The following is a 67,463-nucleotide window of genomic DNA, read 5'->3' on the forward strand; positions in this document are numbered from 1 at the left end:
ACAGGTCTCTCCGTGCTTACCTTAGGCATAGCAATATCCAGCGCTGCTGATACATAAAGGAGGCAGTCAGACAAGATGAGGTTGATACTTTTTCCCCGTCGCCACTTTGCTGCATCCTGCAGCATTTTGTGCGGTGCCCCGTCCCCCCGGCGCGCACAGAGCCCTGGCATCGAGGTGGCCGTCCCCATGGAGCAGAGGCAGGTTTCCGGAGCTTGGTGCGGCGCGGTCAGGCCGGGCCCGTGGGGGTCCCCCTGACACCCCCCCATGCAGCACCCTGAGCAGAGCGCGGCCCTGAGCCCCAAAACGCCCTCGGCACATGTCAGTCACATCCCATTGTGCTCAGCCCATTACAGGTTTTACATTTTGCAGCGAGGGCAATGTACAGCCTGGCTGGGGACAATCAATACACTCCAGGACCATTATCCTATAAAATGCCCACTTATTTAAAAAGGGGGTGGGGGTACAGACCTTCAGATCTGTTCTGGCTCTGTTAAATTCGACAGCTAAACTTCCACTGATTTTCAGAGGCAAAGAGTTTGCACATGCTTTAAAATATTTACAACCCACAAATAATAGGAACAAGCAGAAAAATATAGGAGAGACATCTTCAATCCTTATAGTACGGGCTGTGCGATACTTCTGTTATTAAAAATAACACTCAGCTGTTTGGGAGGAGAAAGGGGTGCGTTGTGCTCTGCAGAACCCCTCAGAGCACTGGTAGGTGTTTTATTTGCATGTTCTCACACTGGTTTCTGAACCACTTTTCCCCTCCCCCTAGCTAGCGCTCTGCTCATCCTCGCTGTTGTGCTCATTAGGCTGGTTAAGCCGCACTGCAGGATTCGACTTGTTATTTTAAGTAAAATAATTGAATTAATCTGGGATTCCATAATTATTCCGTTTCAGGAGATAAACAAATTTAATCTGAGTACAACAGTGTTTGTTCCTAACCTGGGAGCCCTGGATTTTAAGCGGAGCCAGCAGATGATCTTCCGAGGGGCATTAGCACGCACACCTATCGGCGGGGGTGCCTGCGCCGTGCCCTAATCCTGCACCGTGCCCTAATCCTGCACCGTGCCCTGATCCTGCACCGTGCCCTGATCCTGCACCGTGCCCTGATCCTGCACCGTGCCCTAATCCTGCACCGTGCCCTGATCCTGCACCGCCGCTCTGCAGAAGCAACAGGGAGCACCCAACTCGTAAAGACCTTTAGGAATTAGGTAACTTCCCCAGGGTACGAAGCTCCTCTGTCCAAGGTTCTCAGCATCGGGGGGTTAGTGCTGATGCGCGGACTGCATTAACTGATTCTCACTGCCACAGTGCCACTGCTGAAAAGGGAGAAAAGACTTTCCCAGTGAAAAGGTGCTGCCATTTTCACTTCAAACAAGGCACTGGCGTGGTTATTTTAGCGTTATGTTTGCTGGGACAGTCTGGATGAAAAAGCAGCATAAGCATTTTATGTTATATCTATGGAGATATAGCTGGTAACTCCTGGCAAGCCCGTCTGTGGGTGCTGGCCCGTGCGGACGGCTGCGGGGGGTCCCTCCCTGCGGCTCCCCCGGCCACGTGAGTTGCATGGGGGGTGCTGCACATTTCCCTGGGAGCTGCTCAGACACAGTGGTGATGGGGACAAGCTCCAGATGGGGGGGCGGAAAAAATCACTCTCTTTCTCTGGAAAAGTTCCTAAACAGGCTCCTGGATTTTGAGTGGCAGCCACACGGCTCCTCCGCCCGGCTGGGGCTGCACACCGAGAGGGGCCTTATTCTGCAGAGGGGCTTGTGTTTGAAATGTTTGCTCCCCGGCTCGGGAGAAGCCGGGGGGAGGCAGCACCCGGGCTGCGGGGGCACGGGGCCCCCAGCCCAGCACACGGCCCAGCCGGGCTGGCGCGCTGCTCTCACCCACCTCTGGGTCCCCGGTTGACTCTGCTCCTTGTGCCGTTTCCCCCATCGGTGCCACGGTTCCTGGGGCTCTGCCACGGAGGAAACATTTTTATCTTAACAGCTGGTGACCTGGGAGGTTTATATATATGGGAGGACACTAACCTTTGGTCTAAATATTTCATCCTTGTTCTCAGCTTGGAGAGGGATTTTTATTTTCCTCTAAACATCCGTGAAATACTTCTTGGCCATTTTAGAGTCCCTCACATATGGGACTTGGAGAGACGCTTCCTTCTCCGTCAGTAGTATTTCAGCTGCTTTTATACAAGCAGTAACACCAGAGGACTGTTTGCTTGTGTCTTTTTTAATGCCATCAGTGCTGGGATGAGGCGGCCGCGGGGCCGTCCTGCCGCCGGGCGGGTGCCTCGCTCCCTTGGTGAGATGCTCGGGCTCCTGGCTGCTCTCGCCGCCCCCAGGGACCCTTCCAAATTGCATTTCTCAGCAGCAGGGGTGAAGCAATTTCTTTGCTGGCTTCCCCACGAGCCTTTCCCGTAGAAGAGCGCAGTTCAGTAGCCACGACGCCCCTGTACACAAGCCTCTCAGGCAGAAGAGGAGAAACCCAGGTCTCCCTCTGCATTGACCATGGGCTTTGTCTGGAAAGAGAGGCAGCACGTCTTTCCCCCGCTGTGCGCAAACAGCAGAGCGGCCGCGCAGCGCGGGCAGGGCTGGGGTGGGAGGGAAGCGCAGATGGCAGAGCCCCCTGCTCGCACCGGGGTGTCCGTGCGGAGCCCGGCCGTGCCGCCCCAGCTCCCGGCAGCGCGGAGCTGCACCCGCGCACACCTTGATCTGAACGTGACCGTTAGGCGCCGCAGAAATCAAAACATAGCTGGGCGGTAATTCTGAGGATGGTGTTTCTGAAATCAGGAACCTGAATTCCATTTAAACCTCTTTTTGGATCAAAGCTTTGACAGCTTCTACAAAACATTTTTATAAAAATGCATTTTGTTGGATTTTACAGTCTCCACATGATTTGAGAGCACTGTTGTGTAGGAATGGACATAAGCACGTGCTTAAAACTTAAACAAATGCACAGATGCTCCTTTGAACCTGTGCCCCCAGGAATATGTCTTGAAACTTGTGGCTGGAGCGGTGCCAGCAGGAACAGAAGGACGCTCGTCTCTTGCTCTGTGCTCTATCTGCTCATTCTGCTTGTTCTTTTCCTTCCCCTTTAAAGCTGCAGTGTGACCAATCAACTAGAAAATGTTGAAGCCATTAGTGTATCCCAAGCGGGGAAGCCCCGTCTACCCCCTGCCAAAGAGCAGGAGGACAGGGCACAACGCAGCACATCGGGGTCCCGGCCGGTGGCCTTTCCCCTTGTCCCTTGGCCGCCCCCACGGTCTCGCTGAGTGACCGGGCTGGGGACCCCCCGTGCACGTCCCAGGGTGGCAGGGCTGGCGGCTGCCTGGGCTGCCGCCGGGTAGAATACTAATTTCATGAGGGATTTATTGGAAACAAGGCTTCAGATTGAATTATGGTGTAATTATGAACTGGTTTTTGTGTGTGCTACAAGACTGGGCAGCTTGCCACTGGGCACAGTCCGCAGCACATCAAGCAACCGCGAGAGAAGCTGCCAGTGCTGCCAGCCCTCCCCTCTCCCTCAATTAAACACCTTCTGACTGCCACTTGCAGAATTAAACTGTTCTAGCCTCATTTACAATATCATAAATGAAGAGCGACAGGCTCTTGAAACCGTCAAACGGCCTCAGCAGCCTTATTCCTGCAACGACCATATGCTTGCGCACAGTTGCCTTTCTCAGCTGATCTGATACAAAATTAATTGACACTCAGATTTCAGCTTTAACATACCAGCTGTTAGTTGTAAAACAACAATCAGGGCCTCTCTTTAATCAGAAAATGTACTAGCTACCTTAAGGCTCTAATTCTTTTGACAGCTATGAGTGATTGCTTATGCCTACGTGATCCAGGCATAATTTTAGACGAAGTTGCAATACTGCTAAACGCGTTGCTTTAAAAAACACGTCCCCTTCTTTCTCCTCCTGGCCGCGTGATGCTCAGCAGCTGGCAGAGGGACAGCGCGGGGCTGAGCGGTAACGGATGGGTTGGTGTGCGGATCTCCAGCAGGGAAAGGCCAGCGTGGCCCGCGCCGCCCGCAACCAGCACCCCGGGCTGATGCTGCTGTGGTATCTGGGAAACACCCTTGGACAGCTTCTCAGCTGGTACAACAGAGCACGAGCGATTTACCCCAGCTGGAAGAATGGGCTTGAATTTGGCAAATACATTAAACAAAGAATGACTACTCTTAAAGAGCAGTTGTATTCAGGATAAACCAGGCTGCAAGAGCACAGATTGGACAGGGAAGCCAGTTTTCACGTTACTCGGACATCTCTCGTGGGCAGCCACTTTCTACATTTGGGTGCCTCAGTCTCAACGCATTTAAAAATATGATATTTCTTCTGTTTTTTGTTTTTTCCTGATCTTTCATCCTGCTTAAAATTACATTTTTCCTTGAGCTCTAATAAAACAAGTTGAATAATTAATGCCACAATCCAATAACTGATTATAGAATTTTTTTCAAAATTGCGTGTAGCGCTGTTCACATACTAAATCTTTTTGATTAATGATTTTTAAGGAAGGCTTGTTACATCCATAATGTGAAAAAGCGGAGAGATGTAAGCTACTGAAGTAAAATTCTAAATACCTTTTACGAACAGCCATTTGTTTTATAAGCTTGATTCTTGATATGTATGTAAGAAACACTGACACGGAAGAAATATTCTAAAAAACTGCGGATAGAAGCCTCCTCCTCCATAGCCCTGAAATCTAGTTTATGTCCATAGGTGAATTGCTGCTGTGAAGCCACTGCAATTTGACTTTGTACAAAAAGGGTCATTGAACAGAAGGTCAGGCAGCTGGCCATTTCCATTTCAAAGATGCTATCAAAAGGGCAAGAGGCAGTTCATCCAGCAGCCCTTTAGCAAACAAGATTTTCTCCTTTCTCATTTATGATATTTTTTTATGCTAAAATAGTTTATAGGCTGCTGAGAGAAGGGCCTTGATTCATTTTCTGCTGAAGGAAAGTGGACTAAGTGGAGCTTGGGAAGGACTTTGGTTCAAGAAATCAGAGGAGCTTTTGAGTAATGAGGAGCCATTTGGTGTCCACTTATCAAGAGCCTGGCAGTGAGGCAATAAATCATTACAGGGACACTCCGTTTCAACCGAAGACAATTGGAAAAGGTAGCTCTTTTATTACAAATTATGGCTTATCGCCTCCTTAATGGCAGGCCTCAGCTTCGCGAATACTTGAGCTTATTAATCAAGACAAACCAAACAAGTTCAGGAAAGTTGGGGGTCCCGCGTGGTGTCGGGAGCACAGTCCAGCGCGCGGGTTGCGGCGCTGCCCGCCAGCACCATCCATCGCGCCCGCCGCTCGCTGACAGCTCGGGTGATGCCGGTTCTTCTGGGACTAGGGAATTGCCTCTCACCAACGAGCAGCTAAAATGTGCCCATGACGGCGATTTAAAAACAGGCTGTTCCTCCTCCAGTGTTGAGCGCCCTCATGCAGTGGGACAGACGGAGCCCGAGGTTCTGGCTGGTGCCTTGTCCAGGCTGACGGCCCCTGTGGAAGTGGCCCCGCTCTGCTCAGCCGGGGCGTTTGAAGAAAAAGAAATGGATCTTGCTCTCACAACAAAAAAAGAGCTTTAAACAATTTAGGTCCCATATTTTACACCACATACCGAGTGCTTTTATGCTACAACTTCATGGATTCTTATTTCACAAATACAAGGAGGGAGAAGACTATCTTAGCAGTGAGCTTTGGAGCTGAAAGATCAGAGCGCTGGTGGGCAGGAGACATTGGTCCCCGGCTCCAGCACGCAGACCTTGGGGGAACAAATATGAGCACTGAAATTTCTGAAAAGCAAATGAAACAACCTTTCTGTACAAATCGGTGTGAGAATTTCAGGCTTCAGCAACTCATTCTTTATCAATGGACAGAACAAAGGGTGATTTATGGGGCAAATTTTGAAAGTGGGTCCCCACTGCAAACAGTCCTGACCCGTGCTTGGGCTTGCACATGCAAAACAACTGATAAGAGCCCAAAGCTCCGGTGAGTCTTCGGTCGTGCTCCCAGCCCTGGCCGTGTCAGAGGTAACGGGTGAGCTCGCAGCTTCCTCGCCAGCACAAATGTTTTCAGAAGCATATCAGTTCAAAATATGTCATTGTAAAATGTTTATACAACACTGAGCTGAAAATCTATCGATATATCTGTGCTGTACCAATACATCCTGATAATAAGAATGCTTCAGCACAGCAGGTCAATATTTATTGGGGTAAATCAACCCCTTGCCAGTGTGGAAATGAAGGTGTCTGTTACCTGAAATTGGAAGAGTTGTATATTCAATTATAAAAACTAACAAGTGAAGGCTTTAGCTACTATGTGACGACATCACTCCATTGACTTGATGGAGCTGCATCAGTTTACATCAGATAAGCCTGGTCTTAAAAGCCTTCCCGGAACATCTGGGAAGGACTCGCATGCCCTTTGCGCAGCGTGGTTCTAGGGGTGGCGCACCCGGACATGCAGCGGGCAGAGACGTCCCCTGGCACGTGACAGAGGGGGTGGCACCAAGCGCCAGCCCGGCGAGCAGCACCCCGCGGCTGAGCCCTTTGTCCCCCGCTCGGTCCCCCTCCCGCACAGGGGCACGGGAAGGCTGGCAATGCTTTTGGCGAGCCCTCCTGTAGGTGCGGGGGCACGCGGGCCGTGTCGCAGCCGGGGCAGCGTGCGGGGAAGATCCTGGTCCTTGGGGGGCCCCTCTCCCAGCTGCCTGGAGAGCGCGGCTGCGGCATGCGAGCTGCGGCATGCGAGCTGCGGCCCTTGGCGGAGCGCGGCCGAGCTCGGGGACGCGGGATGCAGGGCTGGGGAAGGCTGCACAGAGAGGAATGAGTAAATATTTCCTATTATCCCTCCATAGCTTTATCCCTGTTAACAATATTGATTGTGGAAAGTGAAGGTGAAGTATATGATTTTAAATACAGCTGTTGCGAGTCATAATTCAAATAAGGACATTTCAAACGTGTCTGAAGCACAGCAGCAGCAATCAGCAGCACGGGGCCACTTGGAAATATGGCCACTAACGGTCTTCTGAGAAGCAGAAGGCAAATTGCCAGCAAAATAAGAGCTCGAGGAGCACCACGGCCCACTGCATTTTTCAGAGTGGCAAGTGATGAGTTTGCTGATGGTGTCCTTTGGAGGAGGAAAAATATTTCCCGCAGGATTTCTCCCATGGCTCTGCCCCACGGGCTCGGTGCCGGAGCAGTGCCGGAGGTGCCACAGCCTCCCGGCGGTGCCACAACCTCCCCAGCGGTGCCACAACCTCCCCGGTGGTGCCACAACCCCCCCCGGCGGTGCCACAACCTCCCCAGCGGTGCCACAACCTCCCTGGTGGTGCCACAACCCCCCCCGGCGGTGCCACAGCCTCCCCGGCGGTGCCACAGCCTCCCCCGGTGCCCTGCCCTGCACCGCTAATGACACCGCTCTGCTCCTGAGCAGCAGCAGCAGCTATTGTTTCTTTGACAATAATGCAGATTTTAGGCTTACTGGTCACGGAGACATTTTTCTTCCTCTCTTCCTAGCGCGGCATAAGCTACTTTGACACCCCAGGGACAGGCTTAGGCACAGCTCTGCGCGCGTTTGGTGCCGCAGCGGTGAACCTGTGACCCCCAGCACTGCTGTGGATGTGCAAGTAAATTCAGAGGGACCAAAGGTAACCCTGGGGGTCTGCGTTTTCTGCACATTGAGTCTGCTTCAGCATCACAGCTACACCTTGTGCCTTCAGCCTTAGCTCAGTTTCCCCTTGCCAGGAGGGCAATGAAGGAAAATATTGAGATCTGCAAATGTAGCTGGACCTTAGGGTGCTGGCTCCCCCGCCGAGGTGAAGGGCAGGGCTCCTCTGGGACTGTGCACGGCAATTACAAAATTAATCATGCGAAAAATCTCTGGATTAACTCAACAGCTCTTGGTTTGCTTTGTAAGTGCTGGAGATTGTCCTCAGGTGTTTCAGAGGCGCCTCCAGGCAGCCCTGAGTTGTGACTTGTTACCACGGGACATGTGTGCTTGGCGTTCAGGTAAACCACCGGCTCTACCGGCTCCCAAGGTACCGGGAGCATCACACCGTCACCTTGGAGGCATAATAACGTCTTCTCAACGCTCACCCGTGGGTTTGTACCCATCAAAGTCAATGGGAGGTTTGTTGATGGAACCGTGCTTATGTAAAAAATACTACTGAGGGGGCAGTCATTCTGAGGTTTTGTATTTTAAAAGTGTAAAACAAAAAGACCTTCCTTTCTACAAAGCAGTAACACGGCAGAGAAACACAGGCTTAGAACCAAGGTTCTATACCAAAAACCTGTAAAGGGAGAAGCTGACAAGAGATTGTAAGAAAAGGTCGATGAAGCTGTGCAAAAGGTAAATATTGGGGTGGTTTCCTCTCAAAGGCACTGGTATTGGGTTCAGAAGGAATTCTCCAGGTATGTCTGGTGCTCAGTTTTCCAAGTAAATACCGCTTAACTCTGCTTTGAATCCAATGTAAAACCACTGGCTGAAGGTCTGAGCAGTTTGTGAATTTCACCTAAAATTTCCAATCTCTCTCAGTGTGAATTCATTCAGGCTGTAGAGCTGGAACAATTGCTATTTCATTATATAAAACGAGAACATTAAACTTGACAGCAATTCCAGGGCATAAAATTTCAGCAGAGCGGTGGAAGCGGTAGAGCAGCTATCTTCGACCTTTGGTCCATCGTAAATGGGGAAAGAGATGTTTGCCTGAAAGGGAGAAAGTACCGTGGTGCCGCGCGGCCGCCTGCTCGGCCGTGCTCGCCCGGCTCGGGGGCTCATGGCCCAACCGGAGCGCACCGGGGTGTGAGCGTGGGGGCGGCAATTTCAGCAGAAACGCCGAAACGGCTCTGCAGCAAACCCTCCCGAGGGCGCCGGGTTGGGCACGTTGGCTGTCTGAGCTGTGCTGAGTAATCCACGCGATATGCCAAAGAGCACTCACCAAACGGGGCCGGTGAGGGATGTGCGCCCTGAGCCCCAGTGCGGAGCCCAAGGCCTGAGTCCTGCCCCTGCTCTTCCAAGAGATGTTCTTAGGAGCCTTGAGGAGCTGGGCACAGAAAATGTGGAGGAAATACAAAGTACCAGAGACTTCTGATTTAGTTTAGGGTTGAGGGTTTATAATGTTTATAAATATATAAAGGGTGAGGGCCACGAGGATGGAGCCAGGCTCTTCTCGGTGGCAAACAATGATAGGACAAGGGGTAATGGGCTCAAGCTGGAACACAAGAGGTTCCACTTAAATTTGAGAAGAAACTTCTTCTCAGTGAGGGTGGCAGAGCCTGGCCCAGGCTGCCCAGGGGGGTTGTGGAGTCTCCTTCTCTGCAGACATTCCAACCCCCTGGACACCTTCCAGGGGGACAAGGGGGCATGGGCTTCAACTCTGCCAGGGGAAATTTAGGCTGGATATTAGAAAGAAATTCTTTACAGAGAGAGTGGTCAGGATTGGAATGGCTGCCCAGGGAGGTGCTGGACTCGCCGTCCCTGGAGGTTTTTAAACTGAGATTGGACATGGCACTTAGTGCCATGATGTAATAAATGGACTAGAGTTGGACCAGGGGTTGGACTCGATGATCTCTGAGGTCTTTTCCAACCCCGTCGATTCTGTGATTCTGTGATTCTGTGATTCCTGTGTAACCTCAGCTGGGTGTTCCTGCTCTGGGGGGATTGCACTGGATGATCTTCTGAGGTCCCTTCCAATCCCAAACTTACTGTGATACTGTGAGGCATGTCCAAGTTTCAGGTTATAAATAACAAAGGAAGATCTCAATCTGTAATATCCTCTGCACTCCTCATAGCTGAAGAAAATGCAGATAATCCTTGGCTTGTGCTGATGAAAAGCTCCTCGTGCTCCACCTGCTCCTCGCTGGCTCCCCGAGAAGCGCTCGCGCTCCCGTGTGACCGCCAGGCTCAGCGGTGTTTCCCACGGACTGGACCCAGGAGAGCGATGGAGCTGCACGTGCATTCGCAGCTTCACAGCATCTCCCTGCTAGGAATATGTTTTCTCGGGCGTTGCACGAGTGTCCCCTTGGTACGCTCACGGCCACCTCCTGTTGCTGGCACAGCAGGGGTACTCCTACCCCCGATCTGTGGGTATCTGTGATTTAAGGGGGTTTTAAAGCCACGTAGCTTGAGCCAGGCGGCCAAAATGGAAACTAACACAGTGCACCGTGCGCGGGCACCCCTGGGCCAGCCTGCAGAGCAAAGATGACCCCGTTCCACTGGCACAGTGTTCGACCTGCCCTGTGCCCCCAGGGGACAGAGCGAAGGGCACGGGACGGTGCAGGGCAGGGAGGGCGGCTCTGCCATGGGACGGAGAAAGCAAGGGAAACTAGTTAAAACGGATTTGGAGCTGGTTTTTGCCACCAGGGCTGCTTCGGAGGAGCCGCCCCCTGGTACCGGGTGTGTTTGCAAATTTTGCGAGCCTTGAAAATGGTGAATTTGAAACTTTACTAAAAACACGTCAAATATGTGGTGCTAATGACAGACGTAACATCACAGTTAAAAGCACTATGTTAATTCAACTGTGTTCTTATGGTTCTGATATTTCTATGGAACAGCCATATTTTCTTCTGACATCTTTACAAGTTGGGTTCAAAACGTATCATTACGAAATATGGTCAGATGCATTAAAATTATAATTAAAAAATTGCTTTTCACCCTGACATGAAAAATTTAAAGCTGGTACCAAGGAACAAGGTACTTTAACCTACTGGATAAAAGGAAAGCAATGTATTATTTTTAAAGTGAATTATTTTTCAAGAGTTTATTTTATAATGGTATAATGACATTTGTGGACCCTAAAACAGAAATATTAGCCCTCACAGTTAATTAGCTCTTAGAGGCAATTCTGCAAACCCACGTTACGAGTTGTAATTGCCTGTTTCTGGATCCACAGTAAGGACACTGGGGGGAAGCAGCACCCCCGAAACCTGTGCAAAGCCCCAGCCGCCCGGAGGGGGAGAGGGGGCAATGGGGCCCCCCCCGCTGCTGCCCCCCGGGGCCGCCGTGTCCTCGCGCTGTGGCAGCCGCTCGGCCTCGTGCCTCTGATCCCATGGCTTTGTGTAACCCTCTCTGCAGCAGCACGGCCAGAACCAGAGGAAAGTGCCAAGTCAGGCTTTTCCATGAGCTCCAACCGAAAAAAAATAAGAAACGGGGTGTTGCTCAAAAAAGGTTGCACAAAAAGGTTAATTGTGAAGGGACTCGGTGGGGGAAATCTGAGTCTGAGTAGCGGTTCTCCTGGAAAGCCACGAGGCGGTAGGGAGTGGGAGAGGATCAGGACTGATGCGGCTCCAAAACCGTAACCAGCAAACCCACGTGAGCCAAATGGTCTCAAAGCGGGGAGCCAGTCGCAACCCAGGGCGTGCAGGGAGCCAGAAGAGGGTGCTACGATATCTAATTATCCCGAGAACTTATTTAAATAACTTTGTTTAATATATTTCTGCCGGGGCTGCGAAGCCCTCCATCTGTCACGCACAGCCCAACTGCTCCCGCTGGGCACCGGGGTGAATTCGGTCACCGCGGGGTCGGCGCGACCCCAGCAGTGCGACGTGTTACTGGGCTAATGCGGTTTGGGTTGGAGGCCGCGTCCAAGGAGAAGGAAATGCAGGATGGAGTACTGGGCTGAGAGCTGGAGGCGATGTGGGAAACCCCATCGCTGCCCTGCTCGCCACCACCAGCTTTACACAAGTCATACCCTCTACTGCACCAACGGTTTCAGCGTGGGGAGCCGGGGAACTGTCACTTAGTTGCTCTGTTTTGGCTTGTCATGTAGTGTTATCTCCAGGTAATTATTCCTCATACAAGCAGTGCAGTTGCAGAAATGTTGTGGTGTACTGGCCACAGTCCAAATAATATCAGAGATGGCTGCCTTGCATCTCATGATCCATTTTAACTTGTCTAATTTAAACCTTCACCTGACCAAGAGTGCCATAAAATGTACTTATAAGACCTATATTGTTCATTACTTTGGAAAGTGCCAAATACAGGAGGGTGGAACAGCCTCTCTGCAGATGGGGAATTATCTTCCCCTGCTGCCAACCAGGTGGGTGCAAGGAAGGACAAACAGCCCTGGTGCCAGCGATGACATGACATAAAAGCCAACGTCAGGCACATTTTAAAAGAGCTCCTGTAGGTGCAGGTTCATGTTTCCGCTCCTTGGGACACTGCGGAAAGAGCTCTAGTCCATCCAGAACCTTGCGCTGGGCGTCTTGACTTTACAGTCTATTAACAGGAATTCTGGAAATCAAAATAAGCATCAAAGTAGCCCAATTGCTACTACTGTTAGTAACTAACTGTGAACTGCTGAGAGAGCAGCCAGTGTTCTAAAAAGTGCAAGGAGAAGCTATGGTTTCGTGTCCTCAGGAGCTTTGCCACACAGGCAGATAGAACAAGTCAGGCACAGGCTGTACCCTAATATTGTTTGCATGCCAGAAGCCTCTGTGCAGTAATTACAGAGATGTCTAGAAGCGTCATAATTACGAAGAGCTGTCAGCGTTTCCATTACAACCCACTCTGTGCCTGGAGCGAGGCTCAGACGCCCCAGGGGCAGCTCGGGGTGGGGGTCCCGGCTGCAGCCGCTGGGCCCCCGCGTCCCTCCTCAGCGCCACGGAGCCCCCTGCGCCGGCCGGACAGACAGAGCTGCTCCGGCGTGTGTCTTCATGGCACACCCCGTTCTCGCAGACCTCGAAACGAACTACAACAAGGAAAGACATCGCTAGTGGAGCGGAGTGTAACGTTTAGGATGTCAGGTTAGACCCGGGGCGCTGGCTCCGAGCGCCCGCTGCCTCCGTCACGCAGCAGAGCGACACGAGCGGCTCCACGCAGAGCGCGTCGCAGCAGCAACTGGAGTTGCTGGGAAATATTTCTAAAGCTTTTAGCTTTTCTTTCCAATTTTTTTTCAAAGTTTCCCAGTTTAGAATTTTTAAGAGCAAATATTAAAAGCATCAGCAAACTTTTTTTTCCCTGCTTTTTTCTGAAAGTTTTATTCTTGACATACATTAATACTCTATAGGAAAAACGTGTTGTCTGGTTCATTCTGAACTGCTCTCCCCCACCCTCTACCTGGACAAAGGTGGATAATTCTGGTGATGTGAAGGATTACTGGAATATGTGACACTACGCAATGTTTTTATACCAGTATCATACAAGCAGAAGATCTGGGTTAAAATGGAGTGGCTTTTCCTCTCAGACATCGTGTTTCTATTCTTATTCTGCTGTAGCTCACACTTGAATAAATACAATCTGATGCAGACTACCTTATGAGGGTCTTATTTTAAATCGTATATTAGAATAGACTTATAGGACTCAGACCCATGAAAGAAAGAAGGTTGATTTATGGTTTTGGCTCTGCTCATTCCTCCTGTGTGTCTAAATGCAGCACTCTCTCCACAGCCATTTGCATTGATAGCAAAGCTAGTCAGTGGAAAAAAGATATTCAAGATATTAGATATTTTAAGGCAGTATCTGGTAAATAAGATGCTATTGAAGCTAGCGAGTATTGTAAACACCATGGAGATGTGAACAGAAACTGTAAGCCCTTTCCTTTCTGGTCCATAGGGAGACACAGGCACGGTGCATGTGTGGAACGGCTCTTCGGTCGCTGGGAGGATCGCAGCAGCTCCAGCACCACGCGTTCCCAGCAGGGCCGTGCTGCCATCCCAGGGGACCTGCTCCATCTCTGCAGTAAGTCCGGAGCTAAGAGGAACGTTAGGAGCTAATAACCAAAAGGCATCAATCTGAATCTACGATAACGCTAACCAGTTTAGAGAAAAAAATAACTATTAGCAATCCCTGCCGGATTGCTTAGGGAGGAAAGGCTGAGGGACCTGTCTGTGTTCTGAAATGCCATGTTATTTCGAGGGGAGACTGTATATTTGTCACTAGTGAACAATTTCACTTGCGAGCACCGTTTGTCGTGTTGGGACCCGGCCCGGCGCTTGCTGGGCTGGTCCTAGAGCGGGGGTGCAGCCCCTGCCCCCGGCTGCACACCCACCCCGCCCCGGGAGCCGCGGGCTGCGAGCTGGGGGTGCGGGGCGCTCCTGGGTCCTCAGAGCCCGCTCTCCGAGGCACCGCGGGGCGCTCCTGGGTGCTCAGAGCCCGCTCTCCGCGGGGCACTCCTGGGGGTTCAGAGCCCGCTCTCCGCAGGCACCGCGGGGCGCTCCTGGGGGCTCAGAGCCCGCTCTCCGCAGGCACCGCGGGGCGCTCCTGGGTGTTCAGAGCCCGCTCTCCGCAGGCACCGCGGGGCACTCCCGGGTGTTCAGAGCCCGCTCTCCGCAGGCACCGCGGGGCGCTCCTGGGGGCTCAGAGCCCGCTCTCCGCAGGCACCGCGGGGAACCGAGAGCCAAAGGCATCCTGCAAGTGTCCGTTTCAGCTCAGCCTAATTGGCTGTGGCCTTTCAATCAGGCACTTCATGAAGACACTCCGGAGCGCGCCTGCTGCTCTTCTGCATGGGCAAACGGGAGATGGTTTGAGCCACAGGTTACGAAGGGACGGGCCACCCCACCGCCATAATCAGCCCTCATCAATCACGGCGTCCAGCACGGACGCAGAGAGGCTGAAGTGCAGCTAACAAGACTTTGTCAGCTGAAAGCGAGAGCTGAGGGTACCACAAGTGTTAAAACACTCTATTTACTATACGTGAAGGTAAAGCAATCTATATCCCAATCGCCGGAGTCATTTGAGCCGCGCAGGCTGCTGACAAATGTGGATGGACAGATATGTAAAGATGATGCGTCATGAGCTCTGCTGATGAGTTTACAGCAGAAGCCTCTGAATTCACATCAAATGTGTCAAAGGGTGACAGAACTACATCACACCAACTCTGGCAGTTTAATTTGGTGTCAGCTATTAGTGTTGACTTTCAGCACTATTGCCGCTCAGTGTTTCTGCCAGCAAGGTGACACAGCCTCATAGATTGCTGTATTTCTTTGTTGTAAGAAATGGGCTTTGCTCACCGCACACGTCCTCTAACAGAGGAAACCTAGAAGGTCAGAAAATTATTTTTGCAGGCTGCAATGCTCCATTTTGTGACCTAGACTTTTCATTACATTACTTTGGTTAAGTGTTTGATTGTGTCACTACACGGAGCAAACATCTGTGTCCTGAGTTTTTTAATTCTTCTCAGTTGTTTGGAAAGCTCTTATGTTACGGGCTGTGCTCAGCAATGCTGGAGCTCACCAGGTGGACTGTGGGACTGGAGAAGTGTGGAAGGCTTTGAGAGCTGAATTTTCCATTCAAAATATTATTCAGGGCACAGCGGTGGTTTTGATGTGTTTTGTTCATCAAGCACTTCCTTTGGAGACGGTTTGGGAGACAGGCGATAGAACCAAAATGGAAGCGTTACAGCTTCCCTTTATTCCATCCTTCTCAGCTGTTGTTGCTGAGCCTTGCAGAGGATTGGGGAAAATAAAAAGGAATAAAGTGGAGTAAAAGGGGGAGAAGTGTGAAAACAAAACTATGCGCTATTTGAGAACAGAAGAGGCTTTAGGGCAAATAGGCAAATACATCCAAACCCCAAACATCTCAAAAGCTGTTATGTAGAACAGTTTCCTCCATCAGCAGAAGCAGGTGGGCAGAAAGAACAGTCTGTGTTCTAGAAGGACTTGGAGCGGCTGGCGTCCACTCGCAGCCCTTCGCGGCGTGCGGAGGGAGCAGCGGGTGCGGGCCGAGGCAGCGACGCTGCGGGGCCGCCGGGCTCGCCCCGGCGCTCCCAGGCTGCGGGTGAGACAGCGCAGCTCCCGCTGCCGTGACATTGTTCAACACACGCTCTGTCATTCACCAGCGTAACTTTAAGCAGCACATAAGCCACTTTGACACAGCAATATATCATTCAAAAACAAAACCTGTGCACTCCGCACCGGGCATGGGCGGATGGATGGCTCATCAGAGGGAGAGAGGGTCTTCCATCAGCTGCCTTTCACCGGGTGATGACAATAATCGTCTCAACCCGGAGTACACAACCTAGAGTGATGAAGGCAGCAGAACACATCTGGCCTGATCTCTTTAATACCGAATATTTTAAAAACCTGAGAACATTTGTCGGGGTGGTTCAACACGATGCCTGAGCCATAGGAGAAAAGGTTACATTTATTAAAAGAAGAGCCAAGAAAAAGGAAGACAAAGCGCCTGTGACAGAAAAGCATGGCTTTTCTGCCATGCATCCCACTCCGACTGTGCCAGTAACTTCTCACCAGGGATGTCAGAAGGCCAAAAACATTCTACAGCTTTTAGCATTTGATCCAAAACTGACCAAAGTCAATGCAAAGCTCCCATGTGTTTCCGTAAGCTTTGGCTCAGTACGTCATAGTTACACCATCCATGTGCTGTTCCATACAGCAATACTCAGTCCTTAGATTGTGCTTGTCCTCAGGGCGTAGCAAAACGCGGTATGGAGGTGGTCAGCATCACTGCCACAGGTTAGCGAGCGAGAAATGGATGCAGAGCAGTGAACTGGGTTGACCAGGGTCACCCAGCAGGTTCAGGGCAAAGCCATGTCTGGAAACACACCATCTCTGAGCCCGCAGGTAGCGCTGCAGTGCGTTTGGGTCGGCTGCAGCCACAAAGCAAGCTGCCCGCTCTGGCCGTGCTCTGGCAGGTGTCGTGCTGTCTGCTGGCAGATCACAGGTCCTATACGTGTGCGATCCCACGCGAGAGCTGCACGGGGACCCCTGCCAGCCATGGCCTCCAGGGACAGCTCTGGTCTAGAGCTCATGACAGTTTCCTGCTTGTCCCCTACATTCAACCAGTACACGTGAGAAGGTAAAGACATCACGCACCGCCAGAAAGGACCAGCAGTATGGGAGGAGAGGCTGCGTGATGGGGCACGGGGCAGGAGCTGCTTCTGCCATTCAGAGCCAGTAACACGCAGGAGAACGCAGCCTGTTAGGAGCGGGAGGTCGCTTCTTGGCGTCTGAAGGGAACTGAGTGGACATGCACATGTGCAGCCCCTGGACATAGTTTTCTTACATGTGAGGTACAAATAACGACCCAAAGAAACCTGTTTGCATTTTGGTTAAATGGCAATGGGTGTAATTCAGGTTCTTGATGACCTTCTGCCAAGTAGGGGAACCTCAGCAAGTCCAGAAATAAAGCCCTAAAATAGAGCAAAATGATGTGTTTGAGTTTCTCCAAGGAGTACTTCACAGCGTCATCCACGTACAAACCCGGCTACTGCTCAGCAGCAGCAGTTCTTCGTTTCCTGTGTTCAACACAGAGCTTTTATTAAAAACCCTCTGTTAAAAGTGTCCTAAAAGCACAGTTAAAAATGGATTAAAAACTAATTAGTGTATTAACATACTGGTCAGAAAAAAAAAAGGAAAAGAGATGGAGAAAGGCACAATAAACAAGACAATATGAAGAAACAAAGCTAATTGCCAGCCTGGGAGAGCCATGCAGCACATTCCTAGTAAGCTGTCTGTCTTAAACCCTCTGGATCAAAAAGTGATTAATCCTACAGACAAATGTAGCCTTGATGGTAGAGATACGCAAAATCCTCTAAACAGAGCGGTGCGGTGTTACACTTACCGTTCTGAAGGCCCCAATTAAAGGGTCTTTAACTCCAGCCTTTCCCATTATGTTCCCTGAGGTACCAGCAGCCCCCTCCCCACAGCAGCCCCCCCGAGCCCCAGCAACACGCTCCTGGCACTGCCCAAAGCTGCTCAGCCCAGCGGCAGCCGCCTCGGCAGCCCCAGCCCTGGGGCTGAGTCAGCCAGCCCAGCTGCACCCTGACATCGCCCACATCTGCTGGCATCGCCCACATCTGCCGGCATCGCCCACATCTGCCGGCATCGCCCACATCTCCTGCCATCGCCCACATCTGCCGGCATCGCCCACATCTCCTGCCATCGCCCACATCTCCTGCCATCGCCCACATCTGCTGCCATCGCCCACATCTGCCGGCATCGCCCACATCTCCTGCCATTGCCCACATCTCCTGCCATCGCCCACATCTGCCGGCATCGCCCACATCTCCTGCCATTGCCCACATCTCCTGCCATTGCCCACATCTCCTGGCATGCCCACATCTGCTGCCATTGCCCACATCTCTTGGCATTGCCCACATCTCCTGGCGTTGCCCACATCTCTTGACGTTGCCCACATCTCCGGTCATCACCCACATCTCCTGGCATGCCCACATCTGCTGGTATTGCCCACATCTCTGGGCATTGCCCACATCTGCTGGTATTGCCCACATCTCCGGGCATTGCCAACATCTCCGGGCATCGCCCACCATCCATGTCTCCCGGACACACGGAATTTTAAGCCTGTGTTTCTGGCCGGTGAGCTGTGTGCCCATGGGAGGGGACCAGGCAACGCTTGCTGGTACATGGGCACTTTGTCCCTGGGAAGGGACACAGCCTGGCCCCAGCCAGAGGCCGTGGGATGGATTCCCCAACATGATCCCAGCCCGGCCACAAGAGCAGCACTTGGGAAGCCTGAACTGACCAGGACTTCATTTGCTGTGTGAGATCTGGCTCCTCATTAGAGCCTCACATTATCTCGTGCTCAGCTGTAAGCGTCAAGTTAGGCCAAGCAAAAACGTTTCCTGCAGCACACCCCTGGTCTCTGCCTTTAATCTGGCCATCTCCTCTAGGAGCATCCTCTTTGCCGTTGGAGGGTTTGCATGTTCTTTGCTAAGGGGAGCAAGGCAGCTGCCCTGGGCCGCCCTGCAGAGTCCCCACCACCATCTGCCCGGGGCCGCTCCCGGCTCAGCACCAGCTCCCCAGCACCCTCCTGCTGCTGGGCCTGCCCGGACACCCCCCCCGGCAAACCACGGCGGGTTACGTGGAGCTGCTTTGAAACCGAAACTGGTTCAGGTGCTTCTTAACTTCTATTGCATTCTCATGAGATAATACCAAACTCCTGAAGTGACTTCAGGAATCAAAAGATCTCAGGTTAAATGTAGCTGAACAAAGAAACTTTTCATATTATTTACACATTTACATGAATATTTCCCTTTAGAAGAACAAAGAAGATATTTTCTAGAAAATACCTTTTCTAAAAAAATGAAAGTCACTTCCCTCTTTAAAAAATGCAGGGAGATTTTGGCTGTCTCTGCTGGGTGCTTTTACTCAGCACATCTCCTTTCTAGTTTATTACACGTTGTGTTAAGTGAGTCCTTTTAGACTCATCAGTACATCACTGATACAATGCATTAAGAGGCTTTAGAAAACACATCACGCTAAAAGTATGGGTGCTAGAAAACGCTCCAGGCACAACAAGGCAAAACACGGGGCTGAAAGTCTATCAAAACCAGCCATCGGTTAAACAGGTCGCTGCTTTGCCACATCTCCCGGCTCTGGCCGCGCTGTTCCTGGGGGTGCTTGTGGCACCCACCACTGTGACGGAGCGGGCACAGCGCCCCGGCCCTGGGAAACAGCACCCCGACCCGCCTGCACCCATCTGTGGGCAACCCAAAGGCCTGGCTCCCAACCGGCCACCCCCGCACCCATCTGTGGGCAACCCAAAGGCCTGGCTCCCAACCGGCCACCCCCGCACCCATCTGTGGGCAACCCAAAGGCCTGGCTCCCAACCGGCCACCCCCGCACCCATCTGTGGGCAACCCAAAGGCCTGGCTCCCAACCGGCCCCGGCACCGGCGCCCCTCCGGCTGTGGTCCCGCGGGGCAGGAGAGGGTCTGCTGGCGGCTCCGGGCTCCATCAGCCACCTCTTGCAGTTATTCTGTGTTAAAGAAATGGTCGAAACAGGCCTGCGACTACAGTGAGTGAAAACGCAGACACGTGAGGAGAGGCTAAGCGAGCACCTTCGTGGGTAGAAAAATGAGGATGTGAGTTACGTAGCTGTGCTAGTGCCGCCCAGAAATATGTCTGAGTTCAGGGGGCTGGAGCAAACAGCCACATCAATGGGGAGGATCAGGCCCATGCGTTCGATGCTGGCACGGGAGGTAACTGATGTGAAACAAATGCATTGCTCCAATGTTTCACTCCATTTGCCAACCGCAACCAGAATTCCTATGCTTATAAATAAGATCCTTGCCCTGCACAACGCGAGACGCTGCGGTTCCCGGCAGCGCTGTGCTGTTGCACATCCCAAACACCGCTCATCTGCCGGACCAGCTGGAAAGGACGGTGGTTCCCGTGGGAGGAGGGCAGGGAGCTAATACCTTCCTGACCCCTGCAGTTGCTCATTTTATGCTGTGAAACATGAAATTTGATTACTCTTATCATTAGCTTAGCTCACATAGCTACAAATGTTATTAGTAGCCATAAAATTATCAAGGCCCTTTTAAAATCCATTTTTAAAGAGTGTGTGACATGTATTAGCAGATCTGAAATCCTGATTTCAAATACCCTCACTCAAACATCAGAAACAAAATGTCGAGCTAAGCAACAGTGACAGGGCTTGAGAAGCGCTAATGAAGAGTGGTGCCATTGCCTGGGAGAAACATTACACATTATTAACACATTAGCCCACTAAGGCACTGTGCCAGCTGTAATAAGCAACCAATTTGGCATGCTAACTTAGATACACAGGACCATTCAGAAAATCTTCATCCATTTTTTTCCTCCCCGGTGGACAAACACACGGTGCAACCTGTTCCCATCCCGCTAATGCCCAGACAATCACAGTTCAGCTTTGCCCTAATTCCTGTGCACAGTTGGTCACTACACTATTAATACTTTGACACCGATCTTTCTGATGCAAGGTCCAGTTCACAAATTGGCTCCATATATTATCAGTGCATGGGAGTGTGGGAGGGATAAATCATATTCATTATTCACATTCATGAAATTCCAAACACATGGGAAGTGCTGATGGTGTCCTTGGGGAACGAGAAACAGCTTGTCAGAGATATCCAAGTAAAAGGGGTGCAAAATCAATTATGAAAGGAGGTGTTTCCTGCTCTAACAAGCTAATTACTGTACATCAAGTCACAAAGGGAAAACTGATGCTTTTTATTTTTTTAATGGAGGTGCTGTCAGATTAAATCAACTTGAAAGGATGACTGAGTTTAATGTATTCCCTCAGCTGATGCTCTCTTTACACATTTACATATGCAAACATGTTAATCTTCTGTCGGAATCCATGAAATAGGACTGACAGGGCAGAACCTAACAAAACAGTTCTGTGACCCTGCTCCTGCAGCTTATTTACATCATTTACATACCCTGTAGCTCCAGCTCAAACTGAGAGCGATTGCTTGGGAGTCACTGCTGTGAAAGCAGGAGCATCTCACCGGGGAAATGACACATCCCTGCTGCTGGGAGGATCCATCTTAGGAGGCAAACCAAACCTATAAATTGCTAATGAACTATTCCTTCCTGTCCAGCACAGCTAGCAAAACTGCAGATGGTTGATTCCCCCTGGGATAAGAAATAGGTGAAGCCGGGGTATTTGTTAGAAGGCTTCCAGTGTACCCACCAGGAGCAAACCGCTGTGCTGTGCTGCCCTTTCCGCCGCAGGAATGGGAGCGCGGGGCGTTTGCTGTGTCTGCAGCCCCGGGCAGCCCCCCCACGCAGGGCTCCTGGCCGCCCGTGGGCTCCTGCCCCGCGTCTGCCTGAGCCGTACGTGCTGCTTCTCTGCTTCCTTGTAGCCGTTTCTCCAGCCTTCCCTGACAGACACACAAGTGTCCAAAAGCTGCCTGCGCACACAAGCCTCTGCGTGGGGCAGCAAGGCTCGCCTGTGTTAGGGCTCAAGGCACGAGAGTTTCCATTCGCTGCTCGCTGGAAGATTTATTGTTTTCATGCCACCCTCTGCACTGGAGGCCGGGGGTTACATCCTGCCCACAGCGATACCGTGTATGAGCAAACACCCAGAGAACCCTGCACAGACGAAGCCTTGCACCTCCCAGGCATGCAGCTGCTTCCCGGTGCAATGGTTTCTGCAGCATCAGGGCAGGGTGCCAGGGAGGCTCTGCGGTGCCGGACACACTCGAGAGCCCCATTCCATGGACACACTGGCCCCAGTGCAGTGCCAGAGGCTGCTGGATTAACAAAAGGTCCCGTCACCCCATGTGCCTCCAGGACAGATGAACCAAACCTGGTCTGAGGTCTCACTGCCTCGGCAGAGCAGGCTCAGCAGAAAGCAACTTGGGTGGCTCGTCGGGGCGCTGCGAAGCCGGTGGCCACCCCCACGGACAAACGGCTCCCAAGGGGAGCGCGCGGGCCGCGCTCTGCGCCCGCTGCAGCCCCGCGGGCCGGCTGCACCCAGCTGTGTCCATCTGCTTCCACCTCGGAGCTGACTACAGCTGAGAGACAGATGACCTGTTATATATTTTCTTACCTTTAACTATTCCCACATGACCAGAGTGTTTCTGGGATATAGATAATAGGTCCACTCTTGAAGTCTTTATCAGGGCCAGGTTGTCACTGGTCCCTGCAACACCAGGTGTACAGGGGAAGATTAGAAGACCAGATTTCCATTCGTTCAGAGCAAAGGCAGGAGAAAATTCCATACTCAGTAACAAGCTGCTTTCCATTGTGTTCAGTGGGCAAAGCTTTGCTCCAAAAGAGCTGGAGCATCTCCCAGCGCGCAGCAGCCGCCCGCAGAGCAGCCGGGGGGAAGGCTGCGTTTCCCAGAAGTATTTCAGCTTGGTCACTGTCGTATTGCTCTTTCCAAAGAGGAATGTGACCGAGCTCCTTATTCAAGCAAAACTCCCAGCACAGCTCTGCCTATGTGCAAAGGGACTAAGGATTCAACACCCAGTCCAAGATGAGCCCAACGTCTGTTTGTTTGCCTTTTACCTTCTGTCCTACTGAGTACGCATGGACAACGCTGGGGAAACCGCGTCATTCATAACGTGGATTGATGTCCTTGGAGCTGTTCGGCTCCTTCTTGAGGGAAATGCACAGCCTGTGTCTTACACTCAGATGGATTCACTCACTTTTGGAATTTATCCCTTGATACCCTTGTCTGACACAGGCTTTCCTTCACACGCACATCTGCAGACAGCAATTTCCTATTACAGATGCTGCCCATCACCTCCATGTTCCTTTCTTCCACTCACAAGGAATTCAGATGTGGGCACTTCAGAGCAGCCTGGGATGGCCGCGGGAGCCTGGCCCCGCTGGCCTGTGGTCTGGCACATTCCTGGTGTGGGACAGGGCAGGCTCTGCCCAGCGCTTCCAGCCCCATCCCACTGAGGTGCGCTCTCCAGTCAAGTGTGTCTCCTCAATAAAGGAGAAAATGGAGAAGATGGAGACATCTGCTGGGAAGCTGTCAGCTTTATTAGATACATACGGGCTTGGGGACGGAGCAGCAAGAGGATCTCAAGGAATCCAAGCTCAAAGAAATAAAGGCAACTTCAAAAGGCACAAGCAGACCAGCAGAATCACCTAACAACAGTAATTTTTTGCTGGTGATACAATTGAAAACACCTGAGAATCAAATTGGGATTCAGCCTATCCCTCTGCCTGGAATTGCAGCTGCTATTGATTCTGGGCACTAGATCTTAGGAAAGCTCCTCTGTAAACTCCTGACACTGGCCATTACAAGCGGTCCCAGATGTGAAAGGATTTATGGGATCCCCACACTTTAAAATATGTGCCAATTAAAGACCGTGCTAATTCTAAAGCTAGAGGGAGATCCTGCTGGTGCCCCCTTCGCCCGCCTTGGTGCGCAGTGTCACAGCAGCACCCCTGGCTGGCAGGGACAAAGTGGGCTCAGCCAGGGGACCGTGGGGCCATGGCAGCTCGTGGAGCACCCCAGAGCATCCCCAAGAGAAGACTGGGAAAAACACATTTATAAATTCTCTGTCGCAAACCAGGTGAAGCTGCTGAGCATCTCCATCAGGAGAGCTGGTGCAAAACACAAACCACCTGCAGCTGACAGTCCTTACCCAGGTCTCTTGAGCTACCTTGCTGTGGCACAGAGGAAGGACCAGCTTCCCTTTGTCCCCCACTGGAGGAACCCGTGTGCTGGGGCAGGGCTGTAACCTGCCGGAGCTCCTGCGGGCCCTGCATCAGCATTGTGAATTTTCCTTCCAGCTACATCCCACAGCTCCTGTCCGGGGGTCCCACGGCAGAAATGGGAGGCTAGGGGATGGAAACAGTCACTAATTGTGGAGGCGGGGGGAATGTGGTATTTGTAGCCTTTGCAAAGCAAAAAAGCAACCTGGTCCACCTTCCACCCAGCCCAGTGCCCCTAATACCAGGGAAACAACTCATATCGACTCAAGTCAGGGTGAGATCAGCCCCTTCGTGCTGCCAAAATAAATGAGGCCGGTCACAGTGGTAAATACCAGGTCAGCTGCATCCAGAGCAGGCAGCTTTGCTTCTGTGGCATGAGGAGCATCACTGCAAACAGCAGCATCACTAAAGACAGGCCAGTGCCACATAATTTCCTTGTTATTTGCCTTTAACAAAACAGTAGTCTTGAAAGTAAATAAATCACAATCTACCTGCTTGGAAAGCTGGGTGCGTGGCCGCTTGGCGGGGTTTGATTTTGGGCAGAGAATACAGCAAAGGTAGCTGCCAGCTTGTGCTCACACGCAGCTCCGAATTGCCTGCGAGGTCCCAAAACCAGTGATCGATACGTTGTCTGTCGTGGTAAACAGACATTTTCAAAAGATTCCTGTTTCAGAGTCCACAGAAGAATTTGATTTCTCTGCCTATTAAATAGGGATAGATTTTATGACAGTAAATTTAAGATCTATCATGTGACTGGGATTAACTTTTGCTGATAATCCAATACCTAACCCCATAGCAAAGTAACTAGTGCCTCACCTCTCCGGTGCAGCACCCACCCTCCTGTTGCAGCCTGAGCCTGGGCAGCTCCCAGGCGAGCTCCTTTCTTCCCCAAGCCCTTACCAAGCTATTGCCAGCTTGCCCTGGGCAAGGGAGGACATTCCTAAATAATTTGGGCATGAAGGTGGGAAGGAAGTCACTCAGAGTTGCAGGATCATTCCAGGGTATTGTTTCCTGTTCTTGTGTGTATTATATTTTAACGTAGGTATTGATGTCAGGTCCCTGTGCACGCTCAGGTAGTGACAACTCACGGTTATTCCCATACTTTCTTGACACATCTAGCACAATATGAGCCTTCACCTCATTGTGCCACACTCTGCTCTGGGGCAGGGACTGTTGTGTGGGGCGGGGAGCCCTGGCCACACAGCAGCACACGGTGCCCACCCCGCCGGGTACCACAACACCAGGGTCACCTTCCTCCCAGCAGGTGAGAGGCAGAGGCAGAATAAGTAACAGCTATCATAAGCTTCTCATTAACAAATTAACAGAGCTCATAAACAGAAAGGCAGCTTCCAAAGCGTGCCGCCTGGGTGAGTGACACAGCTGCCACACACATGCTTTGAACACACCCAGCCCCAGCTGAGCTGTTTGAAGCCCCTCAGACCCCTGCACCGCTCTGAGTGATGTTTTCTTTTGCTTCTGCAGCCTCTAAGGTGAATACCTTGTAAAACTGTTGCAGCCAAGGGTACCAAACAGCTGTTCAAACCCTTCAGAAAATAAATGAAAGCTCTGCAGTCATTAACAAATACTTGTGATGTGCTACCACATTGAAAGAGAAACTACTCCCCTTCAGCAGCAAATGGTAAGTATATCAAACAAGAAAATCTATCAAATGTATCAAATTCTGATGTTATGAGGAGTATATAATTTGTCCTCGAAATGAAGGCCATGGGGTTCTCTTGCTGTGTACCATCCTGCTGCAATGATCAATGTTGTGAGCTTGCATGAGGTAGAGGAGCCAGTTCCCATTGAAAGAGAGTGGAAACGCATTCTTCATTGCCTGGACCCCACGTCAGGAATCTCTCCTTGTCTGAGTACATGTGGAATCTTCCAGGCAAAGCAGCCGTGGTGTTGGCTGATGTGGCCAGAGACCCCCTCTGACCCAGGGAGCGGTGCTATCATCCTAGCCAGAGCAGTGCTGCCTCAGCTTAGCTCCTTAGCTCCGCCTAACCCAGGAGGCGAGCAGAGGCTCTCAGAAATGAGTCCGGTGTTACAAGGTGCCCCTTTTGGACCCACCTGGTTCCCCTGAGGGAGGACGGGGCAGGGAATGGGATGTTCAGATTGCCCAGCAACTTCTGGGGCAAACGTTTACTTTAGATTAAGTGGCGTGTAAAGGAGAGAGGAGCCCGCTCTGGCTGGCTGCTAGGGTTGATAGTTAAATATTTATAATGTCCAATTAGCATAGTGAAAGCTCAATTCATCAATTTGTTCTGGTCTGTTTGGAGGAAGGGGAGGGGTGTCGGGAACCCTGCAGCCGTGGGTGGGCAAGGCGAGCTTGCTGTCTCCACCACAGGTCCACAGCACGGGCTCCCCCAGCACCAAGACTAGTTGCCCCCGCGCACGCCTTTGGCAGGGCCGGGGAGAGATGGGCTGTGGGTCGGGTCTGCAGGGATCCCTCCTCTCCCCCAGCCCCGCTGCCCAGGGGGCAGCCCCGGGCTGCCAGGGAAGCTGCGGGGAGCAGCCTGGCCAGGCAGCGCCAGCACGGGGCTGCCCATGCGGGGTCCAGGGAGGGTGCGGGCTGCTCTGGAAGGGTTAAGGCTTTTCAGACCGAAATCCCCCAACAGAAGGCAGGGTCAGCCTTGGAGCTGAAATCTAAGTGCTGATGACTGATGCCCTTCACCCCTCCGCTGCCTCCAAAGGCGAGTGCCCTGGATGAGCTGGGGCCGGAGAGCATTTAACATTTGAACTTCTTCTCGGCTGCGAGGCAGCAGGCCGTTGTGCGCGGGGTCGCTGACCCCCAGCCCCGCTCCCCCCAGCCCCTCAGCTGCCTCCCAGCCCTAATTGAATGACAGATGGTCAGCGGCAGGGAGAGGGCAGGAGCAGGGCCCCAAGCCCCCTGCGCTCCTGCCCACGAGCCCCGTGCCGGCTGCCCCGAGGCTGCCCGGCAGCGCAGCCCCACAGCCAGGGGAGATGGGGCGGCAGGCAGGGAAGGGCACAGTGTCCCCCTGGCACCCCAGGGCCAGGCGGGGACAGGGCTTGGGGCAGCCCTCACCAGCCTGACCCCAGTGCCCCGTCAGCCCTTCCCATCCCTCTGCTGTGCAACAAAGCATCACTAAATTTGTGGAGTCCGAGGCGGCCGAGGCACCTCACTGCTCCTGGCAGTGCCAGAACCAAGCAAGACAGGGAGCTGGGCTGAGCTGCTGGGCCCCAGCAGGATCATGGGGCAGCTACAGGGACCCTGGATGGGGAAGCTGCACTGTTCCCAGCCCCTTCCCCTGCCTGCACCCCAAGGGGCTGCTCTCCCCACCCCCATGCCTCGAGCCGGGGTGCTGGAGATGTCCGGCCCTGGGTGGGGGATGCCACAGGTGACAGTAGGGCCCTCGCTGCAGCCACAAAGGGGGCTGTGGACATGGCTCTTGGTGGGGCCGGAGCCTGCCCCTGCCTCCTGCCCACAGCCCTGCCGGCTCCCTGCAGAGAGCTGGGGGGGCCCGGCAGGGGCAGGGGCTGTGCCGCTGGGCCGCTGAGCGCAGCCCCTGTGCCCCCCCCGCAGCCCGCTGTCCCTTTAACAGAGAGCCGTGATTCCCACAATTACTTGGATTACAAGGAAAGGGTTATCGATTTGCAGCCTGCACTGTGTGATCAGCGCCCGGGCAGCCCCCCCGGCCCACCTCTCCTACTGTAAGCACGAAACCATTTATAAATGTTTTATTTCACTGATCGCCTCGCCCTTGCTGCATAATAATAACCCCGCCAGCATGGCGATATATTCTCTCCACTCCCCCTTTCCCCACGCCTGCAGCCTGCAAAAGGCACCAACGTGATATGCAGCAGCTCCTGATTTGTGTGTATGTTTTAATTACCGCCAGAGAAACCTGTACACAAGCATAAAAAAGGGTGAGGGAAGGGGAGAGCAGGCCCAGACGGCGGAGGCAATGGCAGCCTAATGCACCGCTGGCTGACAGCGACTTCCGCTCAGGCACCTTCTCCAGATCGAACCCTTCGATTGTAACTGAAACAATTTGCATACTGATTCCTCTCATAGCCTCCCGATCCATAACCAGCCAGGCAGCTATTCAAATGCAAGTAGCATCCCTAAATGCAAGGCTAGACTGACCAAAATGCGCTGTCCAACAAGCAGGAGGAGAAGAAAAAACCCCTTGATTATTATTTCTATTTTCGTTCCTTTTAACCTTTAAAAGATTTAGCTGGAAGCTGTTTGTTTATGACTGGGGATGTAAGGGAGAAAATTGATCCTGGACTGGACTTAAAGATGCAGCAAAATGGGGCGCTGGAGAGATTTTTGGTTGTGTTTTTTTTTCTTCTTTTTCCGATTTTTGTTTTTACCTGAGCCACAAACTGAGGCTCTTTGGGGGGAAAGAGGGTCTGTCCTCTCTCCCACCACCTTTCTCCACCAAAACCATCTCAGCTCCTGCAGACCCAGGGAATACACAAGTTGCTGCCCGTGCCTCTGCCTCTGGTGCATGTTGGGCTGATGAAGAACCTGTAATTCTGGCTGTAAATTCTTGCGTTTAAGTTGATGCAATAAAAGATCTCTCCTACACCTTGTGAGGGTTTGGTGCTTTATTTTTTAACGGGACTGGCGTGGCAGCCGCGGCGGTTGCATTTTTTTCTTCTTTTTTTTATTTGCATTTTCTCCTCCTAGGGGGCAAATGCGAGAGGCGAGCCCGCATCGGATGCCCGTCCCGGCGCGTGCGGCGGACCGTGGGTAAGCGTGCCCAGCGGGGCACGGAGCGGGCGGAGGGCCGGCCGGGCGGGGCGGGGCGCGCAGCGGCCGCGGGGCGCGGAGCGCGGAGAGGGGCCCGTCCGGGTGCGGAGCGGGGTGCGCGCAGGCGGGGGAGGGAGTGTCGTCCGGCTCCCGCGGAGCCGCGGCCGCTGCCCGCGTCCCTCGCCCGGCTCCGCCGCCGCGCAGCTCGGCGCAGGCTGCGGCCGCAGCCCGCCGGCGCGTTCCAGGCGAGAGCGGTCCCGGGGCTCGGCCAGCCTCCGTGTTTGGGTCTGTCCCTCGCTAAATTCACCCTGGATGTCCCCGAAATCCAGCCCGATCATTTTCTGCTAGGAAGGGCCCCGCTTTCATTTGGGTTCGGATAAAGAGCGGTGCTAAGGCTACTGCGGATCGCGGGGATCGATTGCGAGCTGGTTTCTCCGCAGGTTCCTGCGCTGTGGAGACCAGTCACACGGATGCCTGAGCGGGTGTCTGCCGTGTCGCTGTACGCAAGAATAAATGATGGGGATACGTAGATATTTTATTATTTAGCGACAGCTAAGGGGGAAAGCTTTTAGGATGCTGTGAAGCTGGCTGACTCCTCGTGTCTCTAAAATTCCCATTTGCCTGGGGCTACGACCTGTTATTTGACCTTTAGACACCCCGAAGATGGCAGAGTTTTCCTTTCAAAATAGTAATAAACCGCAGCGCTGCGGTGACTCCGCCGAGCAGAGCCGGCCCCGGGCCCCGGCCGGCCGGGGCGCGCTCAGCCCTCCCGTGGGTGCGGGGGCAGGGGAGCTTTCGGGGGGGCCGGGGCTGAGCCCAGGCTGACACGCGTTCATTTTTATTTCATTTTAAGACATTTGATGGTTGTAGATCTTTCTCTGGTTTGTTGCATCACCACAGTTCACCCCTTAAAACAGTAATTCAAGATGTAAGTAAAAGTGTTTTCATTTTTATTGATCCTGCTAACATCTTTCATTACCCAACACGTAACCACAACAAATGATTGCTCATTTGATACGGAGGATTTTATCGACGCTCTCCCCGGTCGGGGCGCGAATCCCGAATCCCGGCGGTGTTCGGAGGGGAGAGGCGCGGTGCAGCGCGGCTGCGTAGCGGGGAGGCCCGGAGGGCGCTGCCCGAGCCCCGGGGCCCTGCGCGGCCGCAGCCCCCTGCCCTCCTGCCCGGGCCCGCCGCCAGGGTCCCCGCCGGGCCGGGCCCGCCCCCCTCCGCGCTGCCCTGCCGGGAACCGGGGGCCGGCTCCGGGGACGGGAGGGCCGCGCACGCCCCGCTCGCAGCGGCGCTGCGGGGAGCGCGGGCCGGGCGCGGGGAGCCTGCCCGCGGGCAGGGGGGTGTCCGGCGCTCCTCACCGCCGATTTCGTTCCCCGCAGCGAAACCCAAGTACCGGGAGGCGAACCGGCCTGGCCGGCCCCGGCACCGCCTGGGCCGCCTCCCGCCGGCTGCCCGCCCGCTCCGGAGCGCTGCAGAGCCAGGCTGTCCCCTCGCTCCCGTACTGCTTCCCCCCTTCTTTTTTTTTTTTTTTCCAATACGCTAAATATTTATTTTTAAAGGTAATTTTGCTTAAAAAATATTAAAAAAACCTTTGAGATTAACAAGATATTCCGAACGTTTTGAAACGGCAGATCCTATTTCATTTACACGATCCCTTCCAGCTAACGGCGCGAAAGCCTTTTCAGCCTTCTAACAAATGCTCCTGTTTTAACTGTCTTTGAGAATATTGTTTTTGTCTTTAATATTGGACTGCAAGGCAAGAATATGAGGGAGAGGTTCAAACAATTGGTTTCGATGCAAGAGACCTAGAGTGAAATTAAACTAGGTGGATTCTTTATTAAATGATTTTCGGTCTTCTCTGTTTTTATGAAAATAAAAGGCAGCACTTTGTCATTTTTAACAATGTAAGTAGCCAATAAATCTAATTTTCACATTGATTTCTGTAGAAATTAAGTGTTATCTACACTATCTGCTGTGAATTGTTTTTGGAAACAAGTGAGACTTTACCCTGGCGGAAGCTGTTTTTTAAAATAACAATTACAGAATTATCTTTTTAAAATCCTGCTTAAATAGAGCAGTTTTTTAAAGCGCGAAGTAATGTTATCTATGAGCATGACCGTGCATATCTGAGACGGCATCTAGACAAAGAGTTTTATAAAATGCGTTAAGGCAGGCACGGGAGAACGCTGCACGGCAAAATGTGTAATACGAATTAATTGCAGCGCGGAACATGCCGTGGAGCGCTCGGTCTGCGACCGGGGAAGTGGGAAAAACAAAGGTTAAAAAGAAAAGTGAGCGACTGTATTCGCTCCTACGTGTAACTGATGAAGAGCTCAGCTCGGAGAGCCGGGGCGCTGCGAGCAGCCCTGCCTGATTAAAATGTGTCCCTGCTCTAATTGATAACTCAGGGCCACGTGCTGCCCGCTCGGGCAGGTGCTTTTCCCGGGGCGCGGGCAGCAGCACCTCCGAGCAACCGGCGGGGATTTTTAATTGCACCTTTCCCTAAATAATAAACCAGATTGATCGCGTTCACCCAAGTGCTATTGATCTCTATTGTGCTACCGTCCATGTCGTCTGTGTGTGTGAATATACGCACTCGCAGTCTCCGCGGCCGTGCAGGGCGCACGGATCGGTTTCGTTTCAGGAGTGCCACGGCGTGTCCGTGGGGGCGAGGAGCACCCCCGTGCCTCTCCCGGGGCCGGCCCGATGCGGGCGGGAGAGCGGAGGCGGCCGCGGCCCGGGCCCCGACGGCGGGTACCGCCCCACGAACACAGGCTCCGCGGGCGGGAAGGCTCGGCCCGTCCCCGCGTGTCCGGGGCACGCCGTGGGCGGTGGCTCCAGGCTCTGTGCGCTCCCCGGGGAGGCGGAACGCGGGTCGGGGCTGCGCTCCTCCTCTGCGGTCCCCCTTAACTCTGCCCCGGCAGAGCAACGGGACCGCCCGTGCCGCGGGACAGGTTTCCCCAGGCCGGGCTCACGGTGAGGCCCCCAGAACCGGCTCCTTCGCACCCCGCGGAGTGTTTTCCCGCGGGTTCTCCAGGGCACCCTGGCAGCATGGGGAGCAGAGGGGCGCAGAGCGCCGCGGCCGTCACCGCGTGGGTTGCGCGTAGATTGCGCGTCGGTCACGCATCCATCCCCGGGGCCCGGGGCAGCCCCGGCGGGAGGCGGCGGCGGCTGGTCCCACGTTGCCTCCGAGGAGGCGGCCGCGTAGAGTTCAAACGCATCAAACTATCGAAAGTAATTTATCCGGTTTCATAAATAATGTCCTTATTATCTCCAGCCCCCTTAATTCATGCTCCTGTCGGCTTGATTGCGGGGTTTCAGCAGATAAAAAGTTTATAAGTTGGTCGGGTTCTTGTTTTCCTTTTTCCATCATTAACATCATTAATATAAGCTATCAATAACCCTGTCGTTTGGAGCATAGCTTCACAGTATTGATCTGCGCAGCTATTCATCTCTGCCATAGAAGACACGGAATAATTTTCGCATTACAGTAGCTTGGATTTGCTTTTAATTCATATTTAAAGCTGCAACTGGCTCTGTGGAGCTCTCTGCGAAAGACTAGAGGCGCCTAATTAATAATAAGTTAGAAACGAAGGAAGGCACCAGTGGATAAATAATTAATACAGACATTTCTGTCTCTTTGAATATTGCTACTTTAAAAATTTAGACTTACCAGGGCCATACTGTAAGTCTGCAAGTTATATTGAGGAGATGATTTAAGAAAGCTATTTTTTTTCCTGAAATACAATGCTAAATTATTTACGGTGTTTTGCAATCTTCCATAAGTTCCTTCATTAACAAGCGCTGCGGTTTGCTCCGGGGGGTGCAAAGTGGGATCGCGGCGGCTCGGCCGGGACAGCGCCCCACAGCCCGGGGGGCTCTCGGTGCCCCGCTCCCAGCTCCGCGCCCCCCAGCCCGGGCAGATGCCGGTTTCGGAGGGGAACCTGAGGGGACAAGGGGGCTGCCTGGCAGGTTGGGAGCAAGCCCGGCCACCGCACTGCAGCCATCGGGCTGGCCGCGGCTCCCCTCGGGCAGAAGAGCGTGGCCGAGGGCTGCGGGGGGAGCCGGGACCCCTCCGGGCGGGCACCCGCAGCGAGCCCCCGCCGCCCCCGCCCCGTCGCAGCTTCCCCTGAAAGCCGGGCCCTCCCCCGCCTGCCCCGGCCGTGCAGCCCTCTTTTCTCTGCCTGCCCCCGACAGATGTATGTGTTTTTGTCACCAAGCAAGTTTCCAAGAAGCTCGACAGGCGAAAGTCTGGAAAAGTTAATCCCCCCCGGCAGCTGTTGGCTTTGGGAGCCTTCGAGCGTCACCTTTGACACGCTCCCCCGCGCGAGGGGACCCGGGTGCCGCAAGCTGTCACCGCGCAGGGACGGGAGGGTGCGGGCGGCGGCAGCGCGCACGTACGCGATTGTTTCCTTATTTTTTTTGAAAGGGAAATAATAATAAAACTGTAAGCCCGCTCTGTGCGGCCCACGGCAGCGCATTGCGATCGCTGCCCCGGGCCGGGCCGCCCCGTCCGGGCGGGCCGCGGTGGCCGCGCGGTGTTTGCTGGCGTCAGGCGGGAGATTACGGCCGTTTCACGGTGTCATTATCTCGGATTTAAAAAGCACACACACGTAACGCAATTCAAACAAGCAAAGTTGCGTTTTAAGTCCGCTCCGAGTATCTGCTGATCAAATAAAGACTTAAGGGCGGTAACGATTATTCTGTTAAATGTATGGTACTTGACTGCACAAGCAGTAATTGATTAGCGCACCGAAATGATCTCTCCCGACGCTCTCCCCTCTGCCGGCGGGGCGGGGGGAACCGCGCCGGGTCCGCGCCCGGGGGAGCCCACGGCCGGGCACCCCCGACGGTCGGGAGCCGGGGCGGCAGGGCGGTTGCCGTCCTCGCCTTCCCAGCCCCGGGCCCCTGCGAGCCCATCGGGGGCCCCGGGACGCCCTGCGGCCGAGCCGGACCCGGGCGCCGTCGGGGAACCGCGGCACCGCCGGTCCTGCGCAGTCCTCCGTACCCGCGGATTTTGCGCGCCAGGGCCGCTTCGTCGTAGGGATCCCTTCAAAAAGTAACGGGAAAAATTATTTTTAAAAGATACTTGTAGAATTAGGGGAAGGTGGGTGCGAATATACGACCGCTCTTGTCTAAGCTTAGAAACTGAACCCCGCCAGCGGCCGGTGTGTCACAGGACTCCCCGAATTGTTAGGCGTTTGGTTTTATGCTCTTTTCTTGAAGAAAAAATTGATGCTGTAATTTTCTACAAGCTCGAGGGAGTAACTTGTATTCACTATGATGTTTGCTTTGGTAACTAATCGCTGAACGAGTAGAGATTAAATATTTTTAATTAAACTGTAAATTGTATACATATATTGATAATGAAGAAGCTGACAACGTTTCGATTAGATCTGTGACATCACCTCGCGTTGGCCTGGGAAACAATCACAGCCGTTCACTTTGGCCTCGAAATGCTGTTGATAATTTTGGTTTGTTTTATCGTAAACATTTCCTGAGATTATTAATTAGGTTTCGAGTCTATTTTTTCTTCTTTCGCAGATACACCCTTCCTTATCTATCCCTCGCTATAAGAAACGGAGACACTGTTAACGTTACAAAAATTCAGAGAAACGTGGAAGCATTTAGGGACGAGTGAGTGACTGAAGAGGTAGGAGCTGTGCGGGGTTTCTATGTGTTTTTCAGCGCGAAATAAAAGATGCAGTAGCTTCGTGCACCCAGAGAAAATGAGCGGAGGTGAGTAGGGGGTGTCTTCGGAGACCTGATGCAATGGCGAGAAATTCTTACAAATCTGCATGTGTGTGTGTTAATTGGATGAATAAATAAATCCGCTAAGGAAATTCTGAATTTATAGGGGAAAAAACAACCTGACGATACGCGCTTCCACGGCCGTGTACGCACCACGCTTAGCAGGTAGTTGTCGTGATTTTAAGTTTCCTGCGAGCCTGCCCGGCGTCGGGGCTGTTGTAGCTCACCGAGCGCACGCACACACCGACTGTGCACACGGCCACGGCCGATCCCGGGCAGCGGCCCCCACGCTGGGCTCCCAGGACACGGTTCCCCGTGAGCACCCCACGGAGGACCGCGGTCGAGGACGGGCCCGGTCTCCTCGCCTAGACCCCCCGGGAGAGTCACACCTCGTCCCCGCAGGCGCTGTGCCGGGGGCCAGGCCTGGCTCCGACGGCGGGGCTCCTCGCCGAGGCCTCTCCGCGCCCCCCTTTTCGGCCGCTGCTGCGGGAGTTGGGGATATTTTGGGCTCAAGGCGCGGGGCGAGGGGCCTCGCTGCCTCACCGAACCGGTGCGGGAGCGAGTCCCCTCGCTCTCCGGGAAACCTCCGCAGGCCTTGGCAATTACGTTTGGGCAATAGCTCCGGCATAAATAACCCCTGTGTGCTCCAGTCCTGCCCCCCTCACCATGGACAAGACGGGGCTCTCCTGGGTGAGCCTCAGCGCGGTGCGGACCTGCTTGCTGGCCCCGCGCCTCGCCGGAGCGAGGGGGCAGGCGGCTCCGCGGGGTGCCCGAGAGCTGCCGCGGGCTCCGACGGCAGAGCGAGGGGAAGCGGCGGCGGCCGGGGCGTGAGGCGGGGCGGCCTTTGTGCGCTGCCGGTCCGGTGCCTTCTGGCCGCGACCCCGCGGCTCTCCCGCGGCGCGCCTCGGCCCGCCCCGTCCCTCCCGCCGCTCGGCGCCTCGCACACGCTGCACTCTGCCCGGCGTGGTTCGTTATTGTTAATGGGCGAACAATAGGCACATCTGCCCTTTCTTCCAGCATAAAGGCACCTTAACTAACGAGCGGGGCTGGCGGGTGGGCTCGCTTTTTCTTTCTCCTCCTCCTCTCTTTCTTTCTTTTTTTGGGGAAAAATAAAAGAAAACCAGCGGCATATCCGGCTGCTGGGAGCTTCGGGCATATGCTCTCCTTGCACCACCGGGCACGGCCCCCGAGCCACTCAGGGTACCCGGCGTGGCGGAGGTTCCTCATGGCATTAACCGCTCGGACCCATCGAGATCGCAGCTACGGGGAGGGGGTGACACAAAAGAGCCTGTGGGAGGGCGCGGGGCGAGACCTGAGTGGGAGGGGGGACCCGCGGCTGGACCCCGGCCGCAGTGTCTCGGGGTTCCCAGCGACCCTCCCCAGGCCGCGTAACGGGAAGTTTCGCGGTGCGGCAGCGCAGAGGAGCGATCCGCAGGTCGCGGGGCGTGTGTGATCCGGCGGCTGCGGGACAGCGCGGGCGGACACGGCGAGGGGTGCGGGGGGTACAGAGCGGGCACGGCCCGCGGGCGCCCCGGGGCAGGGTGGTCTCACGCCCGGAAGCTGCCGGTGAAATGAGGGAGAGGAGGCTCCGCGCTCACGGAAAACGCGGAGTCACCGAAGGGGCGGGGCGGGCGGCCCTAACGCCCGGAGCCGCCCCCCGGAGTGGGGCGGGAGGGGGTGGGGGGGCGGCCCTTTGTGCCCGGCGGGGCGGGGGGCGCTGGGACCCGGGGGGCGCGGGGCCGCGCGACATCGACAGCTCTGCCCGCCGGCGCGCGGGCTCGCTTCCTTAATAGGGGCGGTGACGTCACGGGGGGCGGGGCGGGCGGGGGCGCCGCGCGCATGCGCCGGACAGCGGCCGCGCCGCTGCAGCAGCGGAGCCGCGTCCAAACGGCGGAGCGCAGAGAGAGCCATGGCTAGAGATGGCGAGGGACGCGGCCACACACCCGCCGCGGCTGCGGAGCCTGGCCTGAGGGAGCGGGGGCCATAGAACCGGCCCGACGGTGTCACTGAACAACAGGAAAAAATCCCAAATAAATAAACTACAACCAAAAAAAATTTAAAAAAAGAAAGGAAAAGAAAAGGACAAGGCACCGGTTCGGCAGCAGCACCGCCGCCACCAGCCCACAGCGCCCGCCCGCCGCCGCCGGCCCGCGGGAGGAACCGGCCCGCGGCCGCCGCGAAGAGCTCCGGGACACCCCGCCGCCCACCAGATAGATGTGCGGTCCAGCCGCCCGCACGGCCGACGATGAACGCGCAGCTGGCGATGGAGAACATCGGCGATCTGCACGGGGTGAGCCATGAGCCGGTGCCCGCCGCCGCCGACCTGATGAGCGGCAGCCCGCACCACCGGAGCGCGGTGGCCCACCGCGGCAGCCACCTGCCTGCCCACCCGCGCTCCATGGGCATGGCGTCCATCCTCGACGGCGGCGACTACCACCACCACCACCGGCCTCCCGACCACGCGCTGTCGGGCCCCCTGCACCCCACCATGACCATGGCCTGCGAGACACCCCCCGGCATGAGCATGAGCAGCACCTACACCACGTTAACCCCTCTGCAGCCTCTACCTCCCATCTCGACGGTCTCGGACAAGTTCCCTCACCACCACCACCACCATCACCACCACCACCACCCCCACCAGCGGATACCGGGCAACGTGAGCGGCAGCTTCACGCTCATGCGGGACGAGAGGGGTCTGGCGTCTATGAACAATCTCTACACCCCCTACCATAAGGATGTTACCGGCATGGGGCAGAGTCTCTCTCCGTTGTCTGGATCGGGCCTGGGGAGCATCCACAACTCCCAGCAAGGGCTGCCCCACTACGCTCACCCCAGTGCCACCATGCCCGCCGAGAAAATGCTCACCCCAAACGGATTTGAAGCCCACCACCCTGCCATGTTAGCCAGGCATGGCGACCAACACCTCACCCCCACCTCCGCTGGCATGGTGCCTATCAACGGGATCCCACACCACCCCCATGCCCACTTGAATGCCCAGAGCCACGGGCAGATCCTGGGCTCTGCCAGGGAGCAAAACCCTTCTGTAACTGGTTCGCAGGTCAACAGTGGAAGTAATTCAGGGCAAATGGAAGAAATCAATACCAAAGAAGTAGCTCAGAGGATCACCACCGAGCTCAAGCGGTACAGCATCCCCCAGGCTATCTTCGCCCAGAGGGTGCTGTGCCGCTCTCAAGGGACCCTCTCAGACCTGCTGAGGAACCCCAAGCCCTGGAGCAAGCTCAAATCCGGCCGGGAGACCTTCCGCAGGATGTGGAAGTGGCTCCAGGAACCGGAGTTTCAGCGGATGTCTGCTCTGCGGCTGGCAGGTGAGCCCGCTGCGGGGCGGTCGGGGCACGGCGGCGGCGGGGCTGGGGCCCCGGGCCTGGGCAGGCCTCCCCGGTCCCTGCCTGTCCCCGAAGCGTAGCCCCGGACCCCCTCCGCCGCTCCGCTTCTCTCCTGTCCCCGCTCCTCCTCCCGGCTCCGCGCACCGGCACCGGCCGGTTCCTCCGCGCCGTGCTCCCGGCTGCCAGACAAAGCCCAGCCGGGGCTCGGGCTGCGCACTGCGGCGCCCTGGCTTTCCCCGTTATCCCGGGCGGGGCGAACCCGCTAGGCTCGCCTGTCGCCGGCGGGACAGTGCCCAGCGTGCCCGGTAACGAGGTGCTGCCGACACCTGGACTGGGCTGGGCCGAGCAGGACCGGTACGGCCCACGGACGGGGTGCGGGGGACCCCCTAAAGGCACCGCCGAGAGGAGTCGGTGCGCCTGCTTTGTGCTGTTGGAGGCGGCCCTGGGGGCGACGGGCTCCGGTCCCAGCGCCCGGCGGGGCTCGGGCCGGTCTTGGCTCCGCGTACCGCTCGGGTTGGGTTAAGTGTGCTGGGACATGGTTTTCCTACAGACGATACGAGCCCGGCGTGTGAGTGGTGGCTGAGCAATGGTGTTGACTTAAATCGTTATATTTTTTTTCTTTAATTGGTTGTAATTGCCATCAGGCAGTGGAGTTTGGATTTTGCGTGGATGCATCAGAGAGGCAGTCCGTGTCGGGGTTCCCGTTGTATCTGCAATCGGAGATTGCCCTCCCGGTCGGTTCTGTTCTACTCTGCCTCCTTCCCAAACCCGCCAGCCTGCCCTCCCAGTGCAGAGCCCGGGTTTAATATGCCGTGAGTGAGGGTTTGTTAATTAAGTGATAGGTCTCCATTAATTTGTCCCTGGAGAATGCGAGATAGTCAATCCGAGTTGGAGCCGGGGTCACTGAACCGTTTCAGAGACAAAAATAAGAGAAAGGCCAAATCTACTCCTTTCAAAGGCACAAATGATCCTGCGCTTTCGGCTGCCACGACGATGGGAATTGCGAACTGCGTCCTGACCGTGCGGGCACTCGGTGGGTCCCCGCCGTGCTCCTCGCCTGGTTTCAGCCAGCCTCCTCGTTTCGGAAGCCTAGGGCAGTGCTAGGAAGGGCCCGTGGCAGGATCGCCCTTCCTGCTGGAGCTGGCCCTGCGCTGCACGCCGGTGGGAGGACGTTGCTCTCCTGCGGAGTCAGTTTCAAAGGTCTGAGCTCGCAGAAAATGCCCCTTCCGCCTTCCCTTCCTCTACAACCACCCCACCAGGAGAAAACCCTCGTCTTACTGGCGCTACCCATGAGGGGAGGATGGAGTTTGTGTTTCCAGTATCCCCGTAACGATTGCAAAGGCCAACTTTCTTCGATTCGGAGCGTATTTTTACGACGATTCGGTCGACCTGAATCTCCGCTCATTTGCATAGATCGATACTGGAAACAACCCCTCGCTTCGGAGTCTGCTGGCATCCCCTCCCTGGCGCTGCCGGCCGGGAAGCTCTGCCAGCCCGGCTGCAGGCCCGGCCGGGAGGAGCCGGCAGCTCCCCGCGGCGCGGCCGCTTTCTGCCCAGCTGCCGGGTCCGGAGAGATCCATTGTTCGCTTCTGTCCCCAAACCGCCCCTTCCTCCAGCCACCTCAGCGCTGCCCTCGCATAAACGGATCCTGGTAATCCCGTTAGAGAGACAAAGCCTCATTATTCTGCCTTCCCTTTGCGATGAAACCCGAAAGCTGGCACCTTGCAGAAACGCCCTCCCCGGGGCGAAACGGGGCTCGCAGCCTGGGCAGCCGGGGGGGTCGGAGAGGGCCGCCTGCGCCCGAGTGTCCCCGCGTCCCCTGCCGCCGGGCCGGGCACCCGCGGGTCCCCAGCGCTCCCCCCGCGCTGCCGGGGGCTTCGCCCGGCGCTGCCCACCCTGGGCACGGGCAGCACGTGCTCATTTGCATAGCGCTGTGTCCCAGCCAATGGGGGCGGCCCGCGGGGTCCCCCGCCCCGCGCAGGCTGCGCGCCCCTCCGCGCTGCGCGTCCTGAGCTGCCGGCAATCTGCTGTAAATGCATAAACTATCGATTTTATTTTGTGCAGGTTTTAAATGTGCGATGATCTTACTAAGTGGTAAGAATCTGCCCCGATTGATATTGATGTATGAACATCCATTCAAAGTATCATAAATTACTCCAGCCGACGCAAATTAAATTTCACGTCCAAATTATAACTCACTCCCGGGCGTTTAGAGAATTATCAGGTAGATAAATACCCAGAGCGGAGCCCTTGCCGCCTTCATTTCTTCCCTTTCTGATTTCCTGCAGGCGGAGGGATGGAGCCTGCTTATTTTAGGCCTCGTGGTCTTTGCCAGCACTTTATCTTCAGGATTTGCCCCTTCCAGCCATCCCTGGGGGATTCCTACCTCCCAGATTACAGAAGCTCCGACAAATAGAGGAAAAATTGGTAGTTACATGGAAGCAGGATTGAGGTCTTGACACTTCCTGGGCTGTCTCTTGAAATGTAAGCAGAACTGCTAATTGCAAAGCTGACCTCTTCCAGCCTCCATCTTATTCATCCCATCTTCCTTCTCCTCTGTTCTCTTTTCCTTTGTCAGTCCCCCTCTCGCTTCCCCTCCATCACTGAATATTTATCTATTTGACCATTTCTCCATTAGTTATCCTTCCCCCTCTCTCCCCGCCTTCATTGATATTTGGAAGGTCAGTGAAGGGAAACCGACAAAATAAATACGGTTCAAAGAAAACGTACAGCCCTTCTGCAGCCTGCTGCGATTTAAGGCTGAATTCATTTCAGGTTATTTTCGTAAGTGCGGGGAAAATAGGAGGCGATAAAAAAGGAAAAAAAAAAAATACTTGCCTACTTGCCTTTTCAGGAAAAAAAACAATCTGCTTCGAGCCGTTTGTTATTAGAAAAGCATCTGCCTGAAGGCCGTTGGCCGGCCCCGCACAGGCTGCGCCGCCAGGGCGGGAGAGAAGCGCTCGGGGGACAGACACGGTGAAGAAACGTTTCGGGAACGGCCCAGAGGGGTATAAGGGACACCAGAGGCTCCTTTGAATCTACGGCAGGAGGGATCCTATTTGCCCAGGTGCGCCCTGCGAGCGAGCTCGTCCCGAAGGGGCCCCTCCTCGGCCGATTCCCGGCCGGGTTAGCTGAGCCCGTCCCGGGCCAGCGGGAGCCGGGCGAGGGGAGCGGCGGCCGGGGAGGAACCGCGCTCGCCCGCGGGGCTCAGGCGGGACGGGTGACCCATCTCTCTAGAGCTTCTCGGTGTTCCCCTGTGACCTGACTGTTATTTTTCACAGCTGAATCTCTCTTCTGCACTCCACTCTTCCTTTCTTTCTCCCTCCAACGTGAATCCCGGCTAAGAAGAAGCCTTGGGAAGACCGCGAGAAATTCTCGCCAAATTAACTGTAAAGAAATCGATACAGTAATCAGAGCGTTTTCCACATTAAATATGATATCTAATGAACGCCGTTTACACCTCTCGCCCCGCTGGCCACCCCAAGCGTGCGCCGGGGAAGGTCGATGCCTCCCCGGCCCCGGTTGCCTCATTAGGGCCTGTTTAATATTTACCCGGCGGGGACTTTGCATAAACGCATTTGCATCAGGGAGGCGGAGGGCATCGACCGGGGGCTTCATCGCCGACACCCCGAGCGCGGTGCGGGCCCGGGGGAGAGGCCCTTTCCCACCCTGCGGGCCGCACGGACGCCGCGGGGACGGGCGTGGGCCTGGCTCCGCGCATCGCGGGCACGGACAGCGGCTGCCAAGGCGGTGCTGGGGCCGAGACAATGTGCCCCGGCCCGGAGGCGGGCGCTGGGAGCCGCGCTTGTTTGCCGGCCGTGTCCTTGCGGCGGGATTGATTTACAGCCGCTCACACACAGCCGCGTTTGCCTTTCGTTAATGTTTGCCCAGCGGGAGGCGGAGGAGCGGGGCAGGGCAATGGCGACCCGCGTTCCTCCGCACCGGGATGGGCCCGCCCCGCGGAGCCCCCGCCTCCGGTAGCACGGCTCGGCCCGTGCTCGTTTGTTAATTTGTTTGTTTGTTTTAATTACCCGCCGCGTGGCGGGGAGGCGCCGAGAGGGGGGTGTGTGATCATGTCCCACTCCCACCCTCGCTCGGATGAAATAGCCTCAAAACGGTACCGCTCTCAACCGCGGGCACGGCCGAGGCCACACGGCCGGGCTGTGGGCGCGATGCCGGCGTGGTCCGCCCCGTCTGGCCGCGCCGACCGGCCAGTGCCACCGAGCCGCCCGCAGCCCTCGCACGTTACCCCTCTGTTCCCGGAGGCTCTGCGCCATCTACTGACCGCCGTCGGGCGGAAGACGGTCCCGCCGGCCCGGGCAACTCGCCTGCACGGGGCAGAGGCGGTGGCAGCTCCCTCTGGCCGGGAATCGGCGGCTCTGCCGAGCGCTGCGGACCGGGGAGCATCCTGCCGGGTGCCCTGCACCGGTGTCCGCGCCGTCTCCGTCCGCTGCTGCCGCGCTCCCTCGTGCCGAGCGCGGACGGCGCAGCTTCAGCACCGCGGACAGCGACCACCGATACGGCCCGGCCCCGCTCCCGGGCGAGCCCCGGCGGAGCCCGCCCTCCCGGTGCGGGACGAGCCCGCCCGGGGCCGCCCGCAGCCCGGCTGCTGGGGTCTGCCGGGCCGCTCCACGGCTGCCGGCCCCGGTGGGCAGCAGCGCCGCATGGATCGTGAATAACAGCAGCGGCAATGGGGGCTGCGCTGCGGCGGGCCGGGCCGGGCTCAATCGGCTCCCCGCTGCTCGGGCTGCCCGCGGCGGCGGCAGCGGCAGCGGCTCGGCTCCCGGCCGGGCTGCGCGGCCCCGGCGCCACCTGACTTGGGGATTCGTGCCCTCCCTCCCTCGGGTGGCCTGAGCGGCAGCGAGTTCCCTGCAGCCCTGTAACCGTTCGTGGCCCTGCCCCGGCCCCGCCAGCCGCACGGGTCGGGGTGCCGCAGGAGCAGAGGAGAGGTGCGCGGCGCCAGGACTGACCTGCCCCAGGTGCCACCCGTGGGGAGCCCGGGCACTGCAGCTGGGTGCTGCTGTGTGCCACCTGCCCTTTATGCAGCGAGGAAGTGATGGGTAGATTGAGCCAAAATTATCTAGAAATGCACAGTGCCTGGGTTGGCACGTACCGGCACTAAACCAAAGCTCGTGCTTTGACTCAGGCAGCCTTTACCTCTCTTCTGTGTAGCAGAAGGATCCCCATAATCTCCACACAAGGGACAAGTCCGTTTCGAGAGAGACCTAAGGCTTTTGTTGAAGTGCTGGTGGCTTTAACCTGAAGAGTACAGGCATCGAGGGGAGTTTTTCCTGAGGACCAAGCAGGGACCTAGCGTGGCATCATGTCGAGTACTTCCGTGATCAAATCGATAAAAGTTCATTTGCATTTAAAATATAAATCTATCTGGATAAATCATATACCGACAGAGAAGCGACCGATGCTTACTGACTTTCTTCGGAAATGCAGCTTACTTGAGCCATTTTGCTTAAGAGGAAGTCAGTTTTATGATGCTGAAAGAGTAATTTATAGGGACAATTTATTAGCTCAACAGTAGTTTTGATTTTTTCCCATTTTAGGGAGATAGGAAGTCTCGGTGGTAACATTTTATGTGCAGCTCAAATGGCAATTAAAACGCGGTGGATTGCTGTTTCGCAGGTGTGCAAGCAGCATCGCAAGATGCTGCGGGCTGTATAATGTCGGCGTTGGTGTGTGCAAGCACTTTGTGGTGGACCATTAGAAATGCCGCTGCTTCAAATAGCTAAAAGTATTAAATCAGATGGTGAGGGGGGCTCTTCCTTAGCGACTTCGCTGCAGAAGCTGCTGCAGTGATCCCGCTCTAAGGTTATGGATATTTTTAAGGTACGGCAATACTGCATACATTGCTACGTGCACACTAAATCTGCCGGTAAGAAGTTACCCACAGGCGGTGCAATTAGTGAAGGCGGATTTTCGCAGGTCCGCAGCCCTTCCCCGCAGAGGCTGGTTGCCACACTACTGCCGTAACGCCCTCCAAACCGGAGAAACTTCTTGATGTCATCACTGCTGTATTTCTCGTTTATTTGAGACATATCTCGCTACTTTGAATATATTGTCGGAATTGACTGAGGGCTTAAAAATTTGAACAGGGGAACAGGGAACGAGCAGGTAGGTCCTTAGGAAAGGAGCCTGAGAAACTGGCCGGGTTTTTAAGTAAATCTGACGAGCCTTAATGTCCCAGCGAAGGTTTTGCGATGGATTGCGTCACTTCCACCGCTCAGAAACTCCATTTTTGGCGTTTGCAGCAGAGCCTCGGGCTGGGACAGCAGAAAGGGAATAACCTGGAATAACGCCGAGCCCTTTACCCGGGCGCCGCGGACCCCCGGGGGAAAGTCATTCCCACCGCGCTGTTCAAAGCGTGCGGCAGCGTGCGGGTGCGCACCGCAGCGCAAAGCCGGCAGCTCCGGTGTGCTTCCGCACCAAGATGTGCCCGGTAAACCCGCGCAGGGGCGGGGCTGCCGGTGCTCCCGGGGGCGGGGCGGAGCGGCCGCTCCCTGGCGGCGCGGCACGGAGCGGGTGCGGAGCGGGCGGTGCCGCCGCCCGGTGTAGGGTGCGGAGCAGGCGGCGTTTCCTGGCGGAGCGGCGCGGAGCAGTGCGGTAGGGAGCAGCGCGGGTGCTGTTCGGAGCAGCGCGGGTGCGGTTCGGCGCGGTACGGAGCAGCGCGGTTCAGAGCAGCGCGGGTGCGGTTCGGCGCAGTTCGGTGCGGTACGGAGTAGTGCGGTTCAGAGCAGCGCGGTTCAGAGCAGCGCGGGTGCGGTTCGGCGCGGTACGGAGCAGCGCGGTTCAGAGCAGCGCGGGTGCGGTTCGGCGCAGTTCGGTGCGGTACGGAGTAGTGCGGTTCAGAGCAGCGCGGGTGCGGTTCGGCGCGGTTCGGTGCGGTAGGGAGTAGTGCGGTCCAGAGCAGCGCGGGTGCGGTCTGGCGCAGTTCGGAGCACCGCGGGTGTGGTTCGGCGCGGTTCGGAGCAGCGCGGGTGAGGTTCGGCGCGGTGCGGTGCGCACCCCACGCTGGGCAGCGGCAGCGGCGAGGAGCGGGCGCCACCCAGGGGCCGGGGGATGCCTGCGCCGCTGCGGGGGCTTGGGGGGCGCTGGAAAGGGCTAACGCGATTAAAATATTGATGTAGTCGCAAAAATCATTCATTAAGGCAATTTAATCTTTGCTATTAAATGTCCTTGCAATTCATTTGGGGTAATTAAGATGCAGTTAAAGTGATTAAATTCTAATTACTTATGCTAGACAAAGAAATATTTGTCACAGTAATATGGTTAACTAAAGACCCAGCTAAAGAAATGTAACATTTGCTTCAAATGATATCGCAGGAAAATCGGGTGCTTTCCCCTGATTGATCCACTTAGCAACGTGTTCTGTAACGGTGATGTCAGCTCACCCGAGTGGTTACAGACCCATCAATACTGTAAGTTTGTGTAAACCCCTGAATCCCGAATTGTTGAGTCAGTGCTCCTCAGTCAGATGCACTTTATTATACCAGAAGCAGCAAATTAAGGTCACTCATTTTAATACAATGCACATGAGTGAGATGTTTACCATTCACTCTCAGCTGGGATCTATATGTTGGCAGGCTGATGTCAATCTGTGAACTTCCCATATAGAAACATACTTTGATCTCTTTTCAACAAACAGAAGAGGAGCATTGCCTGGGCTGGAGGCGGGGAAACAACATACACATCAAATGACTTCTGAGTAGATGGATACCCTCACATTCTAAATAAGCGTAAATACAAATCACCAGAGAGACAAGTGTGAAATGCTGACTGATGCCAGGAGTAGGAGAAACAAGAAATAATTGAGTGTGGGTTCAGACACTTCCGAATAGCCCATACTCTCTACAGGTGAAAGGGGAAAGTTTGGGGCAGCAACCAATGAACCGTGTCACCATGTAGACTTTCATCACTGATGTGTGAATGGCCTTATCCTACGGTGGCTTGAAGCTTTTGGGAACACTGTGCAGAATCGCTTATCATACTTTATTATGTATTATCATCACCATGAATTTACCATTAACTTTTGACTACTTTCTTCTGCTGAGCTGTCACCAGGTGCTCGGTCTTAGTGGGAACAATTCAGACTGTAGCTCTGACAGGTCCCAGCATTTATAGACCTAACACAATAGAGGTTAGAAGATACGGGTGAGGAGAGAACTCTGAAAGAGTCCTGTACATGTGAGGTTTGGATAGCTGAAAGACCAGGCTTTGCAAGAGGAGTAGGAAACGATGATCATCACAAAACTTTTGAGAACTCCCTCAAGTCTGTCTAAAATGTCTCTTATTGCACGTGCAGAAACACAGGGCTTTTGTTGGCCATTCTTTGAGCCGGGCTAACTAATTTCCTGGGGTTTTACACTCACAGGAAGGGTGACTGCTCTGAATCCACAGCAAGGAAGACGTTAGCTCGGGAACTCCTTTCTGGGAATCTTGAACTGCAATTTTCGAGAGAAGCATAAAGCAGTTGGTTATTTTTCTCCTGCCTGTCCGAAGCAAATATAATGCTCATGAATAGTAGGGGTGAAACAGCTCTGAAAACTGGGCCAGTGAAGGTGGTAGTGAAAGCCCCAGAGCTCGGTGCTGAGTTCACCTTCTGAAGTGAAGCATCAGAAGGTGCCTCCTCAGGCAAGACAGCGAGGTCCTGCTAGCCCACAGTCCTGAGAGAGCCCCAGTCCTCTCTGCTCCCCAAAATGAACATTTCAGCTACAAAATGGGTTCCTACAGACTCGTTCTCCCTGTAGCGTCTGGCTCAGCCTTCCACCCACAGTGCTAATTCATGTCAAATAATGTGTCAAATGTGACGGAAATTAGTGTGGGGTGAACCTGCTCATGGGGAGCTGAACCAAGACCGCTGCCACATATCATACAGGGCACTCAATGGCCATCAAGTGATAATGTCTTGTGGTCAGCAGTGACCCGGGCAAGAGCTGGAAACGTGACCTGTCACCTCAGGGTGAAAGGCCTGGTGGCTGCTGTGTCCCTTCGGAGCACGCGGCCGCTGCCCCAGCCCGCCGGCTGTGTGTGCACGGGCACGGCTCGCTCGGTGCCAGCTCTGAAACCCCCTAAATCCGCCTCCTCCTTTCTCAGGATCTGCTGCTTTTCCGTCCTGTGCCAGAGCACGTGCTCCGTGACGGCGGCACGGTGGGCCACTCGCAGGGACAGTGCTCGGTGGTCCCTGCCCTCACAGCCGGCCACAGGGCTTGCAGTGGGGTTTGCCCGAGCAGGACTTGCCGTTCTCTGCTCCAGTGCAAATCTTCCAGAAAATAAGCCAGCAAAACGTGGCGGAATTTTATTACGTGCGCAAATCAAACCAGCAGAAAGCAGGTTTCTTGAGAGAGTCACTGGTTTCATTCTTTGCTCTAGGTTTTTAGAAAGGCAAATTAGTGTTTGCCACATACAGCTATGCACGTGTGTATGCACCATGTGCTCCTGAAAATTGATTTATGGTAATCAAGGTTTTCCCTTAGATTTTTAAAGAGAAATCCAGCCTCTAGGGATGAAAGACTAGATCAAGTGTCAGGGTTAACACCTGAGCTTACTGTAATCTTGACTTTTAGACTGACAGAACAGCGCAGTTCACATCATAGGTGGGCAAAATCTCATCCTTCACTATCTCATCCTAAAGATGCAATTAGTGCGTTTCCACAGGGGACGCGCTCTGCTCGCAGCTCTGTTGGAGCAGGGCTGGTCCTGCCGTGCTGCCCGCAGCTGGGCGCTGCATGGAGCAGTGACATGGCGCTGCATGGAGCGGTGGCATGGCGCTGCATGGAGCGGTGACATGGCGCTGCATGGAGTGGTGGCATGGAGCTGCATGCAGCGGTGGCATGGAGCTGCATGGAGCGGTGACAGCGGCTGCTGCCGCAGCGAGAGCCCAGCTCTGCGCCACGCGCAGGCAGCTGGGCCCCGGTGACATGTACAGCCCTGACGAGGTTTGGCAAGTTAGCTCGGCCAAATCCCTCGGGTGACTTAGGAGGAACCGAGGGAGACAAAAATAGATTGATGGACTGTATCAGGAGAATTGCAAGTGTCAAAAATATCTGTTGCTCGGGGCAGGGGAAGATGGAAGTGACTGGAAGAAGCCAGAGTTCAGCAGTGGATTTATACGGCTCCTTCTGGCACGGGTAATATTACATTGTCATATCTGCTCGTGTGTTGCCAAAGTCAGAGTGGCTCTTTCTTTATTCTCCACTTTGCTTTCTTCTTAACTAGACTTTGTTAAGGCTTGTTCACAAGGCGTTGCGAGGAGCGTCGCTGGGCTGGGGCAGCCCGGAGGCACGTGTGGCTGCACAGGGAGCGAGGGCATAAAATAAAGATCCTTAAAAAGGCGTGTGGTAAACAGTTTTGGAGACAGGCTTGGGTGTTTTTCGAAATGAGGGTTTCAGGGAGTGCCTCTGGAGCCCCTGAAACTTAATGAAATCTGGTGTTAGAGAAGGACCTGGCCCAGGCAGGTGGGGCTTCTTTGAGCCTGGCCTGGCTGAGCGCAGGCTGCTGTCACCGGGCTGGGTGGCCCCAATTCGTCAGCCCTCGCGGTGTGAGCTGCTTGGGCGCTGTGCCTGCTCTGGGCAGGCTCTCACGGCGGAGCAGATTTTATCCTGTGGTGTGCATTTGTTCTCTGGCAAGCTGGAAGCTACAATTTATTATTAAAATTGATTGGTTCCAGTGCAGGGAAAACGATCGTAAGGAAACCCTATTACGGTTTTTCATTATCACCATTATTTATTTTTAAGTGCTATTAATATTCCTGCGTCTGGACAAGGCAGAAGATGAAAGGAGGTATCCACCCTTGCTGCTCACAGCCGGCGGCCTGGCAGCACTGTCTGTAAGGGCTCTTGGAACAATTCAGCATATTGCAAAGTTTTTGCCTCAATCTGCCTCTGAATGCTGACAGGGATAGAGCTGAAAAGGAAACAGCTTTTCACTGCCTGAAGATGATCTGCATTGTGAAGATGTTCCCCATGTCCCCCAGGTGGAAGAAGGCTCTGGGAGCAATGCCGGCAGGGACGGGGCCGTGTGCTGCTCAGTGGGGACGGGGCTGCAGGGGGGTCTGGGATCAGGGCTGGGCTGAGCTGAGCTGGGCTGGGCTCGGCTGGGCTGGGCTGCTCTGCTTTGCTCTGCTCTGCCAGGGGCAGCGGAGGCCTCTGTTTAATGTGTTGGGGCTGTGCCATGTTCCATGAGGACTGAACTTGTTGTGTGTGAGTCTTCCATGACTCAGATAAGGTCCCAAATTGCAACTCAGTGTCTGGCTCTCTCTGAACAACTATATAATTAGTCCTTCATTCGAAGCAGAAGAATGCCAACTTGGATGTGAGGACAAGATCTGTCTTAATTCACAGGCTAAACTAAAGCATATTTTGTTATTCTCTGTGATTTCAGAGAACTCACGTGCCAGCTTGTGACCAAAACCCTGGAGGTTTACACCACTAATTGAAGTAGCTTTGTGCCATCTACTGCTGTGACTGTCACTTGTGACGTGACAATTCCTGCTGCAGCAGCGCTGGCTTGGGTCACTCTATGTATATAGTCAGGATTTTGTGACAAACGATGGTCTGGACGAGGTACCTAAGTGGGAGCTGAAATTTGTGTAGTCTTCAGAGAAGGAGGGTGTGAAGCAGCGCGAGCCGAAGTGAAGTGCTGGGCACAGCAAACATTGTCTGAGTCTGCTTTGTGCTCTTTTGTGCAGGAGCTGGTTAGCAGGGGCAGAGCCAGAGCGGGGGCTGAGGCTGTTACAGAGCTGAGCTTCTGCAGCTGCTCTCATGGGAACTTCTCATTGTCAAATGGTCAGGCTTGTACGAAAAACCGAGATTCTGTGTTGGTACCTTCTTTGTTTCTCGTTCCTAATATTTGTCAGTAAATAACAGGCTATTCTTGCGAAAGTATTTGTTACCCTTGAGTTATCAATGTTTGCTTTGAGTGGGGATGCAGAATTATTGCGGTGGGCGCTGATGCCCGCGGTGAATGCAGCAGCTCCGCCTCGGTGGTCTCGCTTGCATGAGGAAACCTGCTTTTCAGCCTAGGAGCTCCGCAGCCTTTTAGAGGTCAGGATGTAACTTCAAAGCACTCTTCAAAGGTTTTCAGATAAAAATAACTGTAGAAGATATGAGCTGGGCATTCCAGGCCATTTGATCAATGTGTCATTGCTTATGAAAGGATGTATAGCAGGAATATGTGTTGTTACGGAGATGTTCGAAAGCCTGGAGGGGGCTGAGCGCCGGTGCCGCGGTCCCTGCCTGCCGGGCCGGCAGGAGCTGCCTCTGCACCCCCGCACCCTGCTGCCCGATCCGCGCAGGGGCCCTTTGCTGAAGTACAAAAGGTGGATCACTATGTTTATACCTCCCTCGAGCAATTAAACCTCATGCCAAGACCGGCTCTTGGTAGCAATAAAACACGCAGGAAGGACCTTTGCAAAGTAATTTGCTGTTTTCATTCTAATAACCATGGGATAGGTGGAGACGCTGCACAAAATTCTTCATCTAATCAGCACTGATCTCCACAGAAATCAGGACTAGTAAGGCAGAGACAGAACATCCGTATTTCCTCCAGAAATACATCTCTAAATCAGCATTAACGGGCATCGTTAGAGAAAAAAAGGGAGAACAGACAATATCAGACACTTTTGAAAGTGAGACAGAGCAATCTGTCCTCCCAAGGAAACCTTTAATCCGAGTGAGATGCCAACAGAGATGAGCTGGGGGCGGTCAAAGCTGGCGGGGGATCCCGGAGCCACCGCCCCAGCCCCCGATCCCGCCTGGCGGGTGATCTGCAAGGCAGATTTGAAATTTAACAATGCAGAGCAAAATATAACAACATTCTGAAAGGGAAAGAAGAGATGATAGATGAAACCAGGTGAAATTCTATAAGGAAGATTTACTACACCATTGTTCTGCATGTCCAAACGTGGTTTATCTTGTTCAGAATACATAGTCATCTGGCCTGTAAGACTGTAGTAACATTCTGGTTTCTCCCAATTCCTTATTTCTCAGCTGATAAAAAGCTATAGAAATTAGCTATTAGCACCGACTCCTCTGCCCACCCTCTCTAACTGTCCTCCCCTTTCTTGCAGCATGCAAGAGGAAAGAACAAGAGCATGGGAAGGATAGAGGGAATACACCAAAAAAGCCTCGGTTGGTCTTCACAGATGTCCAGCGTCGAACTCTACATGCAATATTCAAGGAAAATAAGCGTCCGTCCAAAGAATTACAAATCACCATTTCCCAGCAGCTTGGGTTGGAGCTGAGCACCGTCAGCAACTTTTTCATGAATGCACGGAGGAGGAGTCTGGATAAGTGGCAAGACGAGGGCAGCTCCAATTCAGGCAACTCATCTTCTTCATCAAGCACTTGTACCAAAGCATGAAGGAATAACCACGAACTAAACCTCGGTGGAAAAGCTTTATAAATAAATAAATAAAGACAGACCAGGACCTCAAGATAGCAGGTTTATACTTAGAACTATTTGAAAAAAATGTTATTTATAAGTCCAAAGAAACCAAAGACTTATTTCACCTGCATTACAACTTTGTTCTAAGACACACACTTTAGTAGGACGACGACTTGCAAAAAAAATTGAGAGGAAGAAGAAAGTGAAACGGAGGGAGTGAAACAGAATGGGAAGAGAAGAGAAACAGACCACTGGTGTTACACCTTCACCCATGATCATCTTCACCGTACTTGGCTGTTTAGTGGTTTGGAGCATCGTGATTTCTTGTCGTTGGATGGACATCTCTTCAGACATGGCTCTTCATTTCCACAGCAGTTGCCATGAAGGTGTATGGTGTACCGCACCGCGTGCACGCCGGTGGGCAGGGACTTAGTCAGGGCTGGTCTTCAGAGCGGGTTGTGCCACAGCACGACCGGCAACGCGTGGAGTCGTCTGAATCCATTTGAACGGTAGTGTGAGTTTTGCTGTTTCGTGGTTTGAACTTAACCGGCGCGACGCCTGGAAACAAGTTCAAACTAGGCAAAGAAGTTTTGAATGGTACCTAAACCAGTGCATTCTCTTTGTTTGTTAAGGAATGTTCAGATTTTAAAAAGGAAAACTATTCCATCCATAAAAAAAAAATTCTACTAGCTACCAAAGAACACATTTAATAATTATATTGCAGGTATTTTATTGCAATGATTTTAATATTCCAAAGCTATTTTTACACAAAATACTATGTAGAGTTATAGGTATAAACTAATCTAACTGTATAACACATAAAACTTGTAATCAAGACTGTTATTTGCAATTAGTAAAGCCACATCATTGATTCTTTCCATGATTGGCAAGAAAGAATGTCACCCCAGGAGACCGCGGCCCCGTGGGAGCGCGGGCACCGCGATGGGGTGCCGCTGCCCTGGGGGCCGCTCGGCCCTTGTGCCGCTGGCTTCAGGAGGAGCCGGGCAGGGGCTGTTCGGCCGCGGGCAGGACGGCGCGGCGGCGCTCGAGCGCGCGTCCGGCGGCGCTCGAGTGCGTCTGGTGGGTGTCGTGTGCATGTCCAGCCGCTCTCAAGTGCGTGTCCAGCCGCTCTCATGCGCATGTCTGGCCGCTCTCATGTGTGTGTCCAGCAGCACTCGTATACATGTCCGTCCGCTCTCGAGTGCACGGCTCCGGGTGACGCTCTCCCGGGTGACACTCTCCCGGGTGACGCTCTCCCGGGTGACGTGGGCACTGTGCGCTGTGCAGCGCTCTTTGCAAACGGCACCGTACAGAAACACGGCTCAGCTCTGCCATCTAGCCTGCAAACAGGAGACCCGAGCCATTCCGTATGCAAAATGAAAAGAATCGCGAAATGTAAAACCACAGGGCTCGGCATCTGATCAATACTCATTGACATCAGTGAGCTTTTTTTTACCTATTGACTTCACTAGGCAGAGGAGCAGCAATAGCTTTGAAGGCTCACGGTCTGTTCCTTTGAAAGCAGTGGCAGGAGATCAGCTCGCGTTGTGGGAAGCTCCGGCCGTGCTTTCAGAGGGCTGAGTCGCGGTGCCTCTGAAGTCAATAGCGAAACTCCCATGGCACCAAGATGCGGCCTGATGGTTTGTGGCCTCGTACCTGTGTGCAGCAGCCTGGGCTTTGCTCCTGGGCGTTCTTTCTTGCCCATCTACTAATCAGGAGAATGCATGAAATAGTTTAAAGCTTGTAGCTGAAAAGCTTCAAATGCTGTGTTGCTAACAGACCCGTAGAAGATAAATCATCCCATTAATACTCTAATAAATTAAAAAGAAAAGCGTGCAACATCTGCATATTAAATTTTAGCGTAAGGGGAAAATAGACTTTAAAAACCACACATGTGCCTGTTAGATTTCTAACCGGTGTTTCAAACTACTGTAGTAATTGTACTAGGTGTATTAAATTCCAAAGTCACTAAATATGCAGGTATAGGCCCAATGCAAGGATGAGAAATAGGTAATCTTACCTACACCCTTAAAAAAAGAAATAAATAAAAATAAAAGAGAGAAAGGAAAATTCAAGGCAAACCAGAATCCAACCAGCATCAGCAACAGCAGATACTGGGTTTGGGATGAAGCCCACTCAAAATTCTAGTGACACCAAAGTTACCAATTTTGTAGCACCAGTAGTTTTCCCAGAGGACAGGGTCTGGTCAAGATTCAGGGTATCTGAACCAGTTAATTTCCACTTAGTGTTTAGAATACAGCTGAAATATCTCTTTGTTAAAATATTCAAACAAACCCAAGGTTTTTGGCATAGAATCTTTCTCCACATTTTCCTATGTTAAACCCACTTTAAGACTGACAAAGCAACTATCTGTACAAATGTGATCTAATCCATGAGTTTTTCAAGTCTCTAGCTTACCCTAAATTGTAGCGAGCTTGCTTTTAAATGTTCCATCCCCACAGAGACATTGCAGACACATTCATAAGCTCGCCTATAATGTAGCTAATGAATGCCGCCCCATTAGTGTAAGCTTACTAAAGGACAGTGATAACTAACATTTTATTTTTTTTCCAGCAAAACACTGCTTTGTAATGTACTTATAGTTTAGAAAAGAAAGCCTTATTTATTTAAAACTTGAGAATTTAAAAATGCAGGGAAATTCAAGGTACATTGCCGCGTTTTTTAGTGTTTCCTTTGTATTGTCTTTAGAGACTACTTGCTGAAACCAAAGAGAACTTTCATACCAGCATTAAATTTGCACCCAATATGCAATTTCAGGATCTCTGATACACACACACACACACAGGCAAGTCCCTGAATAGGTCTGTGTATATATACATGCACACACATTTTGATGGGGGTGTATGTATGTATACATGTGCACACATACATCCACACACACACTAAAACTGATGCACAAGTTATAGATTTTAAGTGTTTTGATTTTTTTAATGTCTGTTTAAGTATATGTAAACCTTTTGGTTTTGTTATAAGCCATTAGGAACAAAACCACTCTTCCCATAAGCAATACGCCTCATATTCTGAATAGGCAAAGAACACACTTTTCTTTAGTTCGTTTCAAAACATGAAGCAAATAAGTAGGGAGCTGCTCGTCCACCTGTGAAGCTGTTTTAGCTCTGAGCAGCCGGCCCGGCCGCGGGGCCGGAGCACGGACGGTTCCGCTGCCCCGCTCCGACGCTGCCCCGCTCCCACCCTGCCCTCCCCAGCAGGGCGGCCTGAACCGGAGCTTCTCGCTAATGCTGCGCTTAGCTTGGCCCAGGAAAGCCCGTCCCTGTTGAATCAGCGTTAGGCTTCCGGTTCACTTCATTCCTGACAAAATGGAAACGAGTTCCAAATTCAGCAAAAGGACATAAATCTGCCAGGGGGGTTAGGAGAGGGAGCAGAATCTGAACCAGTTTGGGAGCATCAGGACATGAGGCTTCAGTCCCAGGTGACTCCGTGGGCGAGGGGGCATTAGGAAGGTGCGTGGGCTGGCAGCCCGCACCCCAACCTGACCGCAGTGACCCGCCGGGGGAGGCTGGCCAGGAGGTGAACTGTCCACACCCATCCCCATTGTAAATGGCATTATTAGCTTTCCACAAAAAAATCAGACTGACCCGTACCCCCCACGTCAACCCCTCCTGGCTTCCCGGGGCCTCAGCCTCCTCTCCTCACTCAGGTAAAGCAAACCCGACAAGAGCGAGCGAGGCAGCAACGGGCCTTTCTGCCCGAGAACGTGCTCCAGCGGCACCAAGGCGAGCTCCCGGGGTGCCGGGCCCACCCGGGCACCGCGCTCCCCCGGCGCCGGAGACACCACTGAGCTGATACCAAAGAGTCTTAGGACACCTCTCTTCACCTGAGTTGTAAACAAGACATTTTCACCCAGAGAATCAGTCCTTCTTTCTACTACTCTTCCTCCTATCCTCCTCCTCTTCCTCCTCCTTTGTACATAAGGATGAAAACTATGCATTTAGCAAACAAAGAGAAAGCACTTACCCTTTTCTATCTCGCTGTGTTTGGGTGCATTCAAAGGCCCAGGGGCTAATTTTGAGACTTTGCTTAGCCGCCTGGTTTATTATTGTGGTGTGGTTAGCTTTACAATACATTTGGTAACTATTTGCTAAAGACAAAGAAGCAAAAGGTAAGGAATAGCTACTTCCACGTGTTAAAAAAAAAAAAAAAAAGGAAAAAAAAGTGTGTAAAGATCTACTATTTATAGTGTGAACCAAAGACGCTACCTCACTCGATTTCCATTGGTGATTTTAATCACATTGATGATACCAAAGAATACCAAAGATTTTTCATGCACGGCCTTGGTCTGTAAAGGGAACTCATCCTCCTCCTTCCCCCGTCCCCTCTCCCCTCCTCACCTTCACTCCGTGTGCAACCTTGTCTTCATTCCTAATGGTAACGCTGATAACCGTACGAATACTTCTCTCGCTACAACTGCTACTACTGACGCTGACAAGGATAATAATAATAATAATAATAATAATAAAGCTCTAGGCAAACATGTTGCAAACTTTGTAAACTCATAGGACGAGTGCCTTGCTTGAACCAAAGTGTTAAACCGCTGTTGACCTCTTTATCTCTCACCTTATACTCTTTGAATACCTCAGCCTCTTAGAAAGGCCACTAATGAAAAAAGGAATAATTCTTCACCGTGGTGCTTTTGCCGTGCAACCATGCAATGAAACTTTCTTTGATACCAAAGGAAAACGTTCTTTCCACTTTCTTGCTGACAAACCAAAGGTTCCCTCTTCTTCCCCCAGAGCAGCTTGAGTCCCTGAGCCCAGACAGGCCGTGCATCGCTTTTACCAATTCCTCCAAATACCTCATAGTAATAAATCTTTAGGGTTATGTTGTATAGAGAGTCTATGTGATAAGGCAGAACTTACTAGTTTGATAATTGTTAAGGTTACTTAAAAAAGCTTTATAATTCTTATTTATTTTGTAGGGGTTGTTTTGTTTGTACGTTCCTTTTATATCGTTTGGTTCGGGTTTGGGTTTCTTCTCCTTTTCCTTTCTTTTTCGGCAGAACTTCTGTGTTATCCTCAAGGAAGATCTTATTCCTGGGAATGTTTCCAAGTGGGTAAAGGTTGCTGTCTGCAGTGAACGCAAGGAAGGGAAACGTAGCTTTGATTTCTTTGTGTTTGCCAGTCAATGTTCTTTTCACAGGGTAAAAGAAATATTCTCTGCTGTGATAAATGGTTCCTATTTTTTCTCTATAATGTGCTGTGATTTTTAATTTAATTACATTTTGTATATGCTTATTTAATCACTGCTTTAATTTATGACTACGTAGTTAAAAAAAAAAATGTATATAGTAGATTCAAAAATGGCCAAAGCTTTATGTTACAATCTCTTCATTGTCGATGCCGAGATGAACTGAAGGAGAGTGCTTCTCTTGACTGCAGGGTGTATCTTCAGCCTTGTCTTGGCATGCACTTCCACCGTGTTACAAACACTGCCAGGTTACCCCCCGGGCCTCCCTCGCCCCACCTTGTACATGCCAAAATGAGTGTTCCAAGGTAGTACTTTTGTCACTTAGAGAGCAGAAAGGCATTATTAGTGTGTTTTTCCTTTAATTTATTTGTCTTTTTCTAGAAAGGTTGCTTTGCGGGTGAGACCCGCACATCCAAAGAGTTTTAAAGTCGTTTAATGTTTAAAAGCACTGGCATTTGTGAGAGACTTTGCTGAGTTTTTGTTTTCCTTCGCCATTCGCACGGGTAGCGCAAGTAGCGGGCGTCGGCTCGGGAGAAGAGCTGACTTGAATTTGGAAACCTTGCTCACGGAAGCGCCTTGGCCGGCCCCGGGCCCCGCGGGGCTCCGCTCCCCAGACACGGCGGGGCGGCCGGGGCGCGGCGGGCGTGGGACGGAGCCCTCGGGGCGCGCCCTCCCCAGCCCAGGCGGCGGGGGCGGCCCGGGGGCCGCGGGGGGCAGCCGCGCCAACCGCCGAGCTGCGGCCCAGCCGGGCTCGGGGCGGCGGCAGAACCGCGGAGCCCGGCTGCGGGTGAGCGGGGGCACGGCCGGGGCAGCGCCCACCCCTCCGAGCGCCCGGGGCTGCCCCAGCCCCTGGAGGGAGGAAAAAACTGTTCTGAATTGAAAAGCAAAAAAGAAAAGTAATGACAATGATAATTCTGCAAAGCTGATGATGGCATCAAGGCACAGAAAATAGGATGCCACTCACCTGTGTTTTATTTTGCGTAAACAATAGGTTCTGTTTCAACTGAATGTTGTGGGCTGACATGGTTTGTGATGCTGTAAATACTTCCTTTCCTCGCACAGTAGCTGAGCTCCGGGTGTACCTTGTTTTCCCTTGGGGGATAGCGGAGGGGTTGGGGCGGGGAGGACAAGGGCAGGGTGCGAGCTTCTGGTCAGAAGTTACACTTTCTAGGTACATTTTTATACTTCAAGTATTGAAACGGGGCAATAAATACGCTCTGAAATGCAGGATCATTAAATGGTCTGTCGGCAAGCACTGGCTCAATGTCTGCTCTGCATATATGAGCCGGTGCTGTGCAATTACATTTCACAGGGAGGGGGGAGACAAAGCGTTAGTCTAGGACTCCAGCTCAAGCCACCGAGCACTGGACAGAGCTGCGCTTAGCAAGACACGGTTTCTTTTCCCCTTCCCCTAGTCCGATTTTTCACGGTCCGTTCTGCATTTATTGCATCCGCACTGTGGAACCGCGTTAGTTTTGCAGCCTGAACCGAACAACAGTGTTAAATGACAATAACCGTCAAAGCATTGTCTTTTACTTGCTTTGGTAGCTGTTTCCACAGGCCCCTGCCCGCAATCGGCCCCAGCCGAGCGGAGCCCGGTACCCCGGCCCCCGGCCCCCGGCCCCCAGGCCCCCGGCCCCGCGGCCTCCGGCCCCCCGGCCCCCCCGGCCTCCGGTCCCCCGGCCCCCGGCCCCCGGCCCCGCTCCGGCCGCCGCTGGGCAGAGGGCGCCCGAGACAATCACAGGTCCCACATCCGTAGAGGTAGGAAAATATTCCAAGAGCAAGAGGATGTTCTTCCAGAGCAACGAAACAAAACGGGGAAAAAACAACAAAAAAAGTAAAAAAAAAAAAAAAAAGAAAAAAGAAAAAAAACAAAAACAAACAAAGCGAAGATTTTGATAAAACACAACTTTGCTGTCATTTTTAGTTCGCCCATTAGGAAGCAGTAGTAGTTTATGCATCGCATCTGCATTTCAGACTAAGTGATTATTGTACCTAATTACAGTTGATTGCTAATATTTCCTCAATCTCTTTCTTAGTCAAGCGCTTCTTCTTCTGTATTTTTGTGTGTAGCGGCGACAAGTGTGATGCGCTAGGCATTATTCTGGTTTGGTTATGAGTATCTCCTGTACTGCGTTAAGATTTCCTTAAGTTCCCTTTTTTAAGCTTTGCTACTGTTCTCACTTGATGCCGTGCAATATCATCTGCTGTGTTTGCTAAGCAAAAAAAGTCAAAAAAATTTAAAAAAAGGAAAAAAAGGAAAAAAAAAAGAAAAAAGCAAGTGATGATGTCATCATGCTTTTCAGTGTTACAATGTTTCAGCGTTTATGTAGTCACAAAATGTAGTAAATAAAAGGTTGGATTTTCCAGCACTTTAAATTTAGACATTTCTTGCCTTCTGTTGTTTCTTCATGTGCAGCCACATCGGGCTGAGCCGGGCGGCAGGTGGGCCCTGTGGGGCACCCCAGGCCCCCCACGGGACAGACATCCCTGGGGGACACAGGACAGACACCCCTGGGGGGACACAGGACAGACATCCCTGGGGGACACAGGACAGACATCCCTGGGGGGGCACATGGAATGGCACCGGGGGCCTCCCAGTGCTGGGCCTCCTTCCCTCGCCCTGTGCCCAGGTCTGCAGCCCCCGCCCCAGTTCAGCCCCCTGGGCTCCCCATCCCAGCTCAGCCCCCCGGGCTCCCCATCCCAGCTCAGCCCCCCGGGCTCCCTGTCCCAGTTCAGCCCCCTGGGCTCCCGATCCCAGCTCAGCCCCCCGGGCTCCCTGTCCCAGCTCAGCCCCCTACACTTCCCATCCCAGCTCAGCCCCCCGGGCTCCCCATCCCAGCTCAGCCCCCCAGGCTCATCATCCCAGCTCAGCCACGGGGCCCAGCAGGGTGGGCTTGGGGGAACCGAGTGCTGAGCATCTGAAAGGCGAGTGCGGTTCATACCAGATGCTTTTCTCTAATTGAGGGAAAAAACATTAAGAAAATAAGTGAAGCAAATAATCTTGGTTTCCTTTATATCATCAAAGGGTATGGATGTCACCAAACTAATTCACAGAGGTGTTTCCTTTTGTGTGATGGAGTCCACCTCAGGCCCGCAGGATCAATATTTAATTGTTTAAAGGGATATTGTATTCCTTTCCTGTCACTGTTGTTAATGCCTCCGCGCTCTGTAATCCCACGGGGTCCTTTCCCGGGGATCTGATCAGAGAGATTACCCATCACTCGGAGTGGTGGGAGGAGGGTCCGGCTGTAAAAGATTCAGCAATGCATTGAACCATTTTCTCTCTATCTCCTAATGAAGTGATGAAGCGTGTGCCACAAAATTTAACAGGGTTTTGTGGCAAATCAGGTTGCGCTGCTGAGAGGAGGATTAAACCTTCATCTTTGTCCCATAAATCACAGCACCAGCTACATTTATTCTGATGGATGGTCTGGACTCTACTGACAATATTTTATCTCTGGAAGCGCCTGCAGCCTGTGCCCTGATGTGCAATTTCTTTACCCTGCTAAGCCCAGAGAGGCACTGGGTGCATCTCCCCTCGAGCCCGGTCTCTCCAGCCCATGCCATAAACCAAACCATTACCAGCAACCCACGTCCAGGGCACGGGCAAAGACAAAGGGGAGGTGGGAAGACAGAGGTGTCCACTGTCCCCAGGAGAGCGCGCAGGATTTGTTCTCCACAGCATGGTAAGGCCAGGCCTGGGATGACTCGGTGGGACCCAGGTGCCCCGTGGGATGGAGCTGGCCGGGACCGCGGTGCCACGCGAGGGCTCCGGTGCACCCACCAGGAGAGATGCGCACCACTACGGACAAAATGCTTTATCTGGAAAAACAACCTGGAGGTGGCTGAAGCCCACCGGGCAGCGCCCAGGGTCACACCCCCCAGGCCAGGGGAGGACAACAGGCAGCACACAGGCAAACCCGGCACAGCTGCAGCAGGTCCCCTTGCTGTGACCTCCCTTTACTCCTCCCGTCCCGTATTTCCTTCTCACACGGGTCATTTTGGTCATTAATCTCCCTGTCGTCAGGCACCAGGGGGTGCAGTGTCCCCATCCCAGCCACGGACACCCCCCGGCAGTGCTGCAGGGACAGCTGCCAGCAGCAGGCGGGGACACCGGGCTGCCAGGAGCCTGCGCAGCTTCCCAGGTGTTTCGTTATATTGGGGTTTTATATCTGTCCTGGAGTTATATTTAACTGTGCTGAGCGCATCCTTTATCTCAGCACGCCTGGGGAGCCGGCTGGGCTTAACACAGGTGCCCACAACCCAAACACCAAAACGAGCGTCCCAGGCTTTGCTGAGCACTGACAAACGGAGGAACAGCAAGCGGTGGTGCAGAGCAGCCCCCAGCACAGGAGGGGCCGCTCCTGCCGCATTCCACATGCACGGTACAGGGACAAAGGCAGCAGCAGCTGGGTGATGCCACCCAGAGTGGCCTCGGAACACACAGGGAGGGTGACGGCAACACAGCAGTTGCAGCCTATTTGCATGTGATTAACCCAGGCCAATTAAAGGCTGCCCAAGCTGGGCTGCGCTCCCTTAGTCAGAAGAGCTGTGCCTGGTGAGTGGGTTTGGTGTGTTTGGGCAGAAAACACGGGCTTCTTTGTGCTCGGATTCAATCTGTCTGAGGCTTTGTGTTTGTGTGTGAGGGGTGGTGGCTCAGGTGACCTGGATGGGATGGGGCAGAGCTGCTGTCACTGTTATAAATTAGCAGTAAATGCTAAAAGCCTAAAGCGAGGGCATGGGGGATGGCTAATGAGGCAGGGGACAGGGCTGGAGGGACACGCTGCCGTGGGGCTGGGGCCCCCGCAGGGCCACCTCTAGGGCAAGGAGGTCCCCAGTGGGTACAGGGGCCACCTCTAGGGCAAGGAGGTCCCCGGTGGGTACAGGGGCCACCTCTAGGGCAAGGAGGTCCCCGGTGGGTACAGGGGCCACCTCTAGGGCAAGGAGGTCCCCGGTGGGCACAGGGGCCACCTCTAGGGCAAGGAGGTCCCCGGTGGGTACAGGGGGTGGCTGCCTGGAGACTGGGGCAGGCCCAGGCCAAGCCCGAGCAGTTGGTTCCTCGTTAGGACACGGTCAGCGCCGCAGGGGACAGGAGGCTGTGAAGCGCCCGGCCCCCCTGGGGCAGCCCGTGGCTGCTCTTCCCGGGAGACAATGGCTGCTTGGGTGGGGATGTCACACCTTTGCATCTTGGGCACTGTTAGTTATGTGCAGGAGACAGACCTTTGTGAAGAGTGGTCTGTTCATCGAGCAAAATAATTTCCTGCCCAAGGGAGGTGTCCAGAGTTTGATTCTCAGTGGTGGTTTTGGTACTAATTATCACTTAAGGTTAAAGACGATCAGGAGGCAAAATTAATGTTCATTATCAACTGAAGGGCTGTTGTAATGCAAAATATAAACATTTGAGTAAAATCCATGGGGGCTGCTAATACATAAACCACGTTGACTGAAAAGCACTGGTAGCTGCTCTGGCTGCACCCTCTGCCCTGGGCACCCGCCGCTGTCCCCTCTGGTCACACAGACGGGCCTCTGGTCTGACTGAGGGCGGCCGCTCTTTGTTCTGGTGTCCTCATGAACCGAACACCAGCCAACACTCAGCACCTGCACCCCGGAGCAGCCCTGCTGGGCCAAGGCCCGGCCGCCGCTCCACCGCTTGTGGGGACCGTGCCCAGGCAGGCAGGGCTGCCGACAGAGCCGTGTGCTGTACGGGAAGGGTTAACAGCTCCTTCCCCCGGTAACGCTGAAAGGGCTTTTGGATGCTGGAAAGTGGAAGCAGGATATAAGCTGATAGCCAGTGGCCAGGCTACATCACATTTGTGACCACGGTCATTTACATCTCTGGTGTCACCTGCAGGCTTGGGCTCCTGGGCTCGTTGTTGCTGTCCTGGAGACTCAGCACTTAAGCGTTTCTCCTGCTGGACAAGCACGGTGTCTTTAACAAGCTGCTGGGCACAAAGCCCCATGGTTTGGTGCGCTGTGACCCTCACCTGCCTGCTCAGAACAAAGGGGCTGGTTGAAAGGCAGCGAAGCGTCTTCCTGGAGCTTCTCCTGGCACAGGATGCTTCCAAAATGTGCCAGTGATGTTGCTCTGTGAGGAGCGGGCGCTGTGAGGCCAAGGGGAGGCTCAGAGACCCCCACACGGGGCGGCGGCCCCCCCCCGCAGCCCGGGGTGACGCGGCCGCCGGAGCCACCGCGTCCATCACAAACGTCCCCGGTGACGCGGGGACAAGGCCAGTGAATTACTCAAATTACTCGGATCTCCCCAGTGGTGTAGAGAGATTCAATCTCTGCGTGGCATTAAATCAAGTCAGTGACATAGATCAAAGGATACTGCTTTAATCACCTCGTTAGGCCACAGACATCATTAGTTACTCATTATGATATGTTGATACCAGCATTCTCTGTAACACAGTTATGTACACTCGCTATCAGACATTTTTCTCATCAAGCGGGATGTCAATACCTTAACATCTTAATGAGTTACAGTCAATATCCATTGCAATAAAGCTCATGTTTTCTCATGATTTCATCTACCCTAAGGGTTTTGATTAAAATGGCTGCTTTTTCCAGGTAATTGATTGAGGAATTATGGAAATTCCACATAGGAATGAGCACACGCTGCTACACAGGCTCCAAAAACCTTAGGTTGTCTCCAAATGCTTTAGAGCCTACAAGGGAGTTTGCTATTTTAATATAGATTTTTGGATACTCTTGCTTAATTCTTCTTTCCTAATCACTTGTCAAACAGGTTTAGTATCAAATAAGGTAATTAAAATATCCAAGAACGTATTGGAAAAAATGTTACAAGCAAATCATTGGTTGGCAAAGGTCTGAGAATGAGAATCAGTGCGGCTGTCAGGTGAGCACTAGTTCAGACGGACATGCACAATATTAATAGTAAGGTTTTCTGATTTACCGTGTTGGCAAAACATTAAATCATTTGCAGGACGCTGGAAGCAGCCAGAGCGGGATGGGGTGTTACTTCAGGCTCAGCTTTAGCAAGTGTAAGTCTGCGGAAGTCCCCGGTTTTCCAGGCTGGGGGTAAGGTGGTGTCTATCTAGGCAAAGCAGTTTTGGGGGGTGTGTGTGTTTTTAATCACGTGAAGTACCGTGCCAGTGCAGTGAGAAGAAGTCCTGAGGATTCCCCAGCGTGCCGACCACCTTTTATTTTTTCCTCTGAGAAAAATGTTTGCACATCCCCAACAGAACAAAATTAACTATTGAAATGAAGACGATGCAGCAGCAGCCAGCAGAGCTGACGTGTTCCCCACAGCTGTCTCCCACCCCAGCCTTGGCACCGGGGACTAACTGAAACATGCGATCATGTTCGAACGTTCTGCAGCCAAACTGGCGATGGAACAGCACGTGTGTGTGATCAGAGGTAAGCCAGGCAGCCTTGGGGAAGCAGGATGGGAGAGAGAGGTCGGAGCAGGCTCGGACACCCAGGGGCAGGTCTGGGACGCGCCGCCTCCCGGCTGCGGCGGGAAACTGGGGCAGCTCTGTGATCAGATCTAAGGAGAGCCGGGCTGTGCTCAGAGTCCTGCTGCACCGGGACAGCTCTGTGATCAGATCTAAGGAGAGCTGGGCTGTGCTCAGAGTCCTGCTGCACCGGGGCAGCTCTGTGATCAGATCTAAGGAGAGCTGGGCTGTGCTCAGAGTCCTGCTGCACCGGGACAGCTCTGTGATCAGATCTAAGGAGAGCTGGGCTGTGCTCAGAGTCCTGCTGCACCGGGGCAGCTCTGTGATCAGATCTAAGGAGAACCGGGCTGTGCTCAGAGTCCTGCTGCACCGGGGCAGCTCTGTGATCAGATCTAAGGAGAGCTGGGCTGTGCTCAGAGTCCTGCTGCACCGGCTTTTCGCCAGAGACAGCACCCTGGATCATCAGCAACGTTCACAGACTAGAAATGCCGCTGCGCACCGAAGCGCAGAAGAATTTATTATCAATGTGCTTAATCAAACCAGCTCGGCCTGGCATGCTGAGCACCAAGCTGCCCAGTGCTGAGCGTCGCTCCTCCGCCACAGCACGCTGATGGCAGCAGCATCGCAGGGGTCCTGCCCCACAGCCCTGCGGAACGGTGCTCCGTGCCCCACAGCCCTGCGGAACGGTGCTCCGTGCCCCACAGCCCTGCGGAACAGGGCTCTGTGCCCCACGGCCCTGCAGAACAGGGCTCTGTGCCCCACAGCCCTGCAGAACAGGGCTCCTGCCCCACGGCCCTGCAGGACAGGGGTCTGTGCCCCACAGTCCTGCAGAACGGAGCTCCTGCCCCACAGCCCTGCAGAACGGGGCTCTGTGCCCCACGGCCCTGCAGAACGGGGCTCTGTGCCCCACAGCCCTGCAGGACAGGGCTCCTGCCCCACGGCCCTGCAGAACAGGGGTCTGTGCCCCACAGCCCTGCAGAACGGGGCTCCGTGCCCCACAGCCCTGCAGAACGGGGCTCCGTGCCCCACAGTCCTGCAGAACGGAGCTCCTGCCCCACAGCCCTGCAGAACGGGGCTCCGTGCCCCACAGTCCTGCAGAACGGAGCTCCTGCCCCATGGCCCTGCAGAACGGAGCTCCTGCCCCATGGCCCTGCAGAACGGGGGTCCTGCTGGGACGTCCCCTCCCAGGGCTCATCCGCACTCGGGTGGTGACACATCACACAGGTGAGACCTGAAACTGTGACCTTAGAGGAAATAGTGGATTGGAAAGAAGTTGTTGTTGTTAAGGAGCGAGCGATGGGGAGCTCATGATGTTTTCCCAGCTGCAGACTAACTGGCAGCGTGGCTGCAGCATCTTTCTCAGGCGCCATTCCAGAAAAACACTTGAGTATTGCTTAATTAAATCATGTGAGAAGTTTAAAGGGCCTGAAAGCATGCAGCTGAATGCCTTGCTGGGGACTTAATATTAATGCCTCAGTTTCCCTTCTCCATCACAGAGAAAGAAATATTTACTTCCCATCCAGAGTACTGACAAGCTTAATTCAATCTTACTTGTAAAGTGCCTTGTGGGCCTTAGGGAAAAGGTGCTATAAAAATCAGAATATTATTCTGCACTGCCTGGCAAGGCAGCACTTAGCTTTATATATTATCCTAGTGGCGATACATCTCCCTCTGGCTGACAGCGGGAGCAATTAATGTATATAAACCAAAAGAGGCTGTTTGAAGGCTTGTGTTCCGTGTGATCTGCAAACACCTGATGACAGATCTCAATCTGAAAAGGTGGAAACATCGGTGGTTTTAAGGGGGCTTAGTACAAACCATGCATGTGTGTGACTTCAGCAATGGGAAGAGGGCTCTTCCTCCAGGAATGTATTTTTTATTCCCTATTCTTTTTCATAGCCTTTGCTATTAATTTTTCGGCTTTTCTGGTCTTTTCTGAGTTAGCAAACTGTACTGTAACGCTGTTCTGTAATTTCAGATGTTCCGGTTGGTTGGACTCCCGCGGGAGGAGCGCGGCCGCGGCGCGGAGGGAGCTCTGCAGGGCCCGCCGGTGCAGACAGAGCTCAGGGCTGGGTTTGGTTTTGGAAAATCCAGATTATAATTTAGAACAACCCTCCAATTGTGATTCTGCATTTACACATGTTGAAAATACTGCTCAGGACAGAGTATCCCGAGGAGCACGCATTTTCCTTACGGTTCGCTGGCGTCGGTACAAATAGCGTGAGTATTTTGGACACGTTGAACGCTCTGTCTTTTCACGCGGTGCAGTGCAAGTGTGCGGTAATGCCTGTTCCCGTGCCAAATGTGACCGAGAAAGTGTCGCTTCAAACCATCTCCCCAGATAAAAAACAAACGACTGGGAAGACTTCACTGGTAGTTATTGGGAATCCTCATTTCCAGCCTGTATTTCTGAACACTATATTCTGAGCTAACTTAATGTTTTTTCCTATTTTTGTCCTTTTCCAATGACATTGTAAACATCAAGAACCATAGCTACTTCTTTGGCATTTTTAATGTTTACCATGTATTTCCTTTGCAATACTATTAGGATGAAAACGAATTGTAACAAATTTGTTGAATACCTGACAAAGTATTAATAGCAAGTCACAAATAAGTGGTTTTGTTTGTGGGTCTTTTTAAGTATGAACATTGGCAACTCCCTTCTGTGTGTTTCTGCCCTGCCTTTCCAGGATACAACCTCTCCATGGAAAGAACATTTCCCCTGCTACGCCTGCTGCAAGCGGCGCACCATGGAGCCTCCTCACTCGGCACAGGGTCTGCGCGCCACAATAATCAATAACGACCCTCACAGTATTTCGGTAGGTAACGCTGCCCCCCTCGCGCGCAGGGCGCCGTCCCCCCCCGGCGGCGGGTTCCTGGGGGTCCCGCCTCCCCCAGACCTCCGGCCCCAACCCTGGACAGGCTGCCAGCGCTGTTGTCACCCCGGGACAGTCCGAAGGGGAAGGGGCCAGGGGGACATGAGTCCCCACCACCTGCTCTGGCTGCTGAGTCCGAGTCGAGGGCGGAGGGAGTTTATAACCAAATGATGCGTCCTTTGCCCTCATGGACCCTTCCAGAGCTGTAGTTTCTATCTGTGCTAGGCAGGCATTCATTTTCTGCTCCCCACATGTTTTTTCTCTAGCTCAGTTAAGCTTGGTTTTATGATACATACTACACAACACGGGAGTTTCCCACAAATAACTCCAGAGGATGAGACGCTGTTCGGATTCCATTGAGGGCGGGAAGGAACACAGGGCTGCCCCCGGGGTCCTGCGGCTCCGCGCTCCGAGGCCGGTGCTGCCCGGGCCCCGCTGGGTCGGGTCAGTTTGGGAGTCTGGTGGGACCGTCCCTGTCTGAGCGGAGCTGATCAGCCTTGCTGTCCCGTTTGTGTTCATCTATAACTTAGCGCATTCTCTGCTTGTTTTCTTCACCTCTGGAATGCTTATTTTCCTCCTTGCTACTATAGTACTGGAAAGGTATATTCCCTCACCCCAGAATCTCTGGGTTTCCTCCTCAACATAAACTGTAGCTTCTCCACATGCCGTGGCACCTCAAGTGCTTCATTTTGTAAACAAATTTCAGGTTAGTGCTTTGCTGGATAATAGAAATGTAAGGAACTGCTCAGCACCCATGGTGTTCTTGGTGTTTAAGTAACAACGTAAAAAAAGACCAGCACCAATTTGATTGACATTTCCAAATCACACCATTTGAAACTTCAGGTGCAGGTT

The 67,463-nt window shown here is 53.6% G+C and overlaps 1 protein-coding gene across 1 annotated transcript; it reads left to right on the forward strand.

Moving 5' to 3' along the window:
• Nucleotides 1-36,597: 36,597 nt before the first annotated feature.
• Nucleotides 36,598-51,067, forward strand: ONECUT1 (one cut homeobox 1; the record flags this gene model as incomplete). The annotated part of the gene is made up of 2 exons (XM_082060713.1): nucleotides 36,598-37,678; nucleotides 50,775-51,067. 2 exons carry the CDS (start codon nucleotides 36,598-36,600, stop codon nucleotides 51,065-51,067), a joined length of 1,374 nt encoding a protein of 457 aa, XP_081916839.1.
• Between the last annotated feature and the right edge of the window lie 16,396 nt (nucleotides 51,068-67,463).

Source organism: Streptopelia decaocto, assembly GCF_964273445.1.
Source record: "Streptopelia decaocto genome assembly, chromosome: 9".
Classification (NCBI taxonomy): domain Eukaryota; kingdom Metazoa; phylum Chordata; class Aves; order Columbiformes; family Columbidae; genus Streptopelia; species Streptopelia decaocto.